At 37.4% G+C, this 72,089-nt stretch overlaps 7 protein-coding genes across 10 annotated transcripts in view; 2 read left to right on the top strand and 5 right to left on the bottom strand.

Annotated features, from left to right (window-relative positions):
- Positions 1-2,290: 2,290 nt before the first annotated feature.
- Positions 2,291-4,693, bottom strand: LOC147505987 (uncharacterized). The gene is made up of 2 exons (XM_086604204.1): positions 3,236-4,693; positions 2,291-3,134 (listed from the first exon to the last, which is right to left on the bottom strand). Exons 1-2 carry the CDS (start codon positions 3,317-3,319, stop codon positions 2,679-2,681), a joined length of 540 nt encoding a protein of 179 aa, XP_086460330.1. The 5' UTR covers positions 3,320-4,693; the 3' UTR covers positions 2,291-2,678.
- Positions 4,694-21,392: 16,699 nt separating this feature from the next.
- On the bottom strand, positions 21,393-22,465 carry LOC147505986 (polyubiquitin-like). The gene is made up of 2 exons (XM_086605667.1): positions 22,442-22,465; positions 21,393-22,307 (listed from the first exon to the last, which is right to left on the bottom strand). The coding sequence occupies exons 1-2, from the start codon at positions 22,463-22,465 to the stop codon at positions 21,393-21,395; spliced, it is 939 nt and encodes a 312-aa protein (XP_086461793.1).
- Positions 22,466-23,115: 650 nt separating this feature from the next.
- Positions 23,116-28,260, bottom strand: LOC147505985 (RAF-like serine/threonine-protein kinase 20). 4 transcript variants are annotated; one of them, XM_086558348.1, is made up of 9 exons: positions 27,378-28,260; positions 27,158-27,227; positions 26,241-26,791; positions 25,761-25,907; positions 25,446-25,609; positions 25,223-25,370; positions 24,252-24,374; positions 23,924-24,011; positions 23,116-23,438 (listed from the first exon to the last, which is right to left on the bottom strand). In XM_086558348.1, the coding sequence occupies exons 3-9, from the start codon at positions 26,544-26,546 to the stop codon at positions 23,263-23,265; spliced, it is 1,152 nt and encodes a 383-aa protein (XP_086414474.1). In that variant the 5' UTR covers positions 26,547-26,791; positions 27,158-27,227; positions 27,378-28,260; the 3' UTR covers positions 23,116-23,262. The 4 variants fall into 4 exon arrangements, 3 of the variants coding, with proteins under 3 accessions (XP_086414474.1, XP_086414473.1, XP_086414475.1); XR_015193542.1 differs by lacking the exon at positions 27,158-27,227 and having other exon boundaries at positions 23,924-24,168; XM_086558347.1 differs by lacking the exon at positions 27,158-27,227.
- A 1,902-nt stretch (positions 28,261-30,162) lies between these two features.
- Positions 30,163-39,088, bottom strand: LOC147505984 (RAF-like serine/threonine-protein kinase 24). The gene is given in 12 exon segments (XM_086558346.1): positions 30,163-30,579; positions 31,013-31,100; positions 31,767-31,889; positions 32,339-32,486; positions 32,572-32,735; positions 33,008-33,160; positions 35,151-35,228; positions 35,350-35,940; positions 35,942-37,636; positions 37,639-37,901; positions 38,552-38,619; positions 38,933-39,088. Coding segments are annotated over 10 exon segments (3,459 nt in total). The 5' UTR covers positions 37,891-37,901; positions 38,552-38,619; positions 38,933-39,088; the 3' UTR covers positions 30,163-30,412.
- A 12,568-nt stretch (positions 39,089-51,656) lies between these two features.
- LOC147505983 (uncharacterized) lies at positions 51,657-52,208 on the top strand. The gene has a single exon (XM_086605666.1). The coding sequence runs from the start codon at positions 51,657-51,659 to the stop codon at positions 52,206-52,208; it is 552 nt and encodes a 183-aa protein (XP_086461792.1).
- Positions 52,209-66,424: 14,216 nt separating this feature from the next.
- Positions 66,425-66,844, top strand: LOC147505982 (protein AGENET DOMAIN (AGD)-CONTAINING P1-like). The gene has a single exon (XM_086605665.1). The coding sequence runs from the start codon at positions 66,425-66,427 to the stop codon at positions 66,842-66,844; it is 420 nt and encodes a 139-aa protein (XP_086461791.1).
- Positions 66,845-70,338: 3,494 nt separating this feature from the next.
- LOC147505981 (uncharacterized) overlaps positions 70,339-72,089 on the bottom strand; it is a 2,139-nt gene continuing 388 nt past the window's right edge. The window contains exon 2 of the mRNA XM_086604203.1: positions 70,339-71,052. Within this exon, the coding sequence (XP_086460329.1) occupies positions 70,415-71,052 (638 nt within the window). The 3' untranslated portion in view covers positions 70,339-70,414. The remainder of the gene's footprint in view (positions 71,053-72,089) is intronic.

Here is a 72,089-nt window from a genome sequence, read left to right as displayed (position 1 = left end):
GATCCATTTTATCCCAATTTCGCGGGTCATCAATGTTTACTGGCCCAAATAAGTCAGCCACATTTGTTTGTTGATTAAGTTCTTCATCAACGAAATCCTCATCATCTTCATCCACCAAATCTTCATTGTTTGCAGCCACCAAATTTTCATTGTCTTCAGCTACCAAGTCTTCATGTGTGTCATTCATCATATGATCCTCATTATCATTGGCAATTGTATGTTCCTCATCTACCAAATCTTCATGTGGTGCATCCATCAAATTTTCATGTTCTTCATTCACTAAATCTTCATCAGAACTATCTTTTTCTTTGCCACTAGAAAAATACTTATAAATAGCTCCCCGTTTGAGATTGAATAAGTTGTTTTTGTTTTTGCTTTTTTTTCTCTTTTGCTACTACCAGATGCATGCATTCTAATTCTAGGAGGCATAATTGTAAACAACAAACACTCCAATCTAATTATCTAAATATTTAATACCAAAAACCAGCTAGAGTGAGTAGAGTTTTGTACCTTTACGTCTTTACTTCTTGAACAGACAAAACAAATGACTTGAGTTTATCTTTTTTTTTTTTTGGTAGAAATTTGGTTTTGAACGGTGAACAAATGACTTGGGGGTTTTTTGTTGTGTCCGTAGGTGGCTTTTTGAGAAACGTAATAAACTTCCCTTTTGTGGGCGAGTATAATGTGGCCCTTAAATTTGATACTGACTTGGTGGCCCAAAGCGGCGACTTGGCTCGCTTTGCATTAGGGCCGGCGCTGGCTGCAAGTACGTCTCTTCCAGCATTGCATATTCTCCACACACTCGATCATATACGCCCTGCGCCTTTCGTGCAACGGCCTGACAATGCTTAGCGTACTCCGTCACTACAGCCAGCTTCTCATGCAAATCAGTCATCGAGCTGACCAGCACGGACCTCTCATCTAAAGTGTCCTGATGTTTTTTCATCACAGCCTTCAGTTTCTTCTTATCAGTCTCTCATGCGGCCTGCATGCTCATCAGTTCTTCCTTGGCCTTGCTCACATTACTTTCTCCATTGTCAGCACGTTGGATGGTATGCTTCAACTTATCATACCCAGCAAGGAACTACAAATAGAACATCAATGTTATATTCGCCAATAAAATAACAAGAAACCAGACCAGATGAAGAGCTTACCAAACAACACGCCATGTCCATGGTCCCCAGAGTTGTCTCCAAATCTTCATCTCCAAGCTTTTCTTTATCACCATCCAACACAATCCCTTCCAGAAGACAGGTCGCTATGGGTGCCGAGTGGAAGCTATAGTCAAAACGCTTCACCATACGTTTCTTCCCTGTCTTCCCTGTACAGAAGAGAACTCGCTCCCAAGGTCGCCAACACGCTTCCCCAAAGACCCAGTCGCGGCGCTCTCACCAGCAATACCTTTTCCCTTGCCTAGTACACCACGGTCCTCCATGTTCAGGTCGCTCCTACCCCTACGACTAGGAGACCTGAACACCACACCAGTTCGCTCGCGCGAACCAGCAGTAAAGCGACCCTCAGCTTTGGACCGTTTGGTGTTTCTCGAGCCAAAAGCAACCGCCTTCTGTTTGCCATGATCACATCGGCGATGAGGCACAAATTCAATCTCATCCATCACGAAGGGGGAGGCTTCCCTCGCCCCTCCATCATCAGGAGCACTTCCACGTCGCCTGGCCATTGTATACTCTAAAAACAACCCAACGTTTAACAAGTCAACACGAAGGCAAACCCCCTTTCTTCAAAAAGAAAGGAAAAACAATGAAAGAAACCAACCTGGAACGATCAAAGACCGAGTACAAGAACCTTGGAGAGTAACTTGAAGAAGATGCAGAACAAATACCCCTAAACTTCTTACAACAGTTCATTTTATGTTCTAATGGTTTCCCTTCCCAAGACACACCACCAATGCATTGAAACGCTAAACGACGTGCCACATGGATCACCGTCTCTTCAAATTCCACAAAATTGGGTGGTTACCATTTTTGGCTCTCCAACTGTTTGTATCCCCACACGTGCCACGTGCGTGCTAAGGTCCTCTCTCAGCAGAATGCTCTGAAATGGAAAACGCTTCCTACGAGCAAGACGTTCACCCGACCTCTCAGCTTACATAGCCTTAGTACCTCTCGCTACTCGGGACCTACAATGCTAGGACCAATTAAAGAGCAGGACGCTCAGTCAAGAACACATGCTACTTAGCCTCACCCACTCTTACCAGGGGTGCCTACACAGCTAGGTAAGTATAACAAAAGTAGCAAAATCACATTCAAAGCATCAAGGTACAGAGCAAAAAGAAGAAACATGCATTTCATAAAGGCAAAAGCATAAACTGCCTGAACTAACTCAGACAACAGTTCGTCGACTAACCAAATTGTTGAGACATCCCAGAAAACTCAGCTCGGTTAGCCAGTATTCGTCACACCACGAACTCCCCAGAACAATCTGGGAAGCCAATTCGTTCAAAGTACAACAAGGAAAACCTACTAATTAAGGCGAACTGGCCAGGTTACCCTAGGAAACCAGCTCTACTGTTCCAAGCCAATGGCCATACAAAAGCAGTTACTTACACAAGAATTTCTAAACAACATGTTCAAAACCGTCACTTAGGAGCGGATCCAGCACTTGAGAGGAGACAGGTTCTATGGAGATCGCCGCAGCCGAGTCAGCAATGGTCATTCCGGTTAAGCCCCGGCCGAGGCGGATCGGTAGAAAGAATAATGAGAGGATGACACTACTTCAAGAGCATTACTAACATTTTCGAGTGAGTCGTTCCCTCGACCACCGAAAGCCCCACGTTCATGCTCCTCTTGCAGCTCTTCGTATTTTTTCTCCAACTCCTCTAAATCAAGGCGCATGTCATCATATGCCTCCTTAGCTTGCAGCGTAACCCCTTTGCACTTCTCAGCGAAGTCGTTCGCCGTGGTAAGCTTCCTCTTCAGGTCGTCCACCTCATTGATAGCCATCGTCTTCTCCAGAATCACCGAAGTCAGCTGTGCTTTCAAAGCATCCAATTCCTTCTTCTCAGACTGCTGTACCTCTCGAAGAGTTGACAGCTCGTCCTTCAAGGACTCGACCTCAGACTTTTCCATCTCAGCAATCTGAGCCGCTATTTTCAACTTTCGATACCCAGCAATAAGCTGCACCAGTGTAATGATCACAACATAGCATCATTACACACTTTAGCGCAACAATATGAACAAAGCAAAGAAAAACCAACCATAACAAGATAGGCACTTACCAAGCAGTACGCCTTATCCATTTCCCTCAAGTTCTCTTCCAGCTCCTTCAAATCTAAATATTTCCTGTCACTATCCAGTGTCATCCCCTTCAGTAAACAGGCCGCTACAGGCACGGACTTGTAGCTACAATCCGACCTCTTAACAAGCCGTTTCTTACCAGTACACTCATCTACATACACCAAGTTGCGCTCCAGGTCATCCCTCCCACTACCAAAGTGACCTTTGCCAGTCTCTCTAGCAGCAGCCTTTCCCTTCACCTTACCAGAAGTGTCCCCAGCAGCCCTGTTCGATACGACCTCAGTGTTCCCATGGCCCAGGACACTAAAATCGACCTCAGCCCTCGACCTCGAGCTGCGAGTTGCCTTCCCACCAGTTCGCCCTCCACTACCCCCAAGTATGATATCAACCGCTCTCGCGACCTTGGCAGTCCTCGAGTCAGGATCATCACCCTTCCTCTTCAACAAGCGGCTCCACTCATGCAGAACAAAAGAGATGGCTTCCAGATCATAGGGTATGCTCTCATGCCCCCCCCCCCCAGTTCTAGAGGCCCCAGCTAGGGGTGTGCATGGGTCGGTTCGGGCCGGATTTAGATAAAAACCGATCACCGAACCGATCTTGTCGGTTTATATCCTGCAGTAACCGACCCGAAACTGACCCAAGCAATTTACAACCCAACCGTTACCCAATCAAAACCGCCTATAACACGGTTTAACCGACCCGACAAAGTGTGCTTTTTTTTCCAGAATACAAAGTGTGTTTACTTTTCACCCCACGTGCATTCATTTGTATTTAGTTGGGAAAGGGGCCACCACATGATTTCATAAAGAAATAAAATACTAATTATATTGAGTTAATTTGTCAATGAGAAAGGGACCCACTTGATTTCAATAATCAAAACACTTCCGATAAATTTCCGAACTGAGATCTGTTTGAAGATATAACCAGAATAATCAAACCAATAATGTCTCCTTCATAAAATCATCACTCCTTCAATTACCAAAACCAAAACCAGAGATTGAGCTCAACAAGAAAAAAACAATTGGCAAATCATTAAGAAACTGAATCTGAAAATCTAGTTGAAGTAAAATCAATGAATTGAAAGTGATTCAGTAAAATGATCAAGCCTTCTTCTTGACAATTGAAAAAACAACGAATTAAATCTACAAACTCCATTTGAAATCTGGTAACCAAAAAGAAACAAGTATCAAAACAAAGCTTATCAATATAGACATATGAATCTGAGACGATATTTTGAATAAGAAGTCACGATTGAAATAGATCTAAAGAATGGAATAGAGATTTAGTTGGAGAAGACCAAGTTACTATCAGTTGGAGAAGAGATTGATATCCATACAGAGACGATTAAGGGATCGAATTTGAAGAAAGAAATTGAAACAGAAAAGGAGAGAAACATAGATATGGAGAGACAAAATAACTTCATATCATATTTGATGTGCTTTTACATTTACTAATCTATCTGTGAATCTCTTTTTTTCGGACTCCTCTAACTACACTCAATGGCCACCTCCTTCTCTCACTTAAAGATAGCATCTTGGAATTGTAGAAGGCGAAAAAAGAGCTCTACATTCGATATATCAGCAACAATTCCAACTTCATAAATTTGATATATGTTATATAATGGAAACTAAAGCGAATGAAACCGATAGTAAGACCCGTACTCATGCATTACATTTTCCTCATAAGTTTATTCTTCCTGCAGTAGGCCTCAGTGGAGGCATTTGGCTTATGTGGAACTCTAACATTATTTTGAAAATTATTTTTGCCTCCCAAAACATTACTCATGCAGAAATATCTTTTCCTCAAAATCCTTCAATTTTCTTTGTCTCTTTCATCTATGCTCCACCAAAACCAAAAGAACGATTTGTTTTCTGGCAACACCTTCGACATCAACAATGTTTCATGACGGATGCTTGGCTTTTGATAGGGGACTTTAATGAACTTTTACAGCCATGGGAAAAATTTGGCAAACCTTATCACCATTCAAAATCTTCCGATGAGTTTGCAAACTTAGTGTATGATGCCAACATCCAGGACATTGGTTTTTCTGGAGTCACTCACACTTGGTCTAACAATCAAAACCTCCTCAGTTTAATAAAAGAGCGGCTGGATAAAGCCTTTTTAAATGAACTTGCTTTTCAATCTTTTCCAAATGTTACTCTTTTCACCTTTCCAATCATTCACTCTGATCATAGTATGATTCTTTTTGACTCATATCCAAAGCGCGCTAAAACACGGAAACCTTTTTATTTTCAAAGTGCCTGGACACAGGATCCTTCCTACAAAGAAATTGTTCAACAAAATTGGTCTCCTATAACTCAGGCCTCTACTTTCCTTACTAACCTGAATTATGTTAAGAGTGGGCTGCTAAAATGGAATAAATTTCACTTCAACAAAAGTCATTTCGAAATACAACATCTTTTACACATTTTAAGTCAAATTCAGTTATCTAATCCTTCATATAATACAATTGCTCTAGAAAATGAGATCAAACACAAGATCAGTGCGATTAACCTTAAACAGGAAACCCACTGGCGTGAGAAATCCAGGTTTTTAAAGCTCTCTTTGGGTGATAATAACACAAAAAAATTTCATAATATAGCCAATGGTAGAAGAAATCAAAATAAAATCCTTTTGTTAAAAAATGAAAATGATATTTGGTTGAATAACAGGCAAGACATTGGTGTTCATATTGTTGACTATTATAAAAAGCTTTTTGCCTCCTCTACTCCATCCATCCCTGACCATATTCCCTATATAGAAAGTATGATTACAGATCAAGATAATGACTTGCTAACGCAATCTATCTCATTATCCAAGATACATGATGCTCTCTTTGCTATGGACCGGTAAGGCTCCGCGCCCGATGGATTTACTCCATTATTCTATCAAGATAACCGGGATCTGCTTAAAAATGATTTACTACATGTTATACATAATTTTTTCACTAATAATAATTTGTTACAATCTTTTAACCACACAAATATTACTCTCATCCCTAAGATACCTCATCCTAATAAAGTCAGTTCCTATCGACCTATTAGTCTATGTAATATTGTTTATAGAATCATCTCTAAAATTCTAGCTAACAGGCTTAAGCCATTTCTAGGAAAGCTAATTTCTCCTATGCAGTCTGCTTTTGTTAAGCAGAGGCAGATTTCAGATAATACTATCATCCTGCATGAGATTCTTCACAAGCTAAAAAGGAAAAAAGGTATTCATGGTTGTATGGCCCTAAAATTAGATATGCATAAAGCGTTTGATCAACTTGAGTGGCCTTTCATTTTGAAGATGATGGAGCAATATGGATTTTGTCGAAAATGGATTAGTTGGATTACAACTTGTTTAACCTCTACTTCCTTCTCCATCAACCTTAATGGTTCCTCTTTTGGTAAATTTACTGCGTCTAGAGGTCTTAGACAAGGGGATCCTTTATCCCCTTTCATCTTCATTTTATGTTCTGAGTTTTTATCTAGGAAGATTTCCTCTCTGTTAACTTCGAAGCATATTCATGGTATTCATATTTCTCGATCAGCAGTACCTGTTACTCACCTTATGTTCGCTGATGATTGTTTTATTTTCATGCGTACTAATATTGCAAAAGCACATCAATTTTTAACTAGTTTAACCCAATATTGTGATATGTCTGGTCAATCTGTCAATTTTAGTAAATCTTCATTGATTTTTAGTCATAACTTGCATCATAAGCATAAAAAAATTATCTCTAAGATTTTCAAAATACCTTTAGCTAATACTAGTAATTCTTATTTAGGTATAGACTTTAACCCGGTGAAACCTAATCATATTAGTACCTCTCGCATTATGAAAAATGTGCTCTCTCGTATCAACAACTGGAATAACAAGTTTTTGTCTATGGCGGGGCATAGTACTCTCATTAAAAGTGTAGTATCTGCTCTCCCTATTTATTCTATGCAAACCACTTTGTTTTCTAAGGCTTTTGCCATTCTTTAGACATGATAAATGCTAATTTCTGGTGGGGGCATAATGAACATGGTAGTCATAAGCTACATCTGATAAATTGGGCTGCCTGTTGTCGTAAGAAAAGCTTGGGTGGTGTCGGATTCAAGCATTCCTGGTTTCAAAATAAAGCTCTTATAGCTAAGTTATGTTGGAAGCTCTTGATAGAGCCTGAGTTGTTCTGGGTCAAGCTTATTAAGGCTAAATATTATCGTCATGTTCATTTCTTGCATGCGAAAAAGAGTAGTTCTGCTTCTAAGTGGTGGAAGAACATTATCAAGGTAAGAAATGATATCTCTCACCTTCATTGTTGGAGAATAACTGATGGTAATAATATTAGCATTTGGGATGATAACCTGGATCCCTTCTCTTCATTTTAAGAAGCCTTTTGGACCTCAACCCAACCCTCCGACCTCATTAGATATATTTACGAGGTGATTGATAATGTTTCTCATTCTTGGAATACTAGTTTGTTAGATCGATTTTCACTAAAGCTATTGTGGATGAGATTTTACAAACTAAGTTATTTCCATTGGATTTAGAACGTAAAAAATTTTGGCCGTTAGAAAAAATGGGGTATTCACTTGTCAAATCTATTTACGCTTGGTTTCGAGTCAATCTCGAATTGTAGTCTTACCAGTCTATGGTATCTGTTAAAACTATGTGGAGTCATGTTTGGAACACTAAAACTCCTCATCGATATTAAGCTCTTCATGTGGAAGCCGCTTAATGGTATTTTGCCTACTAGGAAGTTGTTATTTGAAAAGCATGTATGTTATGTTTCCATCTGCCCCTCGTTGTCGGTGGTGTGTGAGAGTTTAGAGCATGCTATTTTTAGCTGCCCTAGTCTTGATAAGATTTGGTTCGCTTCCCCCCTTGCCATGCGTTTCCAAATTTGGCCTCCCAACTTTTCTGTTTCTGATGTGGTTAGAAAAGTTATCTCCAATGGTAACTCAAAAGATAGCATTATTCATAATTTATCTATTCTAGCATCTATCGCATACATGATTTGGTTAGATAGAAATTCTATGGTTTTTGATCCTCATTATAAGGCCATTTCTCATACTCAGATGCTTGAGCAAGCACGTAGGAGTATTATTCCAAACACTCCTCCTATAGTTTTGAAGTATTTGATTCCAGAAGGGCATGTTTCTGAGCTTTTTATGCTTGCTTGTGATGGCAGTTTTGACCCCATCTCTTTGTAAGCTGGTGTAGGCTATACAATGAATAGATGGAATTATGATATTTGCTATCACAGGAAGCAAGCCCGCCGCAGCCGGGGATCAGCCAAGAGGCAGAGCCGCAAGCGATAAAACAGATTGGAACAAGCCCGTCGACTAAGGTTAGCAAAGTGGTCGTCTGTTCGATAATAAGAGCATCGTCCAAGAGCCGAATGGAGTATCGCCAGATGTTTCTTGGTCTTACGTTGGAATTTTGCAAGAGATACATCATCTCAAAACTAGTTTCGGTTTACGTAAAATTGTCTTTTGTCCTGAGAGTGATCAAACATGCCCATCTTATGGCAAAGATCGGTCGTCTAATCTGTCGATAGTATGTAACGGCCAAGTTCCTACGGCGATGAAACTTGGGTTCTATGATGTCCATCATGTCCGTATCGAACTTTTTGCTCTTGGTTAATGGAAAGGAAAGTTTGTGCAAAAAAAAAAAAAAAAAAAAAATAATCTATTAATATACAGCGGGTCGAGTCGGTTAACTTCGGTTATTACAGATTTAAACCGAGCACCGAACCAACTTTGTCGGTTTTGCTATATTTCAAACCGATCCAAACTGTTTAAAATGGATAACCGAACCGTGTAGTGCGGGTTGGGTCGGTTTTGGTAGGTCCAGCGGTTTTATGTACACCTCTTGCCCCAGCACCACCCGCAGGTCGCCCATGCCCCGGCCGGTTCCTTTGACTATCCTCCCTGGTTTTAATGTCGTTGTTCTCCCTCTCCATGTTGGAGTCAACAGATAGTTCACGATCAACTTGTCCCCGATCCCTTTGCTTCTGCTTCCTTCTTTTCGCCCTGATTTGCCGACCTCCCCTTTCAACGAAGTAGTTCGCTACCTTGGGTAGTATCTCCTGTTTCTCAGCTTGAGTTAGCTTAGCAAACCTCTCTATCACCCACAATTAGTTCGCCTTTTAACTGCGACCTCTGCAAAAACAAAACAGACACATATCATATACCAAATCAACACTCAAGACATTAACACAAAATACCAACACTGTAACGCCCGTATTTAAAATACGTATTTATTTATTTAAAATTCGTTGGATTGGATTTGGGATATGTGGGCCTGGTTTCTGGGCCCGAGTATGTATTGGGCTTAGGTTTCAAACCCAAGTATATATTCATATTGTTCTGGAGAACAGGGTTCTGAGGATAATAAAATAAAATAAAAATGGAGGCGGAGATAAAAGCTCGTTAGCTAGAGCGTTGAAGCGCGACGATTTGGACTACGAGGGATTCGTGGTGTTTTTTTAATACATGTGAGTAGTTATGTTTTCCTTTTTCATCGGAACTAGAGTTTTACGTCTACGAATTTAAAACATTTGCTGCGAATAAAAATATTTATTGCCGAGTTTTTCCGCTCAGTTTCTATTTGCTGCCTTTATTCTTCTTTCGATGTTTTTCTTATCGTGCTGAAGTGTTAAACTCGTCAGATTGTTAAACTGGTTACTTATATATTGTTTGTTGTTCGTAACTACTGAAATTATTGAAACTGTTGGAATGGTTGGAACTCTGGAGATTTGTTAATGGAGGCGCGAGCCCCTGGGAATCGTACTGCCTTTATTATGTTGTTTGTGTTAGTGGGGTTATGTTGTGTGGTTAGTTGGATTATGATTGAATGCTGGATTGGGTGGGCTGTTGAACCTCTGTCGGAGCTTTGAAGAAGTCGTTAATGGAGGCGCGAGCTCGAGTCTGTATTGTTTGAATTTTGTTGGTTGTTTTGGGTGGGTTATGCTGCTGGGAGGTTTTGAAGGGGGTTAATGGGTGCTGTTGGAAGCTTGAAGCTTGGACAAACGTTAATGGCGGACGGTCTAGATCTAGTTTGGAGGAAGGGGATGGTTTTAACTAATCGAGTTTTTGTTTTTGTTAAAGTCGTTTGGGGTTTTTCCCCTGAGCAATTTCGGATAGATTAGGAGTGCCGGTGGGTGGAACCTGTGGTGGTCGATCCGGTGGTGAAGGGATCTGCTGGAGGAAGAAGAAAGAAAGTGTGATCCGGTGCTCCCGGATGTATTTTAATTTCATTAAATATGTTTAGTTCGTGGGCCTTAGGCCGGAATCTAATTTTCTGTTTTGGGCCGAAATAAATCTTTTGGTTGGGCCAATTCTATTTTGTTTCTTTGGGCCCGGTTTTGGTTGTTTGGTTGGGCCAGTTCTATTTTGTTCTTGGGTCAGACCACTTTAGTTTTCTTTGGGCCGAACCAACTAAAGTTTTGGGTCAGTTTCAAGTTTGTTTTGGGGGCCGGTCCATAAAACTTAAAATAGATCTAATTGGGTCTTTAAATGTTTAGACTTTTGGGGCCGGGTTCTAAGGTTTGGGTTTGGGCTTGGCTAGTTGGGTCCAAGCCATTTTCCTTAGTCATGAGCCCCTGAACCATGCACATTTGCCCTTAGCCATGAACCATGGCTATGACCCTGAACCTGTTGAACATGGAAATGACGTGTTGACTTTGACTTTGACCGTTGACCATTGACAGTTGACCATTGATTGTGGAATGTTGACTTTTTCCAGATTTTCACATATTTAAGAATATGGACAAATATAGTAATAAAATATTGTCGGAAATTGTATAACTTTGTTTGTCATTATCTAATTAAGATTTGACGTAAGTAGTGTGTAAAGCATATAAATATTGACACGTAACAAGGGGGGAATTCTTATAAGACTTAGATATATACGTTTTTATGATAATTAAACTACATACGGACTTAGATTCATGGACTTTAGTTTTGGTCTTTTGACGGCTGATCAGTTTGACTTGACTTGTGATTTGGACTCGAATAATTATGCGTGATATTTGGACTTGAGTTGTTCTTTCTTTTAAAGTCGTTTCATTTTGATATTTGATGGAATGGACTTATATTTTGATTATTTATATATTATTTATATTGTGCACAAATGGAAATAATGCGTGCCTTTGAGGGTGACTTGAGTTCACATAAATATATAGAACGAATAGATTTCATGATTGATTATTATTATGAGTTGCTACTTAAATTAATTGTAGTATGTATGAAGGCTGAGATATTCCATATGGTGTAGTGCAATATATAATTGGCATGTGAAATAATAAGTTTCGAGATTTGATATAGAGATATTTGGATATCGTGCAATGAATAGTATTAGCACGTGATAATGTGGATTGTATTATAACGAGAAACGTTGAGCTTCAGTACAATTAAGTATACTAGCATGAGGTAGAATAAGAATTATTATGATATATCAAGGTATGACACCTGAATAAATTACGTAACGAAAATCCTAGAACCTAGCTACCACAACTCATGTGATTTGCCTTTGTGATGGGCGTATGTGATATGATTGGCCCTTCGGCGCGTTCGATGAATCTGAATGGCCCTTCCGGGCGTAATGTGATTAGCCCTTCCGCGTTTCGTGAAATCTGAATGGCCCTTTCCGTAAGTAATTTGATTGGCCCTTCCGGCATTTCGGTGAATCTGAATGGCCGCCGGTAACCGAATAGTGGCTTGATTATTCCGTTAAGCAAAATTAGAACGAGGCGCCGCGATATTTTATGCCGAATAGTGGCGATTTCTTACATAATGGCTTTCGTGTGTGAGGTTACCCGTGTCGCGGCATCTCGTTAAGGGTAGTTACGTACGGAGTGGTTCATTATGTAAGGGGAGGCATGGGGAGGTACATGTTCGGCGTTGGGAAGCGATTGTGGTAGCCAGGGAAACTAGGTAAGACATAGTTACGACGTGATTTTAGGGACACGCAAAGAAAGCCTTAATTAATATAATTAGGGTAATATGTTGGTTAATGATGTATCTTTAGATAGATTATTGTGTATGGTTTTGCAGAAGTGTGGGTAAAAATAATTACTTGGGCAGAGACGACCCACTCTGTAATTGAGCATGAAATACGGTAAGTATAGAATATGCTTGGCTGGTTATTAGTTTAGTTAGAACCTAAGGCGCATCGTGGAGGAACTAAATGCCTTTTTATTATGTGTATGGTTTGTTGTGTGGTTAGTGGGAAGTTAAAGCCTCGATTGGAGGAACTACCCTTGCCTTACTTATTGTAGTTAAGAATGTCGATTAGTTGTTGGAAGTTAAAGACCTCGGTGGAGGAACTAACTGCCTTATGGATTGTGTATGTATATGTATAAGTATATGTTTGTATTTTAGAGCTACTCACACCAGCATTGTTTATAATCTTGACCGATTTGCATGTTTGTTTATCGGTGTGTTCATTAAATGAACATAGTTGATAAGTCTTGACAGGTTTCATGTTGAAGAAGGTTGGTTCTTTGCTTGTGGTTTTGCATTAAGCGTCGCATTCAGATATGTTTTGTTTTCCCTTAAGGTGTAATAGATTTTTAGTTGAGACAAATGTTGTTTTATATTTTCAGTTGTATTTATAACTAACGAGGGTTGAAAGGAGATTTATAACTTAATCAGTTTTGTGAATTTTTGTAATGAAGAAGACTTTTGTTAATTTAAAATTTTTATTGGTTTTTAATTATCCGTGTATTTAAACTGATTATGGGTTTTTGGGAGTGGAGAGTGCATCACACCTCAAAAATCGAAGAGTCGGGAACAAATATTGTTTTTTCCGAATTCTGTCGAAATTCGGGGTGTGACAAACACCCACCAGAAAAATTGCAAACCCTAGTGTGCACACCGAACCCCCTGGTACAATAATTTCCAGCTATCAACAACGACCTCCTCTCCCAAGGCTCACTACTCACACCGCCCAGCACGCTAGACTTTCTCATCCGTGTTTGCAAACTAAAATTATTTGCCCGGGATCGCTTCACAGAGAAGTGTTCAGTAATGTCCGCAACCCCAATGTGATATTCACCACTCTCGTTCAGCAGGTCAAACACCCTGAGCAACCTCCAGGTATTACCAACAAACTGGCAGGGTGCTTTCCCACAAAAGTTCAGAAACTCACAAACCAGCTTTGAGAGCGGTATCCTCATCCCCGCCCTCAGCTGCCCCTCGCAGATAACTACCCCATAGTTCACTGGGATGAACGTCTCACTAAAAACTCTGCGTCCTCTCCCAATTTTTGGATCTCCAGGTCGCTCACTTTTATACCATAAATTTTCCTCAGATCGCCAAAAGCTTTCACAACTCGTCTATCTACTATCCTAGGTGGTAATTGATAAACCACTAGAGGTTGATGATGCCTCACTGCTAGAGCTACTTTCTACAACAACAACAGAATCAGGTCTAACTTCCTCCCTCTCACTCTCAAACCCAACCGATTCTTCTCTCTCCTCCTCAACATCATCATAACCCAGAGAAACCTCATGAATCTCATCAGATCGCATGTCGTCAGAATCAGACATCTTCCTCTCACAACTCACAACTCACAACTACTACAACAATAAACAAAACGAACGACCTAACAACTCAACAGAAAAGCAAGAACAAAATACAGAGATGCAAGAGCAACAATGACAGAAAACTAACCTGAGAGCTCTAGACGTAGTGTTCTCTGGAAATGAAGCAAGAGATGGCTCTTCAGATTTCCAGGATTGGTTTTATGTGACCGACCCTTCAGTTCCCGATGCACATCATGATTACACCCTAAACTCTAGCCCACACATCTACCAAAGACCTATTTTTTCAAAATCCCGAAAAAAGCGGCGGCACATTTCCCTCCTCAACTGCTCAGATTCTCCCACGTGTCAATCACATGCCTGCTACAATCCAGCACTAGTTTGTTATACAACACGGAACAATCTCTCCAGAACGGTGGATATTTCTGTTCACAAACGCTCACCTCCTCACATATGCTAGACACACACCATCGTTCTTTCTCAGCTGATCACTTCTCCGTATAAAGCGACCTACTGAGATGGGGCTGTGTGAGGGAATAATATTCACATCTAATAAATAGTTGGCACGCGTCCAACATAAGCGGAAATATCCTACCGACCTCATGTCCTCGTCTTCCGAGCTCGCTTCATAAGCAACTCACCTCATGTAGGTGGTCCACTTCAGCTTGTACTACAGGCAATGACATCATCATGCACCCGGTCTAAGATGTTCGTCCTACTTGCTCGCTCCAGAAGGACGCAGGTCGCACGGATGAACTCACGCAGAACGCTTCATCTCATGACATCATCTCTTATCCAGATGCAATCATTACCAAAGCCATACTTATACAATCCATTACCGCAAATTACGAACCAATGTAACCACTCCCCATCATTACGAAATTCTTACCCACACCATTCATACACTCCTTCTCAATCTCAACCATACATCTGTGTTTGTCAGCATACGTGTTGTGTGGATACTCATGATCAACAACTATAAATACCCCCTACATGAACTACGTCAGACCTGATTCAACTCTCCCCCCAGAAGTGAGAGCTTGATACGTAGACAGTTCGCTCAAGAACAAACTTTGTCTTTCCAATCCACAAATTCCCTCTCCTCCATCTTTCACACAGTTGTAAGGGAAAACAAATTAACACCTTTACAGTGTTCATGAGATTTTGCATTTTGGCATGGTTGAAGTGTTTATATTGAAATTATAAAGAACCTAGTGGTGCGCCGAGGTCTTGAAAAGGCCTGAAGCCGCTATCTGAACCCATTCAAGTATAAAGGTTGTGGTTAGGCCCATTCCTATGTTCTTTATATTATGGCCTTTTAAGTTTTAACCTAATTAAGCACGCAACCACGGTCATACTTCTTTCTAGGATTTCCTAAATTTCTAGTGATCAGTATTCGTTTCCATTGCAGTCTTATGTGTATTTAGGAGCAGAATATTGCCCTACTTGTCTTTAGAGTCCTTTATTTGTGTTTTCTTATATAAACACTCAATTTTATGCTAACTATGGCTCATCTCAAACTTGAGGATTTAGAGGTCCGGAGGCAACGTACGCATTTCTATCTTTTAATTTTCTTTGTATTCACTTTCCTCGGATACCCACCTTGCTACATACAACCTTTTTTTTTTGTTAAGGATTTGGTCCATATTTGCTTGTGAAGAAAAAAGAGAGAAGTGGTATATTCACAATATTGTATAGACCATTAATTATTTTGCGGTTGTTATACTGGTTCTGTATTTTTATTTTCACGAACAAGATTTAAGTTATCATACTCGAGTGTGTTTCCTAAAAGATTTGAGACTGCAACACACCCCTTTCAATAATATTTGAAATTATAGGACCATGAAGTTTTTAGTAAAATTATTATGTTTTAATCATCAGCATTCACAACTTTGTAGCTAAACTCAGGTTGATTTTATTCTATACCAACAATGTATGTCTTATTGGAGGACTAATCGTATTCTTATGCATTAAATTTTGCGTTTGCTTATTTCTACCAAGTCTTTTACTATATATATTGATTGTTTGAGGCACATACATGAAAGCGTTGAGGACTCATAATTTCCCGTTGTGAAATTGGTGTACACAATAAATTCTCTATGTAATGCCTCGTCAAAGTAGTGTATATTTGAATTTGTATGTTTCTTTTTTCCTACTAGGTAATGCCGATTGTTTTTGAATTTCTTGATTTGCATTGATTTTTTTAATATTATTTATTTATTTATTATTATTTTTTCTTGTTTAGATTCACTAATATTTTCTCCTAGCCACAGTTTTAACAAACATCATCTCTATGTTCGTCTCTTATTTAAATAATAATTATTGATTCATTATTTTATGATTTTGGTACAGTTTTTTGTCTTGAACCTATATATTTTAATTCATGTATTTTTCACAATTTCAAGAAATAAAACAAAAACAAAAAGTACTTGTGAAAAATTCATCCAACCGAAACAATTTTGACTAATATGATACATTAAACGTGCTTGTCCACAAACATTATACATCACACATGTTTTGGCAATATGTATCCCTAGCATGTATATACACCCTCCTAATGATTTAGTTTCCGATATTAAAAAATAAAATAAAATAAAATAAACTACAAAAAATAATAATAAATATATATATATATATATATATATATATGATTACAAAATATGAATATGATATACGCTCCAGCTAGCCATGAAGGCACAAATTATGTTGTCGTCTTTTATCTTTGGTGCTATCTCTACACGTCTATGAACACCATGTCGCAAAGAATTTTGGCAAAACCTTCTTTGTGTTTGTTACTTTGGAATATTGAAGCAACACAACCACTGTTGACATTGAAAACGTAAACAAAAAACCTATGCAAATTGCAAATATACCAAAATTACCGGGCAGGTAATTAAACCATACTATACAATTGAGAATATTCACTGCAACAGTTAACTACACTTTGAGCAATCCTTTAATTTGCACATCGTAAGGTATATCAACAAATGTTAATTTGCTCTTGTTCGACTCATGACGGCACACCTGACTCATCGATCTCTTACTTCAGCGTAACCGATAAAGTATAAGACATGAAATAAAAAATAGAAAAAGATTTGTGTCAAATTCACTCTACAAAAATTATTTAATTTTGAACATACTTCAACGGACTGAATATGAAATTTTGTAGTTCAAAAGAAACTTAATTCAGGATATATATATATATATATATATATATATATATATATATATATATATATATATATATATATATATATATATATATATAAAAACGGGTGACTACATGCACTTTGGAGGTGCGTGCTTTTCCTAAATTTCATAATTTGATTTGATTTTATGGCTTTGAATTGTTTTTGTTTATTTCATTTTCGTTAACTCATAGTTTTTCTATAATTCCAATTGTTCATCGAGGCGATGTAAACCAACTATCCATTTTAAAGTGTTGCATAATGGTTTTGTCGTCCTCATATTTTAACGTCTCGCATGTTATTGGTGAGATTGAAATCCAACTATTTTAGAGTATGTCTCATCCTATATTTTAACCAGTTAACTCTGTAGTAATATCCAATTCATACTTGTCATAACTTTCCGATCCGTTTTTTAATTCTTGTAAGCTATCAATTAAGGAATTAAAATATCCATGAAAAAGCCTCATTGAACTGTTGATCATCTCTATAAGAACTTCTCAATAAACTTGTTATTTGTTATTTTGATTTTTTCGTAGACTTGTCTTTTAATAAATTGCTTTTGGAAAAATGGTAGAAACCTTAAATAATTTGCTAATTTTATTTTAGTATTTTAGATAGTCTAAATCTTTGGCATATAGTGTAATACCCCAGCCCGTGTGGGAATATACTGCATCGCCTAGCCCGTGAAGCGAGGTTGAAACAGGTACTTGGAAAGGTGCCTAGCCCGTGGGGCAAGGGTTGCCTCATGTATGAATTCTAGCATCTATGAAGTTGTTTGAGATCTGAGACATAAGTAATTCATCCGCCAAATCCCAACATAAAGATTTTTTTTTCCGGATTTATGGATTCATGGAAACTATGTAGTGAAGTTTGCTCATGTAGGAGTAGTCATAGGATGGGTGGCCTCCTGAAAACTTGTTGTCGGTGTCAAAAAACCTCACACTGTGGTGACTATGTGGGAACAATCAATGTGTAGGATTTTTTATTCCTTAAATATCAACTTTGATAATAAAAAAAAAAAATTGAAAATTTTGATTGAACTGAGTTCTTTATTTTAATTTTTGAAATATTGCTAAAAGCATTAATTAATTTGATATTATTGGAAAATTATTTTTTAATTACCTAATTAAACCATTATTTATTGATTTGCGAAATTAATAAAAAAAATTAACTATCATTATTTATTGATTTAATAAATTAATGAAAAATTTTAATTACCAATTAAACCATTATTTATTGATTTGCTTAATTAATAACAAATTTTAACTATCATTATTTATTGATTTAATAAATAAAAGTCTTAATTACTATTATTTGATTTGGTAAATTAATGGGAAGTCTTAATTACCATCAAACTCCAACACGTGGCGGAACGGTGGCCCTCGATTTATACCCGCTCATATTGAATCCCAGCCGTAGGTCATAAAACTTCCCTCCCTTGTTATATTAGATATTTTGGTTTCAAATAGTGCTTTCTAACGTCGATTCATATTGTGCCTATAGATGAAGCTTATTCCGAACTTTAAGTTCTTCAATTTTCTTAAGAATGGCAAAAAATCATTTGCTCGTGACATTGATAATGGCTCGAGTGTCAATAGGTCTTCCTGTTCAAGAGCTAGAATTAAGATATCTGCAAGACTTGAGCAGAAATCCAAAGGCAATTGAACTTGATATCGATAGTTTGGATACCATCTTTGAAGTGAAGGGTTCAAGACTTCAAGGGAATTCCAACTAACCGGCAGATTCTTCTCTTCCTGGGGAAAGAACTCAAAGATAGGCAGACTTTAGCTGCTTATATGATCGATAACTTTTCCACGTACTCTTTTCGTAATCTTCCATCAAGAAGATCCTTTGCAGATAAATGTAACTATTCAAGAAGGCGAGGAACCCATCAAACTAAACGTCAAAAGTTGCCACACCATCAAGGATGTCAAATGCGTGATTGAGAGCATGGGGGTGCCAACTTATGAGATGAGGAACTGCCACTGTAGGAAGGCACGAGAGGACAGGATCTCAATTTATGAGAAGAGACTCCACATTGATGGAAAAAAACTGGAGGACAATGTGACGTTAGCAGAATACAAGATCGTGCAAGAACAAGGACCGCCTGCCAAGGAACAAAGGCTCACCTACCGTGGGAAGCAGCTTGAAGATCATCACACTATTGCTGAATCCAATATCGAGAATGAGGCCGATCTTCGCTTGTTCCTTCGTCTGAACATGGTCTGTAAACTGTGCCTCCGTACTGGTTGTGCACCTATATAAATTATTTATTTATTTTTTCGTTAATGAGGTAACAAAGTTAACTTGTAATATTCTGAGTGAGTTAAAAGTAGGAGTCGATTTGAGCGGTCATCTGTAATTTTCCGCTTGAATTCTGGTTTCTTAAAAGTCTTTCTTATGCAATATGTAGTATAGTCACAAATTCGGAATTCATTGTTAATTAATTCGGAAAGGATGAAATCGTTAATTCGTACAAATTTCGTTTAAGAAATTGGAAAAAATCGGAAATATTATAAATAATTAAAACATAAAATAGTATGCAGTGTGTGATTGTACATCATGTCAGGATTACTTCGAGCATATATCAAATTCAAAATTTGTAAATACATATGTAAAATATTAAAATATTTGCAATTCATAAAATAAAATATTAAAATAAATAAATGGAAAACGGAAGAAAAAATAGAAATTCGCTAAAAATTAGTAAATATCGAGAATTAGGTGGCTTTTATCGTTTTTACTGTTTATTCGTTTAAAATTTAGTAACCAGTCAATTCGGAGACTTTTTACGTTTTTTTTTTAAATTGGAAATTTTTGTGACTATGATGTATAGTTTGGGAATATCTCAATATAACCAATTGGCATGGAAACCAAGGACCAAAATATCGATATCGGTGAATATATCAGTGTATCCAAAAACCAATATATATTGGATATACTTATTTTTTTGTGACCAGTCCAAACTATTTAAAATATCGGATATATCGGAAATATAATATCATAAATATATCATAAATATATTGGAAATATCATATTTATATTAAAAAAAATGGTCAAAAAATCAAATGATATATATCATAAATATCGTATATATCAATTATATCGGCGATATAAAATTTTATATCATAAATTCCGATATATCTCGGAAAAAAGGGTTCAATATTTGGTGGATATATATCGAAAATATTGATGTTGGTGTACCAAAAAAACGATATATATCAAATATATCGGCGATATTTTGGTCTTTAATGGAAACTACTACACCCAAACTTGATCCAAGACGGATATCCAATTGACTGAAAATCACGTTTTATTATTTCATAAATGGCAGTTCTCATTGCTGAAAAGCTAATACGAGTTTAAGGATTGTGAGCTCTTGAACTTTATGCTTACAAAAATCCAAGCATTAACACGAGAATCATCACACACTGAACCGGAAGTGAGAATGAACTATTTTTATAATTGACAAGTCGTGGGAAAGCAAGACAGTCAATTGAATTCATAACCTTCTATATTACCTTTATACCCTCCCAAGGTATACCCGTTATACCCGTATAGCTTATTACATTCTATATGAATTTGAACAATATTTAAAATAAATGAAGAATATAGTATGGGCAAAAGTGGAAACTGATATTGTAGCTCGACCAGTTTTCTTAATATACAAGTATACGAACCGTGCTACGCATCGTCGTTTGTTTTTTTTAATTATTTGTTTTAAAAGTCTTAAAACCCGTCATTTAGTTACTATAGTTTCTTTAGATTCTAATATAATTGTAATTATATAGGGGAGTATAAGATAACTATGTTATTGAAGTGATATTAGAAAGGTTTTTCTAAATTATTAATAAAAGAAAGCTTGTTCTAATTTCAGTGAGAGAAATGGAGGATGATTATATAATTTAAGTGATATTAGAGAGATTCTTTTAAATTATTAATAAAGAGGGGGCTTGTTTTAATTTGTATGAGGAAAGTGTTTCTAAATTGAACAAATAGAGAGATCACAAATTGACTACTCGATTGTAGAGAGAGAGTTCCATAAAACCCAGCTATCATATAGTGTGTAGAAAAGTATTTTTTAATTTCTCTACAATGGAAAAATAAAAAGGAAAATATTATTTTAGTTATCTCTATACACGTGGCCCACTAAGAGCGCTGGTAGTTTTTACCAGCAAATTCGCTGGTGAAGTGGTGAACAAATTCGGACTCTGGAAACACCGAAACAGTATGGATAGTTTGAAAAAAGTCAGTCAGAGATGAAACTATTAAGGAATTAGAAGAAAGGTCCATTAAATGAGTAGTGTTGCTCATAGCCAAATATTGGCACCATTAATATTTTTGACATTCCATAGAAATTTGATCCAAGTAATTACATTTAATTTCATCTTGGCCAATTGTGATTTCAAATCTAAAATACTTCACCCATTTTTAGCAGCCAATACAATTAAGAAGCGTAAGGTTAAGGATTGACTCATTTTTGATATCATAGTCCTCAAGGGTGTACTCCGCTTGTAGCTTCTTCCCTGCATATGCTAGTGCCAAACGATCCGTTTTGATTGGTATCTCAGTTATATCTTGAATCTTTTTCATCACATTTTTAACAGTCTCATAACTATCCACCTCGAGCACAATTGTCCTGCCATTGAGTGTCCTCACAAATATCACCATGCCAAGGAATGAGACCAGTTCCAATATTGACAAGTTCCGTATATTGTAGTCTTTCAGTGTCCTGTCATTTTCCAACTTCTTCATACCAAAGTACAATTTGTTCTGGTTTGCTGGGACTTCCGTAGTTGTCTCAATCATGATCATGACATTCTCGACAGTGTCTAATTGCTCCACTTCAAGCTCAATCGTTTTTCCTGTTGTTGAACGAACAAAAATTTCCATTACATCTCTTGCACTGTCTGCCACTTGTAAGATTGATCCTGTACAAATCCCATAACTTGCCAAAGTCTTGTTATCATGGAGTTGTTTTCCATTGTAAATGAGGCTCATCCCATCCATTGTGCATTGCTTCTTGTAATGAAGTTTGTTCTTGACATTATGGATAGTATCCCATCCATTTACATCAAGTGTATATACATATTGACGCCATTGTAATTTTACATGTATCACCATAGACGTTGCAGGGCTGAGAAGCAAATGCAGGGTAGAACCATATTGGATGCCATATTCTTTCAAATCTTCCCCATCATTGAGATGCCTCCCGTTGAAAAATAACTCTAATTGGTTTTCTGGAACACCCTCTATTTCGAATAACTTAGCTTTGACATCCTCAGTTGTGTCAAGTCTATCCATTTCAAGGGAAATGGTCTTTGTTACCTTCAAATAAACTTTCATCTGCAATTACATGAAAACGACATAGAAGAAATATCACAGATAACACCAACATTCAAAACAACTTGCCCACAAATATGAAATGTGACCTCTGTGTGTGTGGGTGGGTGTGTTGTGTATTAGAGAATAATGAGGACCTGTTCAGAACTTGAAACTGTCATTGTAATAGTATATGATGAAGACGGTGAACAAGATCAAAGAGATTGAATTGCCGAGGGACTAAATTTTGTGAAGGAGAACTGAAGATCAAACAATTGGAACTGGAACTCAAACATTGGAAGTTGTAGAAATTAATTAGTCATACCTTTTATGACATTTGTTTAGGAAATTGTAGTCTACGTCTACCATGGTTATCGTTTTGAAAACTGACGCTAACAAAGGTACCTGAAGAAAATATTTACATCCATTTTAAGTACTTTTTTTCTAGTCAAGCCATTAAACTGTCCATCACAAATTCACAACCATCAACTGCGATCATTACAAGGTATGTGAATTCGTAGTATACCACTGGTATCAAGGATTTTCTTTTTCCAGAAAGCTGGGCTTGACTAACACATCATTTGGATAAATTGGAAATGTTGGAGCTTCAAGGAAATTAACTAAACAGTCGGAACAAACATACCTGTTTTCCTCAGTTTAATTTACACCAACGCAAATTGACGAATAAATCTGGAACTATTTTACAATTTGTTCTAATTCACAAACAATCAGAAGAGCAATTCTATATTTCATAATTTTTTTTCCCACAATCATAACAATTTGATAACATTTCCCTAGATTTTTTTTTTTTAAACTCAGAGACATGGAGCCCTTTCACATTACATACCTCTTTAAAAATGCCAACTAATTGTAATGTAATCCACAAAACTACACATGTAACATATTAATAACATGAATCATGACAAATAGAAGTATATGAGTGTAACACATACATATAACGTGAAAAATGGAAAATGTATTATGTGCTTGCTTGACTTGCTGTCTGTGAAACCATCACCCTTAAACGACTGGCTATTTCAGTGAAAGATGGTCGAGCAACAGGATCATGAGCCCAACACTGTTCCATCAACTGTCTCCATTGCGAGTCACAGAAACTGGGCACTGGTGGTCTAAGTGTGTTACTTAAAATACCATCTGCATATGAAGAGAAAGAGTCAGTATGAAGATGCTCATCTACAAGTTCTTAAAAGGCCAATATGTCTACAAGAAGAAATACGAGATGCTCATCTAGAAGACAAAACAGTTCCAGCGTCAAACTGTATACCTCAACAGACAAATTTCTCTTACGAGTAAAGAACGATATTCTGATATTAATAACTTTAAACCAGCCAAAACAGGGAAAGGACCAATATATGAGCACTATGGCCTATTATTGGTTGATTTATATTGGCTTTCTCATTAATCCCGCTTATTTGATGGTCTTGACTTCTTGAACAATAAAAAATGTAAAATTCATAAAATCAACCAACAGATGATTGTAGCCGTCCTGTCTCAAGTTCCTTATTAGCGTATTCACTACTTAAGAATGGATTGTTTATTAACCTGTCAACCCTACCCCACCAATTAAACGTCCCAAAATACTCGTAAACCAGCACATTAAAGGAAGCTGAAGAACATACCTACTATTGTCCCAATGAGCATGTTTGGATAAGGTTCCTCACCCGTGAGAATCTCCCATAGTACAATTCCAAAAGAGAACACATCAACTTGCCAATGAACAATAACCATTCTTTCCACCATTAGCCTATGCAGTTAAAAGCACAGGCAGGCTAAGCGGGAGCCTAGACACACTTTTGAGTACATAGCCATTAACAGACCCAGTGCTACAGCACCATGTTGAGAATAGAGGATACAAAGTGCCATACTGACACAAAATGACTGGATATAAGATTATCTTTGTAGGCCTAATGAAAGAGTAAACATACAAATTACAATGTGGCAGCTCACCTTTTCAGAAATGTTCCGGCTGCTGCCATTCACTAGCTCTGGGGCCATCCATTGTAAGGTTCCCCTCGTGCAACCATAAACAAGGGTAGTTCCTTTTCTTTTTGACCAACCAAAACCCCCTACCTGTTAAAAAGCATATTTATTTGTTCAAATGTGTCGATTGTTTTATGGCATCTATGCATCAGCATAGGAAAAGTACGAGAAATGAGTATACAATGGATTATAATAATAACAAGAGTACTCATGCAGCTCCAATATCTTTTATTTAGGGCAAGTTTGAATCACCACGGAAATTCACCTTTATTGGAAAAATACATGGTTTGCTCAGATACTGAAGAGTGTAGGAGCATATTAATCTTCAGGTGTGGGAAAGTTTGGTTGAGATTATACATCTTTCGAACGAAAAAATCCCTGCTTCAGATAAGATAACACAGCCGCATAGCCTCTCCACTAACAGTCTAACAGTGGTTCCCAAGGTAATTGATAATGCTGGGAATCCAAGTCAAAACCAATTGGCATGGAGCAGCCCCACAAATTATATATTGTCATCCAAAGATTAAGGATTTAGACAGGCTTTCTCTTAAACGGACATGTCCATTTACGGGATTAGATATCCAGCACGGGATTATAAATCTCAACACGGCCCCCTCATGTGTTGCGTATCTTGAGCCATACACGTGAATACTTGGGGCCAGAGAAATAGCCTGCTATGATACCATGATAGATTTGGGCATCCAAATCTAAACCAATTAGCAATGAGTGGAGCGGCCTAGGATTTATATATTGTTATGAGAGGCTTTAGATATCCGATAGGGAGTGGCGCGGGAATATATGAGATTACACTCTTTTAGGTTGTACAAACCAAAATGCCTCTGCTAAAAGTGGTCCCAACGTAGTACTTCCCGTGGTGAACCAAACACATTAGAATTTTAGAGCTTACAAGAGCTTTTTCTTAAGAACATAATAATTACCTTGCAAATAGGTCGTTGAGAATCTTTCAGGTTCACAAGAAAATTCTCACATTTCAAATCAAAATGCACAACATTTTGAGAATGCAAATATTCCACCCCAGAAGCTGCATCCATAGCAATAATGAGTTGCTCACGACGGTCGATGTACCTGAAATTTAAACACATAAACAAAAAAGTAATGGGGGGTGAAATCAGAGATAAATCCCGATATCAGAGACAATACCTGTCCTTGTGTAGTAAAATATGTCTAACAGAACAATCAACCAAGAATTCTGTTACATTAGCTATTGTACTCCCTGGGCCGTCTTGCACAACACCATAAAATGCCAACACATTCGGATGGTGAAGCCTTGAGCGGATTTCAGCTTCTATCCAAAACTCCATGACCTAAGAAGAGGATTGCTATATATTGTTGGTAAAACCTTTGGGTGATGATACCAGATGTTTGAAGATAGAAATTTCAGTCTAAGACTAGATTCTTTTCAGTGAAGCTGGAATCCTCAACAAATGAACATAACATAACACATGAAATACTCACCAATCTCTCCCTGGATTGACCAGTGAAGCTTCTCTCTCCTATTCTCTTAATCGCAACATTTATGTCTCCCCAAATTCCATGATAGACAGATTCAAATTTATTAGAACCAAGTTCCTCCCGCACTTCAAGATCTTCATTCCTTATGATCTATAATGGACCCTCAAATTCTCAAAATTAACGCATTTCAAAGAACTAACTTCAATAATGCATGATAATAACTAGTTTCAAGTTTCAACTGCAGTTAAGAGGATTTAAAATCTAATGTAAGTAGATCTAGCATAACTTCTTGGAAGTAATATTATTCTTCAGATATTACAGTACTACTTGATATCAATACTATGTATTAATAATTAATTATAAGGTCTCGCCTTCATTTAAAGCAACACCAAAATAAACTCATTACAAATGCAAATAAAGAGAAAGTTGGGGATAAGAACTCACTATAGTTCAGTCATGAACAATCATACTGAAGAACCATACCTGGTAACTAGTATTATCAAAATCTTCTGGAGTAGAATCCACAAGAGATTCACCAAAATCAGTTCCATCTATGTACAATGAATTAATGCCAGAGTCATCCGTAGTCAATCTTACATATGAAAATTGAAAATCACGAGGGAACTGGTCGTTGATGTCAATAAGAATTTCTCCATGCTCTGGAGTGGAACTCTTGGCAACAGAGTATTCAACTTGAGGAACATCTTTCACAGAGGCCCCTACCTGAACAGAAAACTTTAAATGCTCATTGACATCATTTACCATGTGAGAAATTGCAAGTAATCTCATCCCAATGAAGCTCAGGTAGATGAAGTGTCTATTACTTCATGGTAATGAATAGTTTCAACTGCAGGTGACAGGCTTTATAACTAAGATCAAGTATAACTCTTTGGAAGTGGAATATGAATAAGTTCTCAGTATTGAGCATTCTTGTAGATATAAAGACCTTTTCATCAACTGTAGAACCCTGAAGAGGTTGTCTCAAAGTGCGAGTGAACGCAAATTCCTTATCGGTCGAATCCTCTTCATGTAGGCTGAAAAAATAATGGAAAGGGTAAGAGAGTTCTATTAATGTAATAGTTTTTACTTTATACTAATGTCAAAGCATCAGGTTACTACATCTCTAACTCTAAGAGCAACACCAACGGTCTTGGCCCAACTATCCTGACCTCCAATGTTATCTCACATCTCATCATCTCAACACTGGGTGCGAGGAGAAGATTGATCTAAAAGGAGATAAGATTCCATAGAGTCGCGACTGTTATAATTATGTGTGATGGATATTTAAATTTATTTGTACAAACAATACGCAACAACGTATGTCGTCTCATGATAGCTATGATTGTGTGCAAATATTGCAGCAATTTTGGTTAAGGAATGGCAAAGAATTTTTCACATACCAGTGGAGGGTTGTTTTCTGAAGTTTGCATCTTCACAATTCCAAGGCACCATTGATGATGCTATATTGCTCTTCGTGAAATTAAATGTGTTTGTTATTTGGTCAGATAGCATTAAACTACATTGATTAGTAATTAAACTTGAGAAATGTTTGATGTTCAAGCTAAATTGAGCATCCAACGCCAAATTTAAAAAAAAGAAATCCCGAGTTGTGATAAGTACCTTTTATTAAAGTCGGGTGAAACTACTGAGGGTACTGCACGACCACGAGTACTTGTGGAATCACCACTCATGCTGCTTTCACTGGAAGAAGAGTCATAATACGGAAATGGATTCATACGTAGCGGCTGAAGCTTAATTACACCCTCGAGCATCTTCACCACATCGCTCATTAAAGGTCTTTCTTGTGGATGACTTTGAGAACATAGTAACGCAACCATAGATAATCTTTTTGCTTGCTCTTAATCATTCTCACCGATGCTACATTCTGTAAGAATTTCGCCGAGTTGTCCCTTCTCAAAGTATCCCCAAAATTGTCCTGGAAACCAATTTTGGTCTTCGTGATTCCTTTTCCTCAAGATTTCAAACAACATCATTCCAAAGCTGTAAACATCGCATTTATACGTTATTGCTTTTGCTCCCAAGCAAACCTCCGGAGCAGCGTAACCCTCTGTCCCTCTGAATCTGCTCTGTGCGACTTAACTTACATTCATGTTACAAAGTTTGGCCAATCCAAAATCTGTAATCTTAGGAGAAAGATTTGAGTCAAGCAACACATTCGTGGCCTTTATATCATGGTGAATTATTATCGGCCTGCAATTCTCGTGCAAGTAAGAGAGTCCCTTTGCTACTTCAATAGCAATGACATATAAGTCTATCCACTCTACCCTTAGGTAGTTCTCATACAAAACCTTATCCAGTGATCCATTCTCCATGTACTCATAAACAAGCGCCTTTATGTTGTCATCATAGCAAAATCCATACAGTTTAATTAGGTTGTGATGGTAAGTTCTTCCCATTGTGCTCACTTCAGCTATAAATTGTTGTCTCGTTACACCCTGCTTTTGCTTTACATCTGGCATGTTGTTTTTCAAAACCTTAACAACAATTTTGCTTTGATCATTGGAAATTGACCTTTGTAGACATCTCCAAATGCACCAAAACCCACTTTACTCTCGAAATTTGATGTAAAGCTCTTAAGCTGCTCATTTGAAAATAGTTGGGGGTTCTCTTTTGCTAGTTCACTCATGATCTTATTAATTGATTCCAAGCTGTCATCATCCTCTTCTAGTCTACTAGGATTCTTCATAATCTTTGATGATGCGGTATAGCTACGAGTAGCTGTTCAACCAATGACAAGATGAAGAAAAATATGAAAATGCGGTGGACAGAAACTGGCATTCATCAAGCGAGCTAGTAAGGTTTATCACCGATCAAAAAAATTAAATAGTAAGGTCTATCAAGAAATTCATCTAAAGATTTTGTGAGTGAGCAGAAAAAAATGTTACAAAGGATTTCTAATTCAACGATTCCATAAGCTATACTTTTGCTACATTACCAAAAAAAAACACACACACACACACACAAACCATATGAATCAAATTTTCTTGTACTCATAAAAAGTATCAAAACTTCTTTCTAAACAAATTGCACGCAGTCAAAAGTCGCCATGAGGCCAAAGCCCAATCTGCAATATCCAGTTAATTAATTCTAAGCCAAATAGAATCATAAAGTGGGAACAAAGCCTAAGTTATAAAAAGATGGGCTCCAGTCTCCAGAGCATTATAATCCGGTTTCCAAGTAATTCAAGTTTAAGAAAATAAAGTACCTGAATAAGGTCTCTAATCTAAAGTTCAAGCAAAACAAAGTATGGTCCTTCACAATTGTAAAATGGACTTGTTTTGGCAGTTTCCTGGACCAAATGTAATCTTAATTACCTAATACTAACTTGAATGGAATGAACTATTGAATCTAAGTGACATTTTAAATGAAATGAACTATCCAATAATTTAAGGAACAAGCATGTACCTGGAATGTGTAATAGATTAGCTACTCAATTTTCAGTCAGTCAAGTTCCACCGCCATGTCTGCTCCCATTTTTAAGTACCTTTGAAAGTAAGAGACATTTACATTTATTTTGCTTATTATAACTTGATAACAATAACGAATAACAAATAAAGTCCTGGATACTGATGAGAAGGAGTTCAATCCCGTTGCATGCGTGATTTGCAGCTCCAGAGTCCGGTGATGATGAAGAGGGGAAGAAAAATGGACCTACTCTGCTACACATGTTAGGTTGACAATTAATTATGCCAACTGGAGAATTGGAACAAGTTGAAATTTACCACAACATGCATGATTTTAGGTTTGAGAACATATTTTTTATCAGTAGTCAACGAAGTTACAACTTAAATTAATTCCAACTTAACTTTATACAATTATATAGATCGAAGACATGTTCAACTGTCCCATATTCTGCGTTCATGTTTAGCTCTCCATACCTCGTACAGTAGTTAGTGGTATACTGTAGCGAGATTTGTACATACTTAATTCTTAGCAGTCCTCAATTCTATTCGAGATTTATCGAAGTTCCATTTTATGAGCTTAGGCAAGCTTCTCATTCCAACAGATGTTGCATTGGTTTAGCCTTGACGGCAACTTCAGAACAATTTCCTATTTAAATTTAAGCAGAAATTAATGCACATTGATCCACAAACCCGCTTTATTGGTTAGTATGGATTGAAAACAAACATCTTAATTCTCCCTCATCATTTACCCTTTTTTTCAATTTTTTTTTTTCTTAACTATTAAAGGATTGAACAGTCAGAACAAACAGATCTGTTCTCCTCAATATAACAATGATATGACAGATAATAAGGAAGGAACTATAAAAAAGCATCAACACACAACTTTAGCAGTCACATTTTGTTTCCACCTTCGATTCTAATGCAAGTTACGTACGGGTATGCCATAACCCCATTGTATTGTTCAAAAAATGAACAGTTGATTTTTCTCAACTTTTCCACAATCACAACGATATGATAATAATTTTCGGAAACCAAAAACAACAATATGATGATGGTTCACCCAGCCAAGCTCTTTACACTCGCAAACAAGAAGCCCCCTTTCATATTACATACCTCTTATAATGCCAGCTAGTATAATTATATAATACACTCAAGTAGCACAATAATAACATGAATCATAATAAATAATGGTGTAAAACATACAAATAAGGTGAAAATTGGGTAAAACTATCATTTGCTTGGTGCCTTTGAAGACATCACTCTTAAACGACTGGCTATTTCAGTGAACGATGGTCGAGCAACAGGGTCAGGAGCCCAACACTCTTCCATCAACCTTTTCCATTCCGAGTCACAGAAGCTGGGCACTGGTGGCCTAAGTGTGTTACTTACAATACCACCTGCAAGTACATGGTAAGTGTCAGTCGATACCAGACCAATATCTCCATGAAAAGAAATATGAGATGCTCCTCTAGTAAGCAAAAGTACAAAAAGGTTGCAGCGTCAAACAGTATAACAGACCAGTCTGCCTTACGAGTAATAAAAAAATACCAATATATGAACGCTATGGCTGTATGGCCTACTTAATGGTGATTTAAATTGGCTTTCTCAGGAATCCTGCTTATTTGACGATTTCGGCTTCTTGAACAATAAAAATGCAACATTTGACAAGATTGACCACCAGATAACTGTAGCCATCCTGTCTCAATTTCCTTATTAGGCTTTTCCATCCTTGAGAATGGACCAATGATAAATATGTCAACCCAAACCCCAACGATTGAGCTTTCAAAATACTTATCAAACAAGCACCTTAAAGGAATATGAAGTACATACCTATAATTGCCCCGTAGTGCATGTTCGCATAAGGTTCCTCACCCGTGAGAATCTCCCATAGTACAATTCCAAAAGAGAACACATCAACCTGCCATTGAATAATAATTATCAATTCCAGTATGGACCTAGGTCAGGCATTGGAATGGGACATGCATTACAGCTGCCACGCAAAAAGGACACACTACATCCAAGTTTGAAGCTCAACTCCTTGCAGCTGAGTTTGCAATGGGATATGCAAGACAACAAGGATACCATTGTCATTTTGGAACAGTACGCAAATTTTGAACATGTTTAACCAACCTGACGCTTCATATGATTGGATATGGAGGCCTATTTTGGAGAACATTAGAAATTTATCCTTGTCTTTTATTTCAGTTAATTTTAGTGTAACTAGTTGTACTAGTCATTCATGGGCCACTAAGCTTAGCAAGATGGGCTTATTCGCAAGGCCCTATCAACTTTTGTAGCTACCAACCAGGCATGGTCATGCATATTTTAATCTAGTGGGATCAGTCTTTCATTAAAAAATAAATGTGGCTAGGTAGTTTAGAGGGGCAGGTAGAAGCTAAGCGAGAGCCTAGGCGTGTTTTTGAGTACATTGTCGATTAGTCATGGAGTACTAAAGCCAAGTACTAAAGTTTAAGACCAGAAGAGTCATACACACTCTCTCCAAATAACCTAATAACCAGATTTCTAAGATAATGTCACTAGGCCTATGAAAAAGCTAAATATGCAAATCACAATGGTAGCTTACCTTTTCAGAAACCTTGCTGCTACTGCCATTCAATAGCTCCGGGGCCATCCACGGCAAGGTTCCCCTCACTCCACCAGTAACAAGGGTATTTCTCTTTATTTTTGACAAACCAAAATCTCCAACCTGTTCAAAAGCAGATTTATTTGTTCAAAGATGTGTCAATCTTGTTATGGCATCATATGCATCACTGCAGTGGAAAATTGAGATAACAGCGCTCTTGCAGCTCCGGAATCTTTTATTTGAGGTAAGTTTGATTCACCACACATTCACATTTCTTGGGAAACTACATGGTGTTCTACACTTCTACAACAGGGAGAGGTGTAGGAGAATATTACAACTTCAACACAAGATCTGTGCGAGAAAGTTTACATACGGGGTAGAGTGGATATGTTTGGATGAGAATACACTTCTTTAGGTTGTAAACATCCCCAATACAGGAGTAGATAAGCAAACAATCACCAAAATCCCTCCACTAACAAGTGGTTCCTGCCGTATTACTTCCCATGGTGAACGGTGAAACCATTAGAAGTTTAGACCTTACAAAAGCTTTTTCTTAAGAACATAATAATTACCTTGCAAATAGGCCGTTGAGGATCTTTCAGGTTCACAAGCAAATTATCACATTTCAAATCAAAATGCACAATATTTTTGGAATGCAAATATTCCATTCCAAAAGCTGCATCCATAGCAATGATGAGCCGCTTTCGACGATCAAGATACCTGAAAAGAAAAAAGGGGGAGTGGGATTAGAGATTAAAGCCAAAATCATACTTAAAAAATTTCATCGAAAGCACAAAGAAAGTACCTGTCCTTGCGTAGTAAAACATGCCTAAGGGAACCATTGACCATGAATTCTGCTACAGTTGCTAAAGTAGCCCCTGGACCATTTTGCACAACACCATAAAATGCCACCACATTTGGATGGTGAAGCTTTGAGAGGATATCAGCTTCTCGCCAAAACTCCACCGTCTGGGAAAGCATCGACATACATTAAAAAAAATTACTATGTAACAAATAAACCATAATAAAGGTCAATGGCGGGGCCTCAAAATATAAAGGCTACATCCATATGAAAAGCATGAAAGCTTATTGAAGATAGAAAGCTGTAAGAACTCCATCTTTTCAGCTTGCATACCTTCAAAAGATGAACGGACCGTAATATATTTCTTATTTACTTTAAACACAAGAAAAGAGAGAAGGGCTGATAATTATTTTGAACATAACACGAGTGAGGTTCTCACCAATCTCTCTTGCTCCGATGATCGACCAGTGAAGCAGCTCTTCTTTATTCTCTTAATCGCAACATCAGTACCCCTCCACTTTCCATGATAGACAGTCCCGAATGTGCCAGAACCAAGTTCCTTCAGCTCTTCAAGATCTTCATTCTTTATGATCTATAATGGACCGTCAAAATTAACACATTTCAAAGGACTACCTCCAATATTTAATTGCAATAAATAGTTTCAACTGCAGCTGACAAGATTTACAAAATAATGTAAGAAGATCCAGTATAACTTCATGGAAGTGGAATCTTTCTTCAGATCATGTGACTATTACTTGAGATCCAGACTATATTAATAGTTAGTCATGAGTTTTTTATCTAAATTCTAAACTAACACAAAATAACTCAATACCAATGCAAATGGAGATAAAGTGAGAGGACAAAAACTCACTAGTATTGGGTCATTTGTTAAAAAGACAAAGGCAAGGGCCTAGGTTAACAGAACCATTTAGGAGGGTCGAAGACCCTGTCAAAAACTGCACTCCCACATTTTGAGAGTGGATCGCAAATAGCTGCGATCAGAAGATTCGGTAAGAACACACTTGGAAAACTGTATATCCACCATAGCTAAACAAAGATCCTAGTAACATTACTAATTAATTATGTAAATGGATTTTCATATAAAGAACGGAGTTGACAAAGCAACATATTTGTCGCATTTCACCTCAACACAGACAATCCAGAGAACCAGTTTATCCCACTAATAGAGAAAATATTGATTAATGCACATTACACAGTGATCATCTAAGCCTGTGTGCTTCACATAGTGTCGTGTCACCTTCAGCGGGAAGGCCTTGGATGGGCCCATTTCTAGCCTTTCAGAAAGTGAAATTGATGCTGCAGCATCTGTTCCAGGCCCGATCACTGTTTCTAAGTTGGACAGCCCATTAATGGAGGCCCAACTACTAGCTAAAAGGGCAAACGTCCAGTCCAAGAGATGCAGAAGAGTCTATCAATGAAAACTAATTCGAAGATCAATCAAACGATTAGAAGAGGAAGAGAAGAACTCGTTTTCTCTAGAACCTCAAACTGAACCACAGAGGATTCATGCCATTACTCACAGGTAAGTGCAGATAGGATGGAGAAATGATAGAATCCCTTTGGGGTGGGGCAGAATTCTCTGCAGGTCAATGTAGCAATGGAAAAGGAGGATGTATTGGAAGTTGAAGAGTTTGTGGTGCCACAGGCGTGACTACGAATGGCCTGGGGGAGCTGCAACACAGTGAAATAGTTACAGAGGTGGTCACTGGAGTGCATGCTATGTTGGAGGACAGTGGTGGTAACGGGTTGATGCAAAAACATCCTTTGGAGGGAGTCAACAGCAGCATGGTAAGCATGTATAATGAGGTTGGGGCAGTAGGTGTGAGGTCTACCGAAGTAGTGGACGCTGCTTTTCATGGCAAAGTATCTCGAGGCTATGGTGTTGAGCTATCTAGCAGTGGTACTGCAGGAGTAGGAACCGGTTCATTTGACTTGGACGATCGCCGTTGGACGTTGCAGAATGAAAATCTTATTGAAGGAATGTTGGTGAAATTGCGAAGAGAACGTACAATTGCCAAAACACTGATGACTCTCACGATTGGATCAAATACATGGTCGTGCCATTAGCAGGAAAGTTGGGAGTATCATCTGGTTTAGGAAGAAATGGCCTTGAGAAACTCTTTGGGGAAATACTTGGAAATAACATTTAAGGAGTGGGATCGAGCACACTATGGGGCTTGATTTGGACAACTATTAGCCTATCATAGAGAGAAATGAAGATAATCAGGTACGATAACTGAATGTTTCGCTAGCGATGGTGTAGTTGCTGGTGGTGGGGGAAAAATTGGGATCTCTGGTTTAATATTCGGATTGTAGGTGGTTGAGAGTTTGTAATTGGGTTGTCATAGGGGCATATATATTTATTAAGGTGCTTCTTAGAAGGGGCATTACACCATGGGAGGTGTCTGTCCTCCAGTGTATAACTGGTTGCCCCCTGTAAGTGAGATTCCTCTCGCATTTGTATTTATTTACATCCTAATCAATAAATTTTACTTACCAAAAAAATGAAAAAAAAAAATGCTTGTTAATCATTCATGAACAATCATACCAAAGGATCATACCTGTAAGTTGATATCGAATTCTCCAAGAGAAGAATTGAGAAGAGATCCACCAAAATCATCATTTCTTAACTTTCCATCCTGAAAGCATCAAGCAGATTCACATTTAAAAATCTGGCAGCAGGATAGTGATTCTAATTATTATTATTTCTGTAAAGGAAGAATGCATTTAAAACACAAATCAGTGGAAAGAGACAATTACCTCATAATCTGACTCCGGTGTTCCTGGATTCTCCCCTGTTTTTGCATAGGACATTTCATCAAACTGCACAAACTCAGTTCCCTTGACCTGTGAAGCAACAGATGGTTCCTGCTGAATTTCCTCCTCAAAAAAAATTTGAGAATCCACAGGTCCCAAGGCATTCACATCGGTCGTTAGTTGTGGAAAATTATAGGCTCCAGAACTCCCTTCGTCAACTTTAGTAAGTGGAGACGAATATCCAAGATGGTCCTGATCCATAAGAGAAACATCATTTCTAACAAACTCATCCTGTGCTAAATTCTGAAAGAATGACCAATGTTTAGGATCATGGTTTTCCATGTTCATGCTCAATCCAGTTCCATCACTGTACAACGGACTTATGCTAGAGGAGTCTTCAGTCGATCTTTCCTTTGAAAATATATCTGACAGGAAATCCCGAGGGAACCGGTCGTTGATGTCAATAAGAATATCTCCACGCTCTCGAGCAGAACGCTTGGCAACCGAGGGCTCAACTTGAGGTGCATCTTTAGTGGAGGCCCCTACCTGAACGGTATTATTTGATTGCTCAAGGACGTCATTACTATAAATGTCCACTGGAAGCTATCTCACCCCAATGAAGCTCTGGTAGGATAGATGCAGGGTCCTCACATTGCTTAGAAGTTACTTGCCTAGCTGATGAGTTGATTTCAGCTGTTTTTGATTCGTCATGAGAGACTTCTTTCAAGTTAGTTCTGACTCTAGCCGGTCCACCATCATTTACGAAAGTATCTTGTGGCTTACAAATGTCACTCTCTTGATAAACCCCATCCATCTTAATGATATTTTGATCATCCATCGTGATTGTTCCTGGACTATTCAACTCAGAGTTCTTAGATTCTGACTTCAGCTCATGTGCACTCTTGGTACTAATTGTATTAGCCAACTCTTTAAACTTCTCAAGTTGCTCTAGACCCTCTTCAACCCTTGGAGCCTGCAGTGGTTTTTCTGAGGAAACTGACGGCTCCATCTGGGAAGCCAAATTAACTTCATTCACTTTATCAACGGATTCAGTGATTGGCTCCTGCTGTGACACGCCAGAACGTGAATGTGACATCCGTAACTGAGAACCAAAGGAATCATCAGACTTGGACAATCGATTTTGTAATTCGGGCTGTGCCTGCTTTTGGGGAATCCTCTCAGAATGGAAAACCCTCTGAGGTGGTACAGGCGGCTCATAGCCAAATTCAGTCGAATCAGCCTCTGAGGCAGTATATCCAACGTTAGCTGCTCCATCAAAAAAGCTGTCACTGTCTTCATCATTGGACTTATGTCTTTGCACCAAAGCATCGGAGCGCAGTAGAACCGGTACAGATTCCTGGTGTTTCACACTGTCAATTGGATCCAAGAATGAAACTCCCTTCTCTGGCACAGAAGTGGCTGAATGTAATCCTTCAGTTAAAATGTGTGCAGTAGTAGTGGGAGGTGCAGGAGAACTTGCAAAAGGGAATGCACTAGTCCTAGTTGAATCTCTTGCAGCTCTACTCATCTCACTTTCCGCATTAAGGCCAAGTAATTGATCCAAATCATTTGCTGAAGTACTTGCTAACTGTCCACTTGAATTTGTTTTTGGTCCAAGGTCCATGCCATTGACAGCAACTACATACTGCATTTCAGAATCACCATCCATGCTACCCAGACCGAAATGAGGATCATCTAACTCTGATGTGGATACAAGGAACATCCTAGGTTTCTGCGATTGACTTCCATGTTCTAGGACACTACATTCCTCTAACATATTCTGCAGATCCTCATCACAAGATACCGAAACTAATGCATCAAGATCCTCCCCAGGAAGCTGATATTTGATGGTATGAGCTTGGTTGAAAATTAGAACAGTCTTTTGTAAAAGTTCCTGCCAGGAAATGGATTTGCTTATCCGAATAATACGTGTATCACCTCCCACGTATCTAAGCCTTCCATCACTGGGACGGGGTAAGATTTTACCACCAAAGCTGCAGAGAAACTTAATCTTTGATGATGAACTATCGGAAGCTCCTGAAGAAGCATAGCCATGAGAAAAATTCTGACTACTGCCATTCCGGGACAAGGTACGTGGACCTAGTCGCAGAGAGTCATAGTAAGTTCTGTTTTCATGTCCATAGGAGGCCTTCTTCTCAAACTCCTTAGCACGGCCCTTCTCAACTGTAGAAAACATCGACATATCTGATCCACTGTCAGATCCTCCGTGACTAATTCCTATAATTCCCTTGAGATCCATATAGGTTGACGATTGCTTTCGAATCACCAGCCACGCTTTGGAATGGAAGGCTTTCTGGGAATCGCCGATCTCAAGATAAATTCCAGAGCAAACTCCTCACCTGTCTGAATGGAGAAATTCACAGCTTTAGTTCCTCTTGATGGAGTGAAATCTGGTGGCCTAATGTTTGTGTTTATGGAGCCCGATGGGTCATGCAGAAATCTCTGATTTGAAGTGCTAAGTCCATCATTTCTATTCTCTGCCGCACTGTACTGAAATTGGTTATAATTTTTTGATTGCTCCATCAGACACTTTTCTGAAAAAAGAGAGAATATAATAAGTCTGGAGTATGAACTTGGAGGGTGAGGGGGACCAGTGAAGAAAAAAAATCTGGTAACTTAATGTAAACAGCTAGAAAAAAATATAACTCAAACTTTCCACAAGAACAGCTAAATAATAACGCTTCCCAATGTTTGGTATAACAAAATACACATCTTACATAAATATATAATCCTAATGGTCCAACTTTGATTTTTCTCCACTAAATCCTTTTAGTCAAACATCCTGACTAAGCAGAAAAACACGAAGAATTTTCTGCTCCATCTCAAACAACAGAACATCCTGATTGAGCGATAACTTACTCACAGAAGCTCCCTCCAGCTCAAACAACAAAGATGCATGCCCTAGTAGGAAAACAATGTGTTCATCCCTCCTTCACAGAAACAGTAACACGATGGTTCGCATCCCCATGATATTTAGAAAAAGTTTGATGGTTAAACTTGAACTAAGACGATGGTATCCTTAAATTACCTTAAGTGCTAGAGCGGAACAACCTTAAGTGACTAACCATTTGCTATCATGATAATCAATATCAGAAAATTCAAAACTTAATCTAAACTTAATCAGACTCTAAACTTAAGGAGACCCAATGAAAAAATAAAACGGCAGCTATTATATATGTCGCACCTTTATTATGAAGCCTTATAGGTTCGATTTCCTTCCCCCACGGTCCATTTCTTCATTACTTCAATTTTCTGACAAATTAAAACCACAAAATACATCAAATCACAACAAAATAATCCAAATTGATACGAATTACATGCTCACCACTGATTTTCACAATTCAAAATCCTAAAATTTACAATTTTAACAGTTCCAAAGTCAAACCAACACAAAAATACCAAAATCAACTCCAAAAACACGATCAAACTACTAACCCATCACTTAATTTCAACTACCCAGCTAAAACTCACTCCAATTTTATCATTTAAAGTGAAAAAAATTCATGTCCAATTAACTAGGGTTTTCAATTTTAAGAAATAACAAAAAGAAAGAAGTATTTTTTACCTAAAGTTGACTGCAGATAATAAAATTAAATAAAAGGAGAGATTTTCGGAGAGTTCGATGTGAACTGGCAACTGACTGACAACGTGTGATTTTTAAGGGCTTGTCTAGATTTTGTAAGTTTAGTAGTAAAGTTTGTGTTTTTTTCATGGTCCTGTATTGTGACTTGTTATTGTGGTCCCGTACTCCCGTGGACCAGTAAAAAAAATAGAGAGAGTTGAATTAAGACCTCAGTGGACCATTTATGTGTTGCCAAACTTTGCCATGTTACAAAGTCGGACTTTTGCCAAATTAGGTCGACGGGCCACTTGGTAATCCTGGAATCCTGAAATTGTGTTTGGTCAGGTGAATCACGGTGATAGAGCGACTGTACATAAGAGCATTTGCAATGCAGGTGATAGAGGGGGGGAAGTGATAACTATCACCTACTTTCCTCTAAAAGTGCTGTGCAATGCTGGGTGATAAACTCGGTGATAGTTTTTCGGGAGTTCAAAACAAGGTGAAACCTTCCACCGAAGTTTATCACCGACTTGTTAACTTCCGGACGGGATGTTGGATTCGCCTCGTGTTTTTTTAAAAAAATGGGTTTTTTTTCGGACGGGATGTTAGATTCCGTCTCGCATGATTTTTCGGTTTTTTTCGATTTTTTAAATTTCGGGACGGATGTTTCATTCCGTCCGAGAGTTTTTTTTCAATTTTATGTCGAGATCGAATCCAACATCCCGTCCGAGATATTTTTATCACCTTTGCATTGTATGCGAACTTCACCTTTGTTTATCACGGGTTGGTGATAGAGGGGTGAAAAGTGAGGAGGTGGCGGTGATAGAGGGGGTGAAAACTATCACCTGCATTGCAAATGCTCTAAAGATCTACAACAATACACTGAATTATTAATGCTATAAATCATTGGTAATTTGACTGTTTGATATTGCCGCTTTGTTAGAAGATTTGGTGTTTTTGTGTCCATGGGGGCGGTCTTTTATGCTTTAAATCTTAAATTCTTCCTCAAAACAAAAAGAGAAACAAGAAATTATACTATTACACACGTAATTTTTACTGAATTTATAATTGGCCAAAAAAATACGATCGAGGGAATAGAAACCTGTCCAAAAAAACAACTACAACAACATCTCACGTACATTGATTATCATTCAAGTTTTGAAAGAAATATTTAGTACATAGAAGGCCATCAGTTAAACAACTCTTTCTCCTCACATAGAGCTGCTCTAAAACTTTATCCTACAATAGCCATCAGATAGGTATGTCCCTTGGTGCAAGACGTACTCTAGCAACAACATCTAATAAATCTTTATATGCACACTCTTTTATCCTCTTCTCAAGCTAAGGTAAAAAATATTTGATAAGACACTGCACCGACCAAACAACAACATCGTCTCATGTTCAGATGGTGTGCTCTTCAATTTGCTTTAATTAGTAATTTCTTGAAGCATGTCAATCTCCGCCAGTTTTGCATTCTCGACATTCAATCTTTCAATTTCAAGAGAGCGGTTATTTGAATGCAATTCATCAAAGAACACTAAATGAAAGAAGGAAAACAACAAAAAGAATGCTCACATAGGTTGTACAAAGTTATATACCCAGCTCGGGGTCGGGCAAATTCCACCATACCTATTATCCCATTTAACTATATTATGAGTGTTATAATTATATTTACGTAATGTCACTTGAAAAACTATAAGCTGGTTGTAAAGTCACTTGAAAAACCACTCTTCAAAAGCTTTTTAAAATAATAGTACAGTGCTCTTCTAATCTCCATGTCAGACTATTATCCCTACTGCAAAAGCCTTCGCGAGCTATTGGATGGTACCTTGAACTTGCTGTAAACTGCACCTAGAAGTCATCCATCATGTCTTTTACATAAGGTTGCAGCTGCTCCGATATTAGTACCTCTATCATAAGCACCATCAAAATATATTGCAGACCAATTACAATATAGTGTAAGATGAGGATATTAAATTATGTGGCCTTAAAAACTCCTTTTTACAGAACATATGTACATAAGTTTATATCTACATCCATTCATCCATTGAAGCATCAGTAGTTACAATGGCAACTCCTACTTTAAGTGTTCTCTTTGTTCTTTGAGCAAACAGACGAAAATCATTGTTTAGTGTGATGAAGTAATTATATATATTACTAATTCTTATCATACCGGAATCTTTCGACCACTTTAATTTGTTATATACGATAAAGTGATTCAAAGACAAACAACAAATAACATTTTGACAATTTTCCCATTGCAAGAAGCTAAGTTCCATATTATACTCTAAGAATTATCTCTGTTACGTGGATTTGCAGACATAATTCACTTACCTTGAAAAGATTTTGTAGTTGGCCATATATCTATAATCCATCGAGGCCAAGATGCGCGACACCAAGGGTAAAAAGAAAAACAGAAGTACCTACATATAATATTCAATAGATAGGGTTACCTGAAGCCAAGGAGAGCTATCTATGGAATGCATAACAGTGCTATAATTTCTCCTAAGCTTCAAAAACCAGTAAAATCAAAAATATCACCAAATGAAGTTAGCGTGAGTCCAACATCACCTTCATTACTAATTATCTTGGCAATCAAACCAAACCAACAGTAGAAGATGACACAATAATCTTCCTAATGAAATCACGTAAAGTTTTATAATATATGCCCAGTATATATGCAATTCATTTAGTAACACTAATTGTTAGTTGGATACGGGGGCTGAAACTTACCTTATAGGTGAATGTTATACCACAGGGCATATGTACTGCTTATCAAGAGTTATCAGGCTAGAACTATTTATCGGATAATTTAACAGGTATATGCACATAGGATTCAATAAGTAGGCAACTCTTAAATAATATTTAATATTTGCATTGTATAAAGAGGTGTTGGAGGTACGTACAACGTAGGAGCACAACATGTCCAAAAAAAGACAAATTGATCATCTATAACCATCTTGTCCCCTCTCAGCAAGGTGTGCACTGCTCCACGCAGACTTATGTATGCAAAACCTACTTCCTCATCCTAAATTAGAGATCACATGAATCAGTCAAAAAACCTAGTACACTTGTAGCAAACATGAAAAATATGAGAACCAAAATCGCACCTCAAGCCCTCATGAACTTTTGCTTGCAACAGGGATAAGTGAGCTGCTCCCATATTTGATCCACATTTGTTCTTTCATTATACATCTCTGAAAACCTTGACAGTCCAACATTTCAAAGGAAATTAATTCTAGTTACATTTCAAAAATACGAACCTTACATATAATAGTTGAAAAAAATATATATCAAATGAAAAACACAAAACATTATACATATATAGTTGACAAAAAATACTCAAGAAGCATAGATACAGTTAAAAACAGTGCATATCAAAGTACCAAAATATATTTGAGGAAAAAAAAATAGTTTCTGGTGACTTTAGGCGATATCCACTATGCACCATGCATTAAGCGCTATTATTACACTAATTGATGTTTTCAATAACCATTGTCAAGAGTCTATAATACCACTTAGCTTACAATAAGTTAAGGCCATCACAAACCTACTTAACATTCATTAAGTCTTCAAATAGATGAATTAGAATGTTCTTGATACAACTATATGCACCTACCACATTCTCTACTCATCACAATCAAATATATAGTATACATTTGTGAAAAGGATGGTCACACTTGAGTAAAATCAACTTTGCCTAGAATTGAAACGTTGAATGGTAATCTTATAGCAAAACTTATTAGCCTAGTGAACTAAAAAGCAGTAATTAATTTTCTTATAAGGTGACCTTTAATCTAATAAAAGAAAACCACCTACAAATATTCATCCGACGAAACATCGACAGTTTAAATATTCTCTACTTGCCTCCACAATTTGTTAATCCCGTCAAAGCAACCGATTTAGTGACAATACCATTACACCATGAGAACACTTATTCTAAACTTTAGAAAGAGAAACTTTAGAGGAGCTCTACAGGGAAATTCCTCAAGGCATATGCTTCCTGGAACCTTCCTCAAACCATAAAACATATGACGATTTAGTGCCCATGAGCTTCAAAATATTAAATCAAAATAAACCATCTTAAAACCTCCATCCAATATCTGTACTAGTTTTCCATGTCCCCAGTTGAATTGATCCTCAATATATGTGAAAAACAGATAATAGGCCCGGTGTAAGCTCTTTAGTAAGTGGTTGAGTAGAATTGTCTACATTATCAATCAATATCGTTATTAGGTGGTTAACAAAGCTCACATAGGTTACTTAAAGATGAGCAAGTTTCTCAGTTTTAATATAAACCAAATCTCATTTCTACAACTCCTTGTCTCATATGAAACTTAGACCTTTTCAGCAAAAATATCAGCAAATATCTCTTGTTGTTAATTGATGCGATCTTATGTCGAAACTTGATATGTTGAAAATTGAAGCAGGACAAAAAAGAGTCGCATACCTTATTGGAATAAGTCATTTGTAGTCTTGTTTCAAATCTAGTTTGCTTAGCCTCAGTTGCTCAATCATCCACCACATCATCCATAGGAAGCATCCTTAAGTTGTAGTATACCATTGTCATGTCTGCTACTTGTTTCTCCTTTGCATCTTCAAGGACACCTTGAATTGTTGACAGTGTCCTAGAAAGCCTTTTCATCTCTTTATCAACACTCCATAATATACCAACTTATTTATGGATTAAAAAGCAAAGGTTATCAATTTCTCATATAGTAATGAAGTAATCCAATAAATGAGGAAACCACTATTGTCACACCCCAAATTTCGACAGAATTGGAAAAACAATATTTGTTCCCGACTCTTCGATTTTCGAGGTGTGATGCACTCTCCACTTCCAAAAAACTCATTATCTATTTAATTACGCGGATAATTCAAAACCAATAAAATTTTTTAAATAAACAAAAGTCCTCTTCATAACCAAAAACTCGCCAATAAGATTAAATTACAAATCTCCTTTCAACAACTCTTTAATTATAATTACAACTGAAAATACAAAATAACATTGTCTCCACTAAAATATATTACCCCTTAAGGGAAAACAAAACATATCATGAATACAATGCTAACGCAAACCACAAGCAGCAACCAACCTTCTTCAACACTAACCCTGTCAAGACTTATCAACTATGTTCATTTAATGAACACACCCGATAAGCAAACATGCAAATCGGGTCAGCATTATAAACAATACTGGTGTGAGTAGTCCAAAAATATAAATTATACTTATACATATATATACACAATCCAAAAGACAGTTAGTTCATTCCCCGAGGCGCCTTAACTTCCAACGACTAATACAACATTCTTATATACACTAATTAAGGCAGGTAGTTCCTCCACCGAGGCGCCTTAGCTTCCAATTCATTAATAATAAGGCATTTAGTTCCTCCACTGAAGTGTCTTAGCTTCAAACCGTACTAGATCAACTATATCTAATAATAGAATAACCAAACTAAAACTTATTCTATACTTATGCTGGTGTAAGCCAAATCACATAATGGGTCACACCTGCATAAATTATCAATTCAACCCACTCTTCTGCAAAACCTTTGTGAATGCAACATAAATTACAATAAACCAAACATATCATATACATAATCCCAATCATCTCATTGAACCAATTTCACAACCACCATCAATTATTTATTATAGATTTAACGTACACTTTGATATATCATCACAATTATTGTTTAGAGTTTCTTCAAGTGTCTCTAGAATCACATCGTCTCTATGTCTTACCTAGTTTCCCTGGCTACCACAATCGCTATCCAACGCCGAACGTGTACATCCACATGTCTCCTCTCACATAATGAACCACTCCGTGCGTAGCTACCCTAAGCGGGATATCGCATACCAGGTAACCCTCACATGAAAGCCATTATGTGAGTACTGCCACTATTCGGCATAAAATATCGCGCGTCTCGTTCTAATTTTACGAACGGAATAATCAAGCCACTATTCGGCTACGCCATAAGGGATATTCAGATTCACTGAAATGCCAGAAGGGCCAATCACATTACTTACGCCAAAAGGGCCATTCAGATTCATTGAAACGCCCGAAGAGCCAATCATATCACATACGCCCATCACAAGGGCCAAATCACATGAGTTGTGGTAGCTAGGTTCTAGGATTTTCGTTACGTAATTTATTCAGGTGTCATATAATTATATCTCAGAATAATTATTGTTCTATCTCATGCCAGTATACTTAATTGTACTGAAGTTCAACATTTCTCGTTATAATACAACCCACATTACCACGTGCCAATACTATTCATTGCACTAAGCCACAATCCCGTGAGAAAATATCCACCAATACTATACTACCTCATAGTAGCATCTCACATATATAATAATGGAGCGTTTATATCAATTTCTCAAAGATATTGCATTTAATAGATATCATAACATATGATATCATTTAACAGAATAACAATTTCCACATACCACATAATGTCACAATTTCTCCAAACGTACCGCATAACCTTTTTATAGCGTTTTATGAATATTATGTCTCCTAACATTTCAATCTCATCACGGTCAAAAATACACAACATCAACGTCAAATCTTTATTAGATAATGACTAACCAATTATGCAGGCTTCCGCACTATTTTAGCATTTGATTTGTCCATACAATTTACAACATAAAACATAGCACAATTAAACAGTCAAAAGTCCACAATCAAAATCCAACACCAAAACCCAAAAGTCGAAATATTTAAAGACCCAATTTGGATCTATATTAAGTTATATGGACATATCCCAAACAAAATAAAAATTGGCCCAAAGAAAACACTAGTTAGTTTCGGCCCAAGCCCAAAAGCCCAACCAATTTATCCAACTTGACCCAATTGGGGACATAAACTGAAACTGGCCCAAAAATTAAACTAAATTGGCCCAACAACTTAAACTAATGTGGACCGGGCCAAACAACCAAATAGAGAAACTGGCCCAAGAAAAACTAATTAGTTTTGGCCCAAAACAACTTAAACTAAACCGGTCCCAAACAAAACAATCTAAGTTCCAAAGGTTATAACCTGGCCCAAAGAAAACAACTAAGGCCCAAGCCCAACTAAGAATAGAACCAGGTCGTCTCCCTCACCTCCAGCAGCTCTCCTCCACCACCGGAATCAGCCACCATAACCTCTTCTCCTCCCCCACTCTCATCCCCGCGGTTGGACTCCTAGTGAAATCCCCTAAGACTTTAATTCACACCAACACCGATTTTAGCAACTGTCGAGATCACTCTCCAACAGATCTCGACCGCCATTTCCGGTTGTTCAAGCTCCTCACAACCCTCATTCAACAGCCCTCATCCCCTCAATCAATCCTCATAACCCAACTAGAACAACAGCCGCATAACCTACCAAACAAACAACAAAAAGATGAGCAGTACAAATTCGAGCTTGCGCCTCCATTAACGCCTGTTCAAAGCTTCAACAGCCACACCCAAATCCGGCATTCAAACCTTCCAATACAACCAATCATACATCCAACTAACACACCACATATTAAACACAATAAAAGTTTAAAAGTATACAGAGACGATCTCTCTATCTTGCGCCGCCATTAACGCTTCTTCAAGCTTCGCCAGCACAATAATTTCCATAATTAAGAACAACAAACCATATATAACAGTAATCCGTTTAACAATTTGGCAAGTTTAACACTTTAGCGCGATAAGAAAAATATCGAAAGAAAAATAAAGGCAAAGACAAGAAAAACTGAAAGCGAGAAAAACTTCGGCGAAGAAATGTTTTATTCTAAAACTCTAGTTTCGATAAAAAAGAGAAAAACATAACTACTCACATTAATAAAAAGCTCCATGAATCTCTCATAGTCCGAATCGTTGCGCTCCAACTCTCTAGCAAGCGAGCCGCCTCCATTTTATTTTATTTTAATCCAAAAAACCCTATTCTCTGGAAAAATATGAATATATACATGGGTTTGAAACCTAAGCCCAACACAGACTCGGGCCCAAAAATCAGGCCCACATATCCCAAATCCAATCCAACAAATTTTAAATTAATAAATAAATAAATACAGATTACAAATACGAGCGTTACAACTACTTCTACCATTGCTCCCAGTTAGTATAAGTATATCATTACGCATTTATAGTTATGTTTTTTTTTTTTTTGTAACTTCGCTTTATAGTGTTTGGCTATGACTTTTTAATGATATTAACAACTCATGGTAATCATGATTTGAACTATGATTTCTAACATGGCCATTACCCACATAACATGCAAAGTCTAAATCACATAATCTCATATACATTGTTTCATCAATTTTATTGCGTTCTTTGAAGGGTTATGCCGTCAAAGAGACATCAAAGGCCTTACTAAACATTTAGAACCAACATCACCACAAACCATTAATTTGAGTCAATGACTCAAGATAATGCATACCATATTACCAAAGGTAAAAAAGAAGTAAGAAATAATGAACGTATTTTTCATGAAGTGCATATCAAAATCAAGTTTATGCACATAAAATCTTACAGAAGAATAATAGCTTAAGAGGCATGAATACCTGGGAAAATTTCATTGACCATGGAACTTGACAAAAAGATAAGACTTGTAGAATCCAAGTTTCACTGTTTGGTTTTGATGGGGATGGCCAATGTTTAATCATAGAAATTGAGAGGTGTACATAAAAAATAACTGAAACATAGAATTATATATAGTGTCAATTGTAATGAACAATAGCGTAAAGTTAATTTAGTTTGAAATACTGAAATCACTTTAAACATTTTCTAGCAATTTTTTTTTTTTATTATTAATTTAGTTAGAAGGTGAAATAGCTCACCATCATTGGGACGAAATTATGAAAATAAAATGAAAATAAACCGGAAGGAGGGAGGAGGCGGATACCTCTTTTTGCTGCTGAACCTGGATTGGGATTCTCAGCCATCATAAAACCATTCTAGGGAAGTATTTCAAGTGGACATGGCGCATTGATTTTGACCATTCGAATCTTCACGATAGAACAACTACAAAGACATATGCGTAAACAATTGATGAAGCAACCTTAAATTCAGTTTGTTCCTTTGACGGTGTTTTTTTTTTTCCGATTCTTTGATGGGGTTTGAGAAAGAGCGATGGAGTTTGAGAGAAGAATATTCAAGAACTGTTGAGATAGGGTGGAGAGAAAGGGTGGCGAGCTTGTAGCTCGAGATGAGAGAGAAATGGGGAGACCGCGGGAGAGAGGAAAATTCGAGAACTGTGTAGAAGTTTTGGTATGTGATTAAATTACTATTTTGCCCCTGTGTCGTAGGTGAAAATACTGTTCATCAGACCCCAAAATTTTATAATATAGTAAGATATACTATTAATTCATTATCATATTTTGATGTACAATTGTTTTTTTATTATTAGTGAAAAAAATTTATATGTGTTATAGAGACATGAGCCTTATATGAATGCCCACCATGATGAACCCATTATGATTTCAGGAGGTTACTTATCTTGGAACTCCTCTATATCAATACATCACCTCTTTCTATATTAAAGCTAATAGTAAAGCTAAGTACTTCTTACATGGACAGTCTCTATCCTATGTAGCACTATCCTAAGAGAGAGTGAAACCACATGGAAAAGGTTTTAGAAACTGAAAGTCCTACCTCTCCTAAAACTATCAGAAACCACATAAAGACCTCCAAATCTTTTCCTATCCTTAAACAAGCAGCTAGCAAGAAGTTTTAAGGAATTACCTCAAAATCCATGATGGACTCTTGCAGGTTATCTAATAGTAGAAAAGTGACATCCTATTTTTGCCTAACAGATCTCTAACACAACCCTTCATTCTCTCCTGTTACAAAGAATAATTAAATTTTTTCAAGGCAGCAACCTGAACATAACCAGATCCAAGATATACCTATTTTTCATGGAATCGACCATCTACAATGATCAAGACTAACTGTTGTAGAGGGGCTCTGGCCAGAAAGAACAATCCCAACTTGGCTATCGACACATCCAAGTGGTGTAATAGAAACTATTTCAATTTAGTCTGTCTACTTCAATGTCTAACAGGAATTTGAATGCTCAATTTGTTTATTTAGTAAGGTTTTCAAATCGGTAAGATTTGTCTTTCCTAGAATATGTGTGTGTGCTACATACTAGATGCTCTGAACGCGCACTATATTTCAACAATAACTTTTGTTTATTTCAGAGTAATTTGCTAACAAATGGTACATTTGTTGAATGGTCGTCTTTTAGGCTGATTGTAAGTCATTGGTCTTGAGCAAGTTGATAGAGCTAGGTGTTGGAACTTCCAGATACAAATAACATCAAATAAGGATTTTTAATTTTTTTTTTCCTCTTATCAGGTAGGTGCTAAGTGTTTACCAATAAAAAGGTAAGTGCTAAGTGCACATACACTTATGTTAGTTTGAGTCTAGTTGCAAAAGTTACACCTATTGCATGATTGAACGGTAGGGAATTACTGAAGAAGTAAATCCTTAACAAGTGTTGAAACGTTGGCAGTGTATGTGATTTGGAAAAGACATTACACAATAAGAAGAAACAAGTTTGCAGTGATATATAACCAAGTATGGAGCACATGGAGAACGGTAGCTTGTTATCTTAGGAAGCACTCATGATTCGGTAACAGATATGTTAGAATAGAAGAATGTGTAAAATTAGCAAGAAATATGAGTGTGAGTGTATGGCCCGAGAAATAAATTACTACTCATTCTGGAATTCAATAAGTAATAATATGCGTAGGGGATGAGTTTGGTTTGAAGACGACAACTATATGGTCTTAATTTGAAGGTGTTGTACATCTAAGCTCAATGCATAAAGTAGAGCTCAAGGCTTTCAATGTCCTATTCAAATTCATAAACAAAAAAGATGTGCACTAAAAACCCTATGCACAAGTTTGAAACATAAGTCCATTTATGGTGTGTTGATATCTAAGGAATCTTTAGTGTGACAAAAAGAAAAAAATATTGAAAATGAATTTGGTGGATTGGCACAAGGCAGGTTATGGGTTTCTCAGCATGATTTTAGCTCTGTTTCCAACTTATATTGATACAGATAAGTATGAAGTGTCTGACACGGCAAGATATTAAAAATTGAGGTATATTACATACAAAATGTGTCCGACACTGATAAATGGATTATTTTTGTGTATGCATTATAACCTAATACACAAAGCAAAGTTTTTGGTACAACGAGGAGTAGAAAAAAAAATGTTATGTGTGTATGTGTTTTCTTCTCATTGTTGTAATGTTGTTACAAGTTAGAAGTACCCAAGTCATGGAAAACTCTGAAAGAGCCCGGCCATGGTCGAGTCGAAAACCTTGTTAATACTAAAGCTCCCATAAGAGGTATTGTTCTAGCTCTCTTAAAATTCCACATCATCAACTCCTATTAAAACGGGAATTTCTTTTCAATTGAAAAGAAAAATTCTAGCACTTCTAATTAAAATGGGAATCATTCTCATATTATAATGGAAATTCTCTATTGAATTAAAACGGGAATTCTTCTCCTATTAAAAACGGAAATCACACTTCTAAATTAAAACGGTATCCCTCCCCCAATTAAAAATTGGGTTTTTTTAAACTTGATTAAAACAATTTGTTGATAAATTAAAACAGATTTTTAAGACTTGATTAAAATAATTTGCTAGGAAATTAAAACGGATTAGTAATGAAAATAGGAATAACGATTTGTTAGAAAATTTCTATATGTATAGTTATGATTGTTGAACTAGTTTGTAAAAGAGTTAGTGCGTATTATAACACCCCGTGTTTTTTTTATACGTATTTTTCTATTTAATTAATTAATTTAATTGTTTATTTTAAAAATTCGTCGGATTGGACTCGGGATAAGTGGGCTTGGTTTTGGGCCGAAGTCGGTGTTGGGCTTGGGTTTCGGACCCAAGTATATAAAACACATTGTTCTAGAGAATAGGGTTTTGAAGAGAATAAAATATAAAAATGGAGGCGAGAAAGAAGCCGGGTTTGTTTGGAGAGGTGGAGCACGCATTTATTCTGGCTAGGAAAATTGGTCGAGTTGTAGTTAAGGTGAGTAGCTCTTTGCTATTTCACCGAATACGTAAAACCGCTTTTATTGTCCTATGTTTTCACTAATTTTACCGCTCATTACTCTGGCGCCTTGTAGCATTGTTAAAACCTCGTTGTATTGGACTTCGTGTCTTTGTATTATTTAACTTTGTTAAATTTCGCTTTTTTTGTAATTAAACCGTCGAATCGATATTGTGGTTCATACCGTCGACCATTTGATATTGGTGTCAATACTTTTAGTTGAACTGTGGATTTGGTTGAAATTCGCTGGTTGATATTGGGCTTTTCGGCTCATCGAAGCTTCCGGCTGACGACAATAAGCGGCGCCCGTAAATCGCTTTTGTTTGTTTTTAATTTTGTCGGCTTGAATGGTTGTTGGGTTGTGTGTGTGGGGATGTCGAGTGAGGGCAGTGAAGCTTGGAGAAAGCTTGAGCCATTGTTAATGGCGTTACTGCCAGTGATACTGGGACTTGGGGTTTATGCGTTTTAACAATTGTTTGAACTATGTTTGGTTATTGGTTGGTTAGTGGTGGTTGAGAGTTGTGTGGGGCTGTGACATTTTGGTATCGGAGCTTAGGTTAGCCTAGATTTGGAAGGTCTAGGTGATCCTCGGAATGTGGTGATTGATTGGGTGTGTTTGAGTTTAAGATGTTTGGAGTACTAATAGAAGTCTGTTTTGTTTAAGGTGATGGCCGGAGATGACAATGACGCATCGGGTAATCGAAGTAATACCATATCTGCTGATTTGGGAGCAATATTAACTCAGTTGGTGCAAACTATCCAAAAGGGTCAACATGCTAATCTAGGGGATCCTTTTGCTAGGAGAAACAAGGATTTTATAACTTTGGGAGGCCAGAAGTTCAAGGGAGAGAAAGGGGCTATTGATGCTGAGAAATGGGTTACTATGTGTGAGTCCGTGTTTGCTAAGATGCAACTCACTGAGGTGCAGAAGCAAGAGTTGGCTTCTCACCAGTTGGAGGGGTCAGCTTTATTTTGGTGGAGGTCTATCAAGGATAATGTGGATGTGGGAAATATGACTTGGGAGGATTTCCAAGTAAGATTTGAGGGAAGGTTTGTTCCTAATGCTGTTAAAGAGCAATTAACTGAGGAATTCTTTCATCTGACCCAAGGAGGGAAAACTGTTACGGAGTACGTGACTAAGTTCAATGAACTATCGAGGTATGCTCCTTATCTAGTGGATACCCAAGTAAAGAAGAACCGTGGTTCATCCGCGGACTAGAGCCATACCTATCGAAGTTATTTGATACCCTTTGATTCAAACTTTCGATCGCGTGTTAGATTTGGCTTTAAGATATGAACAATTGGATAATAAAACCCGTAGATGAGAAGATTAAAGAGAATGCCCCAAAACAAGTCAACTTACACCTTATTTCTAGTCACCACGCCAAAGGCAGAAAAAAATCAAAAGATCATCCATATAATAGGCAAACAAGTAAGCATATGGATAAGGACGCGAGTGCTTCGCTAAAAAGATTTGATAGTAATTGTTTGAACTACGGGAAAGTTGGGCATACTATTCAAAGATGTCCTAAACCAAATGAACTAGTAGGCAAGTGTTATAAATGTGGACAGTTGGGACACTATGGGAAGAACTGCACTGGTTAATGTTAGGTATGTTTGAATTTGTTGTTTGCTAGTTTCCTTTATTGGTACTTAGCATGTAAGAAAGTATCGTATGATTATGAAAATAAAATGCTGGTTGTTTTAATGGTTAGTTTCTTATGAATTTATAATTGAAATTGTTCAGCATGTTATAGTGTTGTTTTCTAACAGAGTTTTCTATTTTAAGTAAGTATTGGCTAAAGAAGAAATTGTTATTTTAAAATTTCATATTTGAGTAAATTGGAATTATCCAAGGAATAAAGAAACCCTTTTGATAAAGGTTGGATTTGAAATATTTGATATTGTCCAAGTTATGTATATCGTTGGTGTGTGATCCAATATACATAACATCTCTGCGGTATGCATCGTTGAGTTTGATCCAAAGGTGTACATGTACATCGTTGGAGTGTGATCAGAAGGTGCATACCACACATCGTTGGTATTTGATCCTATGTGATGGTAGAGAGTTAGTATGCATCATTGGTGTGAACCAGTGTATACTTGCATATCGCCGGTGTGTGAGCCAAGATGCATGCATCACATTGTAGGTGTTTGATCCTATGTGATGGTGGACATAGTATAGGCCGTTGATAATATGAATCAGTCTATACGCTTTATATTTTTATTTTTTCAACATGTGGTGTTTGTGAGACAATCGAGAAAATGTTGATATATGTGTAAAAACTAAGGTAGTGGATGAAACATATGAGTTTTAAACAAATAGTTTTGACAAAATCTTGTAAAAAGGGAATTATTATATGTTTTTTTTTAAAACGCTTTGGATTAGTTGGGAAATACTAAGAGTGGAACTAACTCACCTCGGTGTGAGAGGAACTACATTGCCTTCTTAGTATGATTTAACTTGAAGAATATGGGTTTTGCTAAATTGTGAAATAATGGGTTTACTTAAGTGTTAGCAATTGAAGAAATTAATTACGCTTTATTCTTTTGAGTTGTGTATGCTAAGCGTATACACGATTTCTTGATTCAATACGTTATATAGACACTTTCAAAGTATGTGATTTGAATATTAGTATGTCTATCTATATGATATTGTATATGTGTATTCCTTTTAAAGTGTGTATACTTGCGATACACATATGTCTTATTTTACTTGCTTGACGTCTCGCTTTGTTTGATTAATCTACACTCTACCTTGAATCTCGATCTAGATCCTTTTAAGGTGTGTATATTATAACACCCCGTGTTTTTTATAATGTATTTTTCTATTTAATTAATTAATTTAATTGTTTATTTTAAAAATTCGCCGGATTGGACTCGGATACGGGCTTGGTTTTGGGGCCGAAGTCGGTGTTGGGCTTGGGTTTCGGGACCCAAGTATATAAACACATTGTTCTAGAGAATAGGGTTTTGAAGAGAATAAAATATAAAAAAATGGAGGCGCAGAAAGAAGTCGGTTTGTTTGGAGAGGTGGAGCACGCACGATTCGGCTAGGAAAATTCCGAGTCATTAGTTAAGGTGAGTAGCTCTTTTGCTATTTCACCGAATACGAAACCGCTTTATTGTCCTATGTTTTCACTAATTTTACCGCTCATTACTCGGGCCTTGTAGCATTGTTAAAACCTGTTGTATTGGACTTCGTGTCTTTGTATTATTTAACTTTGTTAAATTTCGCTTTTTGTAATTAAATTGTCGAACCGATAATCGTGTCTATCTTGGCCGAATCCATTGATATTGGTGTCAATACTTTTAGTTGAATTGTGGATTTGGTTGAAATTCGCTGGTTGATATTGGGCTTTCAAGCTCTGTGAAGCTTCGACGACGATAATGGTCGACCACGTAAATCGCTTTGTTTGTTTTAATTTTAATTTCACGGGCTTGAATGGTTGTTGGGTTGTGTGTGTGGGGATGTCGAGTGAGGGCAGTGAAGCTTGGAGAAAGCTTGAGCCATTGTTAATGGCGTTACTACCAGTGATACTGGGACTTGGGGTTTATGCGTTTTAACAATTGTTTGAACTATGTTTGGTTATTGGTTGGTTAGTGGTGGTTGAGAGTTGTGTGGGGCTGTGACATTTTTATCATTATTTATTATTATTATTATTTATAGGAAAAGCAAATAAAACACGGGGTGTTATAATATACACACCTTAAAAGGAATAAACGTAATTAGTTTTCTTCAATTGCCAACACTTAATTAAATCATTCTTTCATAATTCAAAAGATTCATATCATTAACGACTTATACTATTTTATTTAATCTATTATCTATTAATCTTATTATTAGGAAAATAAACGAATAAAAACACGGGGTTTGAACAAGAAAGATCGCCCGGTTTTCGCGTGATGAGAGACGTTGGGTTTTCGGGTTTCGCTTCTCTGAAGTCGTTCGGTTTTAAACAGTGAGTAGATTTTTATCTTCCACTGAACCAATGTTTTAAGTCTGGTTAAAAACTTTAATGTCTGATATCTGCAAATCTGTAAATTTCTTTCTGTTCAATTATTCATCAATGTTATTCTACATACTGTTCATTCTACATACTGTTCGTTAGTTTGTTGGCTATGAACAAACTGGATGATTTACGTATTCAGGAATTGGTTGGATGGAGAGTTGTGGGTTCGGAGGTTGTCAAAACCTTGAACCCACCCAAAACGCCCTTTTCTTGTTTTTCATTGAAGTCGGTCTTGTATCAATGTTTACTGAACTCTTTTAAGTTGTGTTTGTATATGTATGGAACTGTTAAAACTGTTGTTGGGTTGAGGGGGATTGTTGGTGGTTGTATGGGTGCTGGAGAGGGGACGATTGGAGCTCTGTAGAGCATCAATGGTGTCGATTTGGATTTCTGCAGTATGATGAAATGGTGAATTGTTGATATGGGTAGCTAGGGTTTTTCTCCTTGAACCAAACCGCTGGGTTTGTTTTAATTAGGGATGGCCGGTGGTGGCTGTTATGGTGGTCGGTGGTGGCTGGAGAAAAGGAGTGAAGGAGATGAACAGTAGCCAAAAACGATTTTGGGCTTGGGCCAAAATCGTGGGCTTATATCTTTCTATTTTTGTTTTTTTAAAATTTGACTTTTAAGTTAGACTTTGGGCCTTTGACTTTGGGCTTTTGGGTTAGAGGAGTTTGGGGTTGGTTGACTGCTGTTGACCCTTGGCGGGTTGACTCTGACTTTGACCAGAGTTGACTTTTGACTATGGGTGACTTTGACTAGTTGACCCAATTTGACCTTTTAACTCGGATTATGATTTGGGTTATTAAGATAGGTCTAGGGCTATTAGCATACTTGACTTTAGGCTAAGACCTCTATATATACGTGTGTTTGGGTATTAACTACTATGTGATTTTGCAGTATTTTATGATACGCAACGTTATGACACTTAGACATCCATAAAACTAATAACGCGTAAACCAAAATTAATTTAATCAAGATACTCATTCGTCCTCTGAAATAATATATGTAATAAAGTTCAATAATGCGTAAACAAAATGTACTGCACTCTTTTAGAACTTTCCACGCCTCAAGTTTTGGAAATTGAGTTTTATGACTGTTGATGTCATATGTTAGGTGGGCATTTATTGAATGTGCCATAAATAGCCCGTTAGCGTTATATAGGGGTATTCATTGAATGTGTCATGAATGACCCGGGTATTCATTGAATGTGCCATGAATGACCAGATTGTTTGGACTGCCCTAGAGAGGAACTAAGGTATTCACCTTGCGGGTTAGTTGTATTCTTTGATTATCGCGAGTGTTTGGGTTACTTTTGAATACATAGGATATCTACATATGTTATATGCAAGTTCTAACTTTCTTTTGCGGGGAGGGTAGGACTTAATAACATTTTGTCGCGAGAACGCGGTCCTACCCTTTATACAAAGAATGGATATCTCCAGCGTTTTAATTTCGGTATTTAGATATTAAAACGAGGTATTAGAATGAGTTAAGATAATATAAGTTTTGCTTGGGAAAAACTATGCCGGTTGAGATGACGGAACTACCTGTCTTCCAAGCTGAGAATGATTAGGTTATGATAGATTTAAAGTGTTAATTGGATAAGTAAAGTTTGAAATGTTTATATGTATTTAGTCTACTCATACCAGCAAATTCCATTTTTGCTGACCCATGTTTGTTTTGTTTTGGCAACGTGGGTGTGTTCTTGGGAACATAGGTGGAAGGCGGGAACCGGCGTGTGATTAGGGATTCTCGCTTTGAGCAGTCACGGGAGTTTAGTTTATTAGGTCCGATCTTTTGGGAGGATGTAATAACGTAGGTTACATTTTTAGTATGACATGAGAATACGATGTTGAGGACCTGTTATTCTTAGAATGTTATATTGATGATTTTTTATGGAAGATAGACTTGTATAAAGTAATAAAGAGAATTTTTGGAGATTGAATTTGTGGTTAAGATTGTTTATGATGTGGGTTTTAGGTTTTGACATGTGTTGTATCCACCCCGTCATAGCCTGGGTTTTTAGACAATTGAACCAAGTGATGTTTGAGATATTTATATTTCAAATATTCATTTTTTTTTTATTATTTAGAAATTCGGGCTGTGACACGTATGCACATGTCTACTTACTAGTAAAAGGATGTAATCTCCTATATTCTAGATATCAATAAGATTACTTCTTCTCCTCTAATATTCTGGCTCTCTTATTCTATATTGTACAACACTATACACTTTTTTGCCAATTTCTAAGATTTCGTATAAAATTTCACATTGTTTTAGAAGATTTTAATAGGTTCAAATGATATAATAGTATACTTTGAGTAACATATACTTAAAGATATGTGGACCTTACACTATTCACTATATATTTCCAATGAAGAAGAACCTAAACGATTAAAATATGTTGTTTTCCTCCCTAAAGCCTGTTAGAAACTACAACAAACCATCTTCATCATCTTCAAAAGAGCCCATTTTTCAATAATTCTTCATTATTTTTCCTAAATAAAACCAAAATAAGTAAATAAATAAATAATTCATAGAAATTGAGCAAAAAACATAAACCACCTAACTTAGTTTATCAAGAAATTATAACAATGATAATTATCAAGAAAAACAACAAATGATTATAAAAGAAGAAAACTCACTTCATGAGCCCTCACAATATATTGCATATAATTTTTATCTAAGAATCTGATGGTGACATCCGGTCCATACTTATTGGCACCCGGTTTTGACAAAAGTTATCCCACAAAGTGACTTGGGCTGGTCCGACCATAAGACATCGTGTAACAAACCCTCCTCCGGTATACAAATTGGTCTTTCGATATCCTTTAAGTCAAAAGGAGAATCCATATCTCTAGAAAGCCCACCGTGTACACAGAATACGGCTTTGTTTAATAACGCTACTAAGGGTAGACAATCAAATACATTGTTGATCTGTTTATAGACGAGTTTGGTAGACCGATTGTCACACTCTTGATTAAATCTGTAAATCTCATTCATTACTATATCCTTGTGGTTCCCTCTCAAGAGATATACTTTGTCATTACTTATTCGATAACATGTATTATTGGTATTTCGGACCCATTATTAGTGTGCTCGTCTTCCAATACTAAACTGAGAATGTTCAATGCCATAAATTGCGCTTGTCTTGCTTGTAATGCAATATCCCAACTATCTGCAATTAAGTGTCAAGCTCTACGCTATCTTTGTATCGGTTTTGGAACTAGACAATCATCAGCAAGTTCAACATGGACAAAATGACATCCATGTACGAAAGCGGTACCCAACAATTTCTTTACTCTCTCAGGATTTGCTTGGGTTCTCAGTGGCAAGATAAGATAGCAGTACGTACTTCCTAAATGTACGTGGACGACATTAAATCTCGAAGCAAATAAATATCCAGTAAAGGGCATGCTCATCCACTTACCAGGGGGTGCCCAACCACATTCGATCATGGAAAATTGTAGGTTTCACAAACCTAACCTCACTGTGAGTGTACAATGTACAGTATAGGGGGGGGGGGGGTGGGTTGTCATTAAGTTTTTGTAACAACTCATTTCTCACCCACGACCACTCTTCCTGACTTTTTTTTTCCAGTGCAATGCACATTACTCTATACCCGCAATTGCCATCACCCACAGGGTCATCCACTTTAACAATATATTTGTGCAGTTCTTCTAGAATATCCAAAACCTAATGTTTCGGCCCCCTCAGGATGCCAATGTCTAACTTTTGAGGTGATTTTTGAGAAGAGTTATTCCGTGGTGTGGTTATTTTAGGTGGTAAGGGTGATTTTTAAGAAGAGTTGTTTCGTGGTGTGGTTGTTTTAAGTGGTAAAGGTGATTTTTGAGAAGAGTTCTTTCGTGGTGTGGTTTTTTTGGTAGCAAATGTGGTTTTGGAGAAGACTTCTCTGCAGGTGGGTTTGGAGTATCGTATTTCGATGGTGTGGGTGTTTTATGAGAAGGCTTGGAATTTGGCGTAGATTCTGATTGTTGTGACGAGACCCACTCTTCATGCTCACGTTGAGAATGTTCCAAACTAGATGGATCTCGCTTTGAAGACTTCTCATCTTCAGTTTGAAGCTTTCTCTTACAGCTACCCTTAGGCCGACCTTTGGTTTTTGCCTCCTCCTGAGGCGGTTCTAGCCATGTACTTTCTGGAATGGCAATCTCTATAAGTTTCCTAACCATAACCTTATGCTCTTCTTCAGAAGCCATTTCATACCTTTTATGGAACATATTCACCGAAGGTCTACAATCGGGACCAACACCTACAGACACATTTGGAGAAGCAGACAAAGTTTTCCAAAAGGGATTGATAGCACTCAAAGATATGGACCGCTCTTGCTTTTGAAGTTCTATAATTTCGTGAGCACATGGCAATCCATGGTTGGTGCGCAAATAACACCCACAAATGAACTCAGAGTCTTTAACAACATCCATTACGCGGGTATTTAATTCTTCAAAAAGCAAGTCCAAACATTTTATAGAGACCAGGTTTCTGAGTTCACGAAATAACGGAATTTTGTGGCGGTGCTGAGTTAGAATCAGACTCCTCTCAAAAGTACCTCTAATCTCGGACATTTGAATCTCTAAAATCGGGTGATACAAGTAATACATACCTAGAAAATCATGTCTGTTTGTGTTTCCTAGAACATTTTTCACCTGAGCATGAGACCCTTCGACTCTATTGGTCGTTGTACTCCCAAATTGAATGTGTTGGTCTGTCTAACAACATACGAATCGATCTTTGTAAGGCCACCAAGTCTCTCGCAAATAACTAACAAAATTGGAGTACTAAACCCTATAGTGTTTTTCCAAAGCAGCAAATCTACGGTTGAAGATATCCTCAATCCTCGATTTCATTACAGTGTTCCACGAGAACTGGCCTTTCTCTACAAGTTTTGTGGTTGGAAAAAAATCAAGGCATTTCTGAAGGACACTCGTAGCGATATGCCATCTACAGAGATGCTTGTGTGCATCAGGGAACACAGTATCAACGACACGCATCAAGGCCAACTCCCTATTAGACATGATCACGGATGACCTTTCGTCACCCAGCAAGCCGTTAAACTGCCGCAAAGCCCACTCATAGTCTATTGTTGTTTCAGACCGAAGCAACACTTGACAGACTGTGAAAAACTTCCAGGTTGAAATCAACCCCACAAACTATACAAAAGGCCACCGATACCTATTGGTTTTGTAGGTGGCGTCTATGATGATAACTTTTGGAAAAGTCTGAGCCAACTTAACACCCTGGCCTCTAGATGGGCTCATAGCAATCCCGTTATCTCATCCGTATTCGTATCTTCTCTCACCTCCTCGAAATAATGGTTTTTTTGCTAACATCTCACGTAATCTCTGCATTTGCATGCGACCGTTCATATCTAATGTAACACCCGTATTTAAAATACGTATTTTTCTATTTATGAATTAATTAAATTATTTATTTAAAAATAGGCTGGATTGGATTTGAGATTTGTGGGCCTGGTTTTTGGGCCCGAGTCTGTTTTGGGCTTGGGTTTCAGACCCAAGTATATAAACACATTGTTCTTTAGAATAGGGTTCTAAGAAAAATAAAATAATAAAAATGGAGGCTCGAGCGTTGGAGCGCGATGACTCGGACTTGGAGAAATTCGTGGAGCTTGGGATTAAGGTGAGTAGCTATTTTGCTATTTCACCGGATTTATAGTTTACGATATATCGATTATATCTTGTCTAATGTTTTTTTATACTGCTCATTGTCTTGTTTTTATTCGACGTCGTGTTGTCGAGTTGTTAAAACTCTAATGAAACTCGGATTTGATATAGAACTGTCGAAACTCTGTTGAGGCTAGGAAATCCACATTTGAACTGTCCAAGCTTTATGGGCGCTAATGGCGTCGCCCAAAACAGTAACGAAATCCTATTGGCTTGTTGAATTTTCTTTACTTGTTGTGATATGGATATATTGTTTTGAACCTGTATAATAGGTATACTGTGTTGTTTCGAGTTGTTGGTTTGATGTCGGGGCTGTTGAAGCTCTGTCCGAGCTTGGAGAAATCGTTAATGGCAGCTCAAAATCGAATTTCATTTTATTTGGTTGATTGGTTTGTTGGCTGGAGGCAGATGGAATTGTGGTTGGATTAAGTTGTTGGTGATGGGGGTCGTGTAGGGTGTGTGGGGGCGGTAGATGGGAGCTGTCGAAGCTCTGTTAATGGCGGCTTGCCCAAACCCTGCATAAAAGCGGTTTGAACGGTTTTAGTTGATATGGTTGGTTGTGGATGTTGGTTTGAGTGTTGTAGAGTGGTGGGGTCATTTGAAAGCTTGTAGCGACCATTAATGGCGCGGGAATTGTTTCCCGGATCTAGTTTTGGAGAATATGGGGGTTTAAGAGTTGGGGTTTTAGCTTTTAGTAAAAAGTGGTAGGGGTTGTCGCGGGGTTCAAAACCGTGGGCTTGGAATGGGTGGATTAGTGGTGGCTGGTGGTGGTCGATTTTGGCAGGCGGTGGGCTGGAGAAGATGAACGATGCCGATTTGGGCTTTGGGCCTTGGGCCAAAGCCTTTTGGTTTTGTTTGGGCCAGACCAATTTGGCTTAGTCTATGGGCTAGTTCATTTGTTGTTGGGCCCGATTTTATTTTGGTTTTGGTTGGGGCCTAGCTTGTTTAGTTGGTTGGGCCGAAATCCAATTTTCTGTTTTGGGCCGATATTAATCTTTTGAGTTGGGCTGGTTCTATTTCTTGTTGGGGGCCAGTTTTAATTGCTTTTCTTTGGACCAGTTTCAAGTTAGTTTTGGGGCCGGTCCATATAACTTAAAATATATCTAATTGGGTTTTTAAATGTTTAGACTTTTCGGGTTAAGGTTTGGGGCTTGGTGGGTTGGGTCCGAACCATTACCTTGGTCATGAGCCCATGAGCCATGCACATTGACCTTAGCCATGAACCATGGCTATGACCCTGAACCTGTTGAACATAGAAACGACAGTTTGACTTTGACTTTGACCGTTGAATGTTGACTTTGATATTTGACCGTTGACTTTGACCTTTGACCGTTTACTGTGGAATGTTGACTTTTTACAGTTTTTCACATATTTAAGAATATGGACAAATATAATAATAAAATATTGTCGAAGATTATATAACGTTGTTTGTCATTATCTAATTAAGATTTGACGTAAGTAGTGTGTAAATCATATATATATATATTGGGCTTTGATTGTGGACTGTGGACTTTTTAATTGTGCTGCATTTTATGTTGTAAATTGTATAAATTTGGTGGTCATTATCTAATTAAGATTTGACGTTGATATTGTGACATTATATAATATATTGGGATATATATATAATGCAATATGTTTGGGAGAAATAAATGTATAAACACTCCATTATTATATATGTGAGATGCTACTATGAGGTAGTATAAGATTGGTGAATATTTGCCTAAGGGATTGTGGCTTAGTGCAATAATATATTGGCACGTGAAAGAATGAAAATGGTTATGAGATATATTCGAGATATTTCTAAATATTGTGGCTTAGTGCAATAATGTATTTGACATGCACGTGATATAGTGAAATGATAATGTATGACACCTGAATAAATTACGTAACGAAAATCCTAGAACCTGACTACCACAACTCATGTGATTTGCCTTGTGTGGGCGTATGTGATATGATTGGCCCTTGTGTAGGGTGTATATATATGAGATGTTGATTGACCCATGTGTTGGGCAATCGTAGCCGAATAGTGGCTTGATTATTTCGTTCGCAAATATTGGAACGAGACGCGCGATATTTTATGCCGAATAGTGGCAGTACTTGCATAATGGCTTCCGTGTGAGGGTTACTTGGTGTGTGGCATCCCACTCAGGGTAGTTACGCACGGAGTGGTACATTATGTAAGGGGAGACATGTGGATGTACATGTTCGGCGTTGGGTAGCGATTGTGGTAGCCAGGGAAACTAGGTAAGACATAGATACGACGTGAATTTTAGGGACACACAAAGAAAGCCTTAATTAATATAATTATGGTAATATGTTGGTTAATGATATATCGTTAGATAGATGATTGTATATGCTTGGCTGGTTATAGTTTAGTTAGAACCTAAGGCGCCTCGTGGAGGAACTAAATACCTTTTTTATTATGCGTATGGTTTGTTGTGTGGTTAGTGGGAAGTTAAGGCGCCTCAGTGGAGGAACTACCTGCCTTAATTATTATACTTAAGGATGTTGTATTAGTTGTTGAAACTTAAGGCACTTCGGTGGAGGAACTAACTACCTTATGAATTGTGTATATATATGTATAATATATGTTGTATTTTAGGGCTACTCACACCAGCATTTTTATAATGCTGACCCGATTTGCATGTTTGCTTATCGGGTGTGTTCATTAAATGAACATAGTTGATAACTCTTGACAGGTTTAGTGTTGACGAAGATTGGTTACTGCTTGTGGTTTGTGTTAGCGTCCCATTTCAAGATAGGCTTTGTTTTCCTTTGAGGTGATATAGTTTTTCAGTTGAGACAAAGTTATTTGTATTTTCATTTGTTAATTTTTGTAATGAAGAGGACTTTTGTTTAAGTTAAAATTTTTATTGGTTTTTAATTATCTGCATATTTAAACTGTTTATGGGTTTTTGGAAGTGGAGAGTGCGTCACACCTCGGAGATCGAAGAGTCGGAGACAAATAATGTTTTTCCGAATTCTGTCGAAATTCAGGGTGTGACATCTAACGTCCTCACCTTGTGCATCGCATTATAAACTTGATATATGCTGGATAAGTTTTCGGGATACCTATTTCTGATGGACTTCAAAACTTCTTTAGGCTTAATTGAATTTTGAGTCATCTCTGACAAGTACTCGAATTGTGGAACGGTCAGCCGAGTAGCAAATGCATATCCTTCAAGGGTCTTCGCCAATGGATGGTTGTGAATACCATTAACAACTACAATTTTCCAACTATCCACAGTGCCGCGTTAGAAACAACATCTTAACTTAAATGGACATCCACATTTTACTGTTCCCGTATTTATCTTATTAGCCTTATCTTGACCTTCCTTTTTGTGTGAACGATATATACCCGAACTCTCACAAGTTAAATCCAGCCTTGGTACTCGGTTCCTATTAGCATACTGCGACTTCCCAATTACCACAACCACATTACATTAATGTTTTCCCCGAGCAGTTGCCCAACCAATTACGTCATTACGTATATGAAATACCTAAAGATATGAAAGAAAATAACAATCAATACACTAATATAATTTTATTTAGAAAATAAAAACAAATAAAATCAATACCTAATATGTACCTCGATCATCTGTAGTAAATATTTTTGTTGTATCTATTAAAAGCGGTTGAACATCATCCACGTCATTTGAGTTTCCAGGGTTTTCGGAACCCCGCAAAAGATCCTGCATGAAGAACAATTGTTAAGTGATGTATTATACAAATTGTTTTTTATACAATTTTATTAGAATTGTAATTATGTACGTCATCGATTTGGTGAAATTTCATTTCATTTTAATATTTTTTTTCTCATTCGATGTGACTAGGTCGTTTGGGACTCACCCAATTCGATGTGGTCATATCGTTTATACTGAAGTTAATCGATGTAGCTGAGTCGTTTGGGACTCAAGCTATCGATGTGACCGAATCGTTCGAGATGCCCAATTTCGATGTGGTGGGGTCGTTGGGGACTCGGATAAAACACGCAAAATCAAAAAATCAAGCTAGGTTTACCTTATGTCCTCGAGTATTTCTTCTTATCTCCGTATTATATTCGGCTTCACTTCCCATTGCAACTTCTTCATTTTAAATATTTTCCCTCATTTTGTCATCTTCCATTCCTCTATCTTTTTCATTTTCTCTCATGTGTTCATTAAATGGTTCGTCTTCGTGTTCTAAAAAGTTCGGGTCTTCCATTTTATTGTTTCGAAGTTCCTCCACTTATGGTTTCCTCCACTTAGGGTATAGTTTAGGGATTAGGGATTATGAATGAGTGAGAAGAAGAAGAAAAAAACTAAACAGGTTGCCTCCAGGTTATTTGTATTTAGTTGAGGGGTGTCCAACACAAATTAAATTTTTTTTTGTCAATGAACTGTTTTTTTGGGGTCCGCCCAACACAAAATGGGTTGTGCCCATAACGAATACCTAAAAATAACCCCCCTACATCAAGTTAACCTCTTGCCAACGTGTTTAGCCTTTCTCACTTAGTAAGGATAGCTCCATGGTTAGATGCAACTGAAAGTTTGATTCTCTCCAAGTGTATTCTCTCGAAGTGTGAGAGATCAAACAATAAGTGGTACATCTTCTACAAGACTGGAACTGAGCCACCTTTTTTAAATAATTTGGCGTTTCACTTTAAGTGGCACCCTAAATTTTGATTCTCTCCACCTTTAATATATATATAAAAGGGAACAGATGTAATTCAAAAACCTCATTTACATCAATCTTTTAATCCAAAAAAATTGACTTGGGACTTGAAAGTACCAATTTCGATCAGGAACTTATTAACTGACGTGACATAATCCAAGTTACGACTACAATTCATCAACTCTCTTCCCTCTTAACGGTTAAAGTTGTTCCTGATGGGTTCATGGGTTGATGTTTAGCATTAAGCGAGATTGGGAGGTGCATTCAGTCGCTCACAACTCACAAGCTTGTTCGTAGTAGACCAAGAAGTTGAAATCAGCCTTGAACAAGTTGAAAGGGGAAGTTGGGATGCAATTTCTTGTGCGCCATGGCTTTCAGCGGGCCGGCCTTTCGCAATGTGACACCCAACTTCTCTCTCTTGTCCATATTTTCTGGTGTAATACCATTTTCAAACGAATGAATCAATTAACCTATTTCAAAACTCCATTCATTACGCCTGCATATGTGGTGGCTTTGCTATATCACGTTATTCAAGTATTTTTTTTGGGCCAGCTACTTGCTTTAGTTCAGTAGAGTACACCATAAATTGGTTTGGTGCAATCGGTAGCTGCTAAAGGCGAAAAAGATAGGCTGAATCACGTAGAGAGAAGAGAAAGGGTGAAACTGGTTCTAACTGGTTTTTCGAATTTTTTGCGAGTTGGGTTTTGGGCTTGGGGGTGTGCTGGACCATATGTAGTGCCCAACACAAATGCAGACCTATATTTTTTTGGGTCTGCCCAGCACAATTGTGTGAGTGCCCAACACAGGAAGAAGTATCCGCCGTAAGATTGAGTTAAGGTCGGTCGCAAGTCGCAACCTGGCACTGGTTTCTAATTCTGGTCTTCAACTGAAATTAGTAATCCGTTTCCACTTGTTATTTGGAACCGTAATTTACAAGCAACCACCTGTATTTATTGCTTATATATACATCTCTTCACCCAAACAGCATTGCACGGTTCATTATATTCAACAATTCAAGACTTCAAGTACAAGATCTCACATTCTATAAAGTATAGTAGTAATCAACAATGGCATTTAAGAGGGGTGATTTAGTTGAAGTTCATAGCAAGGAAGAAGGCTACGTAGGGTCATACTATGCAGCAATCGTTGTTATGCGATTGGATCGTAACCAGTACGTGGTGGAATACAAGACATTAGTAACCGATGATGAAAAACATCAATTGCAAGAGATTGTGCATGCAAGTGAAATAAGGCCTACACCACCTGAAGTTAAAGTTTGTGATTTTCGTCCACTAGACAAAGTCGACGCTTATGATAACGAGGGTTGGTGGGTTGGAAGGATTGTTGGAAGGACTTCTAACCAATACCATGTTTATTTTCAGAGCTCTGATGAGAAGCTTGCTTACCCGGTTGACCGACTCAGGGTTCATCAAGAATGGAAGAATGGGATGTGGTCCTCATCTCTGATCAACGACAACAAGATTTGATTCTCGAGAATTCCAGTCATTGATTTTTTTGGTTTATGTTACACATTTACATTCTACATGTATGTTTCAACTTTTCAAGCTCATGGAGTCTAAAGGCTAATCAGCTAATGTTATTCGAGCATAGCTTGTAAACAGTATATGTCTTTTGTTAAATATATGAGTTAATTTTAGCTTTGTGGTAACTATTACTCTACGGGAATACTTATATGCTTTTGATTCTTCAATTTCTTGTTGGTTTTATTATGCAAATGTGGAAAACATGCGTGATCCCCAAGCAAATTAAAATTATGTTCTGAATACAGTAGCAGTATCAGACGATTTGTCCATAGGCTTTTATAAATATTTACTTCTGTAAAGTGTCAAAAGAAACAAATATACAATAACCGTTTGTTACAAACAACTAACCAATTATATGTAAAATCAACACTTCCCTTGTTTTTGGGACTAAAAAAAAATTCTGTAATTTACCTTTTTTTTCTTCTTGCAATTGAATGCAATACTTCTCTGCTTCTCTCTACATACATGTAACAATGTGGACTTAAGAATGCCCAATAGAGAGACAATCTGATTCATTAAGAATGCCCTCCATGCTTCTTGTCGTGGGTTCACCACCTTTAACAACAACTTTATTTTCAAATTTAAAGAATCTGAACTCTACAATTCCCAACTACACGTGGGAAGTCGAATTAATGGGTATTTGAATGAACTGATCCACTTATAATATACCTGATGCGGACATCAGTATGGTCAAGCCCATGGGCTGCGAGCTCACTAGTTTAGTTATTTTATTTTAGTTGTTGACACATGTCGTGTATCTATTGGTTTATAGTTTTTAGAATTAGTATAAATAATAGGCTTGTAATTAGGGTTGAGGAGAGTTGTGTTATTGAGAATATTTCAGAGAGAAATAAAGATTTGGTTTAGTTTTAGTTGTTTTGTTTAATTCAAGAGTAGATTTATTAAACTCAAGCTTCCGCCAGTTTAATCTACATCATTTGGTATCGGAGCACGAATCGTTCCCGAGTAAAATCCAATTTTTCTTTTTCGTATTCGTTTTTAATTTTATGTGTTACTGTTCACAAAACAATATTCATCGGGAACACTATTCACACATTACTAATCATCGCGTTACTGTTCATCCGAAAATCAATTTTTTGTCTTTGTCTTCTTTCAAGATCAAAGTTTTAATTTTTATGTCGTATATCAAGAAACCAGAGATGAAACACCTAGAAGAAAATTATCAGGGTTTGAATGCCAAGTTTGAAGCTATGCAAGAAGCCTTGAATCGCTTCTAGCACAACAACAAAATTCTAGGGTTTCTCCGTAGTTAGTTTACCTTTTAGTAGCCGATCCACGGTTCCACCATTAATAGCGCATTCTCAAAGTTTTCAGACATCGCCAATTTCTATGCCATTCGACTATTATCCAGATCTCTATCAGCAGTAGATGATGTATCAGGGTTATTCTCCTTATTACCAGTCTTGGAATCCTAGTCAGTATCAATCTGTGCCACATTATGCGCCTAACCCTAATTTGGGATATGCGCCTATACCAAGCTATCCTTAACAAGAATTTTCTAGGTAACAGACTGCTCCAGCGCCGCAGGGTCTTGAAGTAGTGGGTGCGCCTATTGTGACTACAGTACTCTTGCCTCCTACCTTGGTCACTACTATTGCACCTGCAGACACTACAGTAATTCTAGCACCCACAGATACTGTCTTGCTAGAACAGATTGCAGACCAGTACCAACCACTGCGTCCTTTTGATGTTCGGTCTGGTCACTCGACTCCTCACCCAGGTCTTACTGATATAGTTGCAACAGCAGGCCAGAAACGAGTTGAACAATGGCTCCAGCATGACCATCCAGTCGAGGTTCCTCCATTAGTTCGTGAACCTTTTAATCTTCCAGCTGTTATTCCTCCTCAGTGTGGGGGAAGACCTAATTCTGTGCTAAGTTTACCACAACTCCAACCATTGGAGCGATTTGTTTCCCATTAGAGACAACATGTTATTGTACAACTGCAAGTGCAACTTGTGGGCCAAAGATCGGACTACACGGTCTACCGCCAAAAATAGCATGCAGGAGGGTCCTTTTATTCAAATTAACCACTTGGGTGTTGGTTATGGCATGGCTCCTAGAGGACGTGGTCATGGCGGTGAAAATAGAGGTAGGGGTGGTCGGCCACCTCATACTCAGCGTGTTCCCCCTTGGCAAGCTAGGCAAGCTCAACTTCCTCCACCATCACTCAGGCGACATGCTAGTGATACTCTCTCTCTTTCTTCTGACAGTGATTCTTTAGACGACAGTGTGCCTATAACTGGTAATCGTGTACCTACTAATTTAAATATTGTTGATTGTTTAATTCGTTTGTTAGAAAAAAAAAATAATCATTGTGATATTAAGATTGATGTACCCGAGTTTGATGAGAAGATGGATGCTGATGTGTTTGTAGATTGGTTGACTCGAATTGAAAAGATTTTTGAATATAAGAGCATTTCGGGTGCCAAGCGTGTTCGACTGGTAGCTATAAAATTAGGGGGTTATGTGCAGGTATGGTGGGATGAATACCAAAGAGGTCGCACTGTTAAGGGCAAGAAATTGGTGCAGCGTTGGTCTAAGATGAAACGAGCATTGTGCAAAGAGTTTGTTCCTAATAATTATGAGCGTGATTTGTTTAATCGCCTACATAATTTGCGGCAAAACTTGTCTACTGTTCAAGAATATACTGAAGCTTTCAATCTGCTATGCACTCGCTTAAATATGACTGAGACCGAAGAATTCAAGATCCATAGATATGTCAATGGTTTACAGAAACGCATTCAAACTGATTTGTCCTTTGTTGATATTCAAACTATGGCAAATGCAGTTACTTATGCTAGAAACTCATAAGATCTCCACAAGTCGTCCAATTCATCATCATCTTCTGTTGGTCTATCACCTGTTAGTACTGCCTCTACTACAGTTCATCCTGTCAATGCATTTTCTGCATCTAGGAAGTGTTTTGAGTGTGGTGTTATTGGCCACATTGTCGCTAAATGCCAAAGAAAAAAAACGCATGCTTTTTTTAAGTATGAAGGAGGCGACGATATTGGAGAGGTTATTGAAGAACCACTTGACACTGTTCCAGATTTCCAGCATGAAGCGTTATCAATTTTTCCTGCTTCTAATGCACCATCATTGTAGTTTGTGGACAAATTCTTTCAACTTGGGGAGAGTGATGCAGACATCAGTATGGTCAAGCACATGGGCGGCAAACCCACTAGTTTAGTTATTTTATTTTAGTTGTTGACACATGTCATGTTCCTATTGGTTTATAGTTTTTAGGATTAGTATAAATAATAGGTTTATAATTAGGGTTGAGGGGAGTTGTGTTATTGAGAATATTTCAGAGAGAAATAAAGATTTGGTTTAGTTTTAGTTATTTTGTTTAATTCAAGAGTAGATTTGTTAAACTGAAGCTTCCGCCAGTTTAATCTACATCAATACCAGTCCGATCTCATTGGGTATCTCCATTTCCGCATCTGAGATTAGCAATAACATCAAGCCAGACGTCACAAATATTACAATTGTCACTCACTTTGTACACGAAACCACCGTTTTGCCAACTTGATACTGCCCCAGCCATTAGCTTTTAAAGTCGGACCGGCAAATGGCAATCCATAGTTCTGAAACGTCTTGATTTCGCCTCTTAGGCCTGCAGTCACTATTACCATGCCCCAAGCTGATCTCCCTTGCTTAATCTCATTAGAGAAGTCGAAACTGCCTTGAGATCTACGGCACTGCGTGGCCTGAAGCAATTTTTCCTCATGCCATGTTGCTGACATTTTATCAAATAAGTAGCCACTGTTTACATTGGAGAGGACACCATGCATTGGGCTAGCATGCCCATTGGACTCTTCAACCATCAAGGGTGTATTTTGGGCTCCAGGCACCTCGTCCTGGAGGTTACCAAATCCATTGTACTCCCATTTGCAACTATCTAGGATCCCTTCATTACCACCTACACCAGGCCAAGGAATGGCTACTGACACATCTTGACAGTGGAAATGCTCATAAGAGCTCGTGACAGTGACACCCTTGCTTCTGCTTGGCCTCGAATCACCTTCATGATTCCAAACATAGACATACGAGTCACCACTAGCACAGACAACATGCTTTCCGTTTGATGTAACGGAGGCCGAAATTTGACTGCTTGTGTTGCTAAATCCTGTCAAGAAATCGCACCAACATCGACAATGTTAGAACAAATTATTCGAATACGAAAATAAACAAATACATATTTAATGGGACTGAAAATTCAGGGTGGTCCAATTGGAAAAAATCAAAGCTAATTTGTAATTCATCTTAATTTTATGTTTTGCATCGTTATTTAACTCGAAACGGCATGCATGGTAAGTAAATTAACGGATACGATGTAAATATGCGACTCAAAAGTCTCAGACATAGGTTGATGTTCCGAGCTGACTAGAGTTCCTCAGAATTCTTCGTGGTCCATTGAGTTATCATTACGATACCTGGTATCTTTAACATTTTGAAGTTAAGTAGGGGACTCTATTTAGTAAATTCAGAGAAACTGGTACATCAAAAACACTACTCAAATAAGAATAGAAAGATCGATCTGTCAAAGAAATGCAAAGTTTATAAGTTATTGCGGGTCCGTAACTTCCTAATCCCAGAATTACTAAATCAATGAGTACTCAAAACTATGCGAGATAAAAGATATATCTATAATGCAATTGTGCTAACATGCTCTTTAGGATATGAGATCATAACGTTCTACAACCACCCATCATTGTGATGTTGTAACAACACTGATCTCTTTTTAGTTCTGGGCATTGTCAAATGGAAGGCGCAAGAAACAAATGGTATGAACTACGAAGTTCACAATTCGTGGACATAGAAAGGACCTTCAAATTATATTACGAATTGATGAGTTTGTAGCTCTCAATTCTAAGCTCATACATAAACTAATAAACAAATATGGTATTTCAGATTCTCAAAGCTAACAACAGAAATTTATGCCAAAAGCAATTTTGGAAATTCCCGAAACAAATTCTCATCTTCTCTTGACTTTTTAAAAAAAACGTTATTCTATCAAACCAGTTAAGCCTCAGTACAGGCGCTTGGCATAGTCCTCATAGAAAATATGAAGAATCATGTACAAGAAAGTCTCACTTCCCCATCCAGTAAGCTTAAAATATAAATGTTAACTCAACTAAAATTACTATTAACTAAACTAGTTTT

This window comes from Coptis chinensis, chromosome 4 (assembly GCF_015680905.1).
Source record: "Coptis chinensis isolate HL-2020 chromosome 4, ASM1568090v1, whole genome shotgun sequence".
NCBI lineage: Eukaryota > Viridiplantae > Streptophyta > Magnoliopsida > Ranunculales > Ranunculaceae > Coptis > Coptis chinensis.
The sequence above is the reverse complement of the archived record's forward strand: the minus strand, read 5'-3'. Positions and strand labels throughout refer to the sequence as shown.

Bases quoted from the DNA above. Each gene is read 5' to 3' on its own strand.
- LOC147505987 (XM_086604204.1), bottom strand. From the start codon at position 3,319: ATGACACTGGATAGTGACAGGAAATATTTAGATTTGAAGGAGCTGGAA. The intron at 3,135-3,235 runs GTAAGTGCCTAT...ACACTGGTGCAG, and splicing joins TGGATAAGGCGTACTGCTTG to CTTATTGCTGGGTATCGAAA.
- LOC147505986 (XM_086605667.1), bottom strand. From the start codon at position 22,465: ATGACAGTTTCAAGTTCTGAACAG. The intron at 22,308-22,441 runs GTCCTCATTATT...ATGTAATTGCAG, and splicing joins CAGTTTCAAGTTCTGAACAG to ATGAAAGTTTATTTGAAGGT.
- LOC147505985 (XM_086558348.1), bottom strand. From the start codon at position 26,546: ATGAGATTACTTGCAATTTCTCACATGGTAAATGATGTCAATGAGCAT. The intron at 24,012-24,251 runs GTGAGCTGCCAC...GTTCATTGGCAA, and splicing joins GCCGGAACATTTCTGAAAAG to GTTGATGTGTTCTCTTTTGG. The intron at 23,439-23,923 runs GTATGTTCTTCA...CTTCATATGCAG, and splicing joins GCTCATTGGGACAATAGTAG to ATGGTATTTTAAGTAACACA.
- LOC147505983 (XM_086605666.1), top strand. From the start codon at position 51,657: ATGGCCGGAGATGACAATGACGCATCGGGTAATCGAAGTAATACCATA.
- LOC147505982 (XM_086605665.1), top strand. From the start codon at position 66,425: ATGGCATTTAAGAGGGGTGATTTAGTTGAAGTTCATAGCAAGGAAGAA.